This window comes from Silene latifolia, chromosome 5 (assembly GCF_048544455.1).
Source record: "Silene latifolia isolate original U9 population chromosome 5, ASM4854445v1, whole genome shotgun sequence".
NCBI classification, from domain to species: domain Eukaryota; kingdom Viridiplantae; phylum Streptophyta; class Magnoliopsida; order Caryophyllales; family Caryophyllaceae; genus Silene; species Silene latifolia.
This window is the reverse complement of record NC_133530.1, coordinates 6,150,112-6,220,454: the sequence shown is the minus strand read 5'-3', so window position 1 is coordinate 6,220,454 and position 70,343 is coordinate 6,150,112. Positions and strand designations below refer to the sequence as shown.

Sequence of the window (70,343 nt, the reverse complement as noted above, 5' to 3'; positions counted from 1 at the left end):
TTGGTTTTGTCATATCCGAGTTGTTGTCGGCATTGTCGCCTTGTAGCCTTTGTCTTCTTCCAGACTGATATAGCCTATGGCTAATGCTTGGACATCTTCAAAGGTATGACAGGGGCTTCATGGTCATTTCATCATAAAAGTCATTTCCCGGGGGTAGCCCTTGCACAAAGCTTCAATGGTCGTTCCAACATCACATCTGGGGATTGATACTTTTTCTTTGTTGAATCTTGTCATGTATGATCGATTGACTCTCCAGGCTTCGTTTAACCCCGTACAGGTCACTGGATCTCTTCTCTAGTTCCCTGCTGCTGGCAAACTGATGATTGAAAGAATTGACCGTCGACAAAAGGACTTGATGCTTCCATTTGGCGGGTTTATGTACCACCGCAAGGCGGTCCATTCGAGTTGTTCCAAATCCCTTACACATGCGGACTTGACGTAGTTCATCGGGAATTGATGCTGCCAAAGATTCTTTGCTTGTAATAGGCAACATGGTTTTGTGGATCAGTGGTTCCATCATAGATTCTCATTGAGGGAATCACAAACTTCTTTGCGTGTCTGTTTTTGCTATTTCATCCACGAAGGAGAATCGAAAGATAGCTTTCCTCGATTTGCTTCTTCAATTGGGGTAGGAACTCCTGGATCTTTTCAAATCTCTCATGAAGTTTTTGGATTTCTGGAGCATAGCCATCATAATGGTCCGTGTTAGTCCGATCTTGGAGTTCTTGACTTTGGAGTTCTCCTGAGTCCGTTTCTTCTCCTGCTTTGGATGGAGTTGGAGTACCAATATTGGAGAAGTCAATGTTCCTTATGATGGAGGAGAATGGTGTGCCAGGCTGGACTTTCAATTTTGATCCTGAAGCTTTTTCTCCCAGTTTGTATCTTTAGGTGGATTCTGATTCTTTCAATTTTGCCACTTGACTTCGGCTGGATCATTTTTTTTTTCATTGTTCCATCTCCAACAATCTGTTGTTTGGCAACACTAATTGTTGCTCAATGCTATCTCCTGCCATTTTTTCTTAGTTTTTTGTGGTATTTTGATGGTGGGCTTTTGATTATTTTTGAGTTAGATGCCCCACGGTGGGCGCCAATTGTTTTAGCGGGATTTTCAAAGATCTAGAGCGTCCGCCAGGGATTTATATGTAGGGTGATCTAACTCGAATAACTTGCCTGATTGGTGTAATTAAATGTAAAACAAACTAATAAATAAAGACACAAGGATTTTATACGTGGAAAAACCCTGGGAATAAGGGAAAAAACCACGGGCACCAAGCCAGGAGTGATTGTTACTATGATTTTGTATAGCCTGACAGAGTATTGTTGTATCAGGCGTGACAGGCGAATATATTGCTTAAGAATACAAAGTATATGAGTAAAAGTGATGGTATTTCAGATGATCCTTCTTGTCTTCCCCCACTTTCTATTTATAGGTGGTTGCTTTCAATCCCTTTGTGCCGTTTAGGTTTTCCTGGTAAATAGGGAATGTCCCCTATTTACCCGGAGATGGTTGCTTCTTTCTTAGCCGTTGCTTTGACTGCTCCCTATATTTTTGCCTTCTGGAATTGGTCTTCCCTTTTTTGTAGGGAACATATGAGACTGCTTGTTTGTTGCCTGCAATGGCCTGGTGCTTTATCTTTTCAGTTCTTTGGTTATTTCTCGCTTTGTCTTTAATCAACTCCTGCTTAATGCCTGTCAATCTTGGAGTAATGCCTGGTTTTAGATCTCTAGAGCCTGGAAGTTGTCTTTGGCTGTTGCCTGGCCTATATCAGGTCAGGCAGGATAATTTAGGGCCCAACAGATAGCATGTCTTTCAGCGGCAAACTTTCTTCTTTTCTGCTGGACAGGCTTATAAGACTCATCAACATTTAGTTTATGTGTAATAATATTGGCATCTATTCCGGTCATATCAAAATGTGACCAGGCAAAACATGAAGATTTACCTTTAAGAAAATTTACTAATTCTGGCCTGATATTATCAGGGACATCAGATCCTACCAGTACGTGCCTGTCAGGGTACTCAGGGTCTAAAATTACTTGATCAGTTTCCATTTTGGTTTCTGCCACATGAGTTGTCCTGACAGGGTACTGTAATTGCTAGGCGAGGGACTTACCTGCCTTGGAAGGCTTCAGTGACTCAGTATAACATTCCTGGGCAGATTTTTGTTCACCTTTTATGGTTGCTACTCCCCATTCTGTTGGTATTTTGATGCATTGGTGATAGGTGGAGGGTATGGCCCTTACGTTGTGGATCCATGGTCTTCCCAATATGGCATTATAGGATGACAGGCAGTCCAGGACTCCGAATCTTTCGTATGAAGATACTCCTTCCACGTATGTGGGCAGGTGTATTTCTCCCAGTGTGTTTCTTGTTTCTCCACTGAATCCTACTAGGACATTAGACTTCTTTATGATTTGGCTTTCATCAATCTTCATTGCTTTAAGGACATCAAGCATGATCAGGTTTACTGAACTGCCTCCATCTACCAGGATTCTCATGACACGTGCAGTCCCTATTTGCATGGTGATCACCAGGCTGTCATGGTGAAGGTCTGGAATGCCCTGCATATCAGTGTCGTCAAAAGTAATTTGAGGTAAATTGATAGGTTTAAAAGGAGATTTCATTTTTGACTCCCTAGCAATTTTCTTAGCAAATTGAAATGAGCTCAGCCACAAATTTCTGATCCTCCATTGATGAATTTGACTTCATAAATGGGTGGTGCAGGGGGTAGGTCACGTTGTTGCCTTTCTGAGTTTTTTCTTGTTCCATCGTCTTCCCTGTTCTTTGTTGGCATCAAATCTTTCAGGTATCCTTTCTTTAGCAGGTAAGCCACTTGTCTCCGTAATCCCAGGCATTCCTCTGTTGTGTGTCCTATGTCCATGTGAAATTCGCACCACCTGGTGGTGTCCTTCCTTGAGTTGGGGTTGTCTGACTTCTTTGGCCACTTGACAATGTCTCCCATATGGTCAAGTCTCTTGATTAGTCCTGCAATGTCAACAGAGAAGTTATATTCCTGGACAGGAGGATAAGTATAGGAGTTACCTCGTTGTTCATGTGTATAGTTGACTTCTGATCTGTCAGGTCTTGTGTAGGGAGATGGCCTGGACTGCTTCCTTTGTGGTTAAAGCTTTTTCTGTTGGTTTTGTCATATCCTGAGTTGTTGTCAGCATTATCTGCCTTGTAGCCTTTGTCTTCTTCCAACTTGATATAGCCTATGGCTAATGCTTGGACATCTTCAAAGGTATGACAGGGCTTCATGGTCATTGCATCGTAGAAGTCACTGTCCAGGGGTAGCCCTTGCCTGAAAGCTTCAACGGCTGTTCCAACATCACATCTGGGGATTGAAACTTTTTCTTTGTTGAATCTTGTCATGTAGGATCTGATGGATTCTCCAGGTTTTTGTTTAACCCTGTACAGGTCACTGGATCTCTTTTCTAGTTCCTGCTGCGTGGGCAAACCGATGATTGAAAGAATTGACCGGTCGCAAAGGACTTGATGCTTCCATTTGGCGGGTTTATGTACCATTGCAAGGCAGGTCCATTCAGAGTTGTTCCAAATCCCTTACACATGCAGACTTGACGTAGTTCATCGGGAATTGATGCTTTGCCAATCCTTTGCTTGTAATAGGCAACATGGTTTTGTGGATCACTGGTTCCATCATAGATTCTCATTGAGGGAATCACAAATTTCTTTGGCAGGTCTATTTTTGCTATTTCATCCACAAAGGGTGAATCAGCATAGCTCTCTGGATTTGCTTCTTCAATTGGGGTAGGAACTCATGGGATCTTTTCAAATCTCTCGTGAAGTTTTTGGATTTCCTGGAGCATAGCCATCATAATGGCCGTGTTAGTCTGATCTGATAAGGTTTCTTGATTTTGGAGTTCTCCTGAGTCCGTTCCTTCTCCTTCTTTGGATTTTGATGGAGTTGGAGTACCAATATTGAAGAAGTCAATGTTCCTTATGATGGAGGAGAATGGTGTGCCAGGCTGGACTTTCAACTTTGATCCTGAAGCTTTTTCTCCCAGCTGTGTCTTTAGGCTGGATTCTGATTCTTTCAATTTTGCCACTTCTGCTTCAGCCTGGATCATTTTTTGTTTCAGTTGTTCCATCTCCAACAACTGTTGTTTGGCAGCAGCTAATTGTTGCTCAACGCTATCTCCTGCCATTTTTTCTTAGTTTTTTGTGGTATTTGATGGTGGCTTTTGATTATTTTTGAGTTAGATGCCCCACGGTGGGCGCCAATTGTTTTGGCAGGCTTCTTACTGATCTAGAGTGTCCTGCCAGGGATTTATATATAGGGTGATCTAACTCGAATAACTTGCCTGATTGGTATAATTAAGTGTAAAACGAACTAATAAACAATGACACAAAGAAATTTATACGTGGAAAAACCCTGGGAATAAGGGAAAAAACCACGGGCACCAAGCCAGGAGTGATTGTTACTATGGTTTTAGATAGCCTGACAGAGTATTGTTATATCAGGCGTGACAGGCGAATATATAGCTTAAGAATACAAAGAATATAAGTAAAAGTGAGTGTCTCTCTGATGATCTTTCTCATCTTCTCCTCTTTTCTATTTATAGGTGATTTCTTCCTTCCTCTTAGGCCGTTTAGGTTTTCCTGGTAAATAGGGAATGTGCCCTATTTACCCGGAGGTGGTTGCCTCTCTCTTAGCCGTTGTTTTGACTGCTTCCTTTATCATAGCTTTCTGGAATTGGTCTTCCTTTTTTGTAGGGAACATATATCAACTGCCCATTTGTCGCCTGCAGTGGCCTGGTGCTTCTCCTTTTTTTAGGTCAGCTGGTTATCTTTCGCCTGTCTTTTATCAACTCCTGCTTGGTGCCTGTCCGTGTTGAAGTAATGCCTGATTTTAGATATCTTTTGTCTGGAAGTTGTCCTTGGCTGTTGCCTGGCCTATATCAGGTCAGGCAGGATAATTTAGGGCCCAACAGTAACTGTTGTAACGATTGACATTTCGTGGCTGTATGCTTGACACGTGTCTCGGTGTTGATTGGTTGACGCTTCATGGGCTTTGCCCTGATTGGTCGGATTGAGTGGGCTTTGCCCTATAAATAGGAGAGTTAGCCCCTGAATTTGGCCTTCCAAATTCATTTTCTCAAAAATTTTCTTCTTCTTGCTCAATTTTCTTTGACGAAACTTCTCTCTAGTCTTCGAAGCGTTACTCGGCGTAACACTCTTCCCAAGGTAAACAAACAAATTTTCCAACTTTTTAATTGTTTAAGTTTTTGTTGTGAACATGTCTTCTGCTGATGCCGGACCTAGTAATCTTGTGCCGGGGGGTTCCCCGTCGCGCCTTGATGAAGAGGTGGCACTAGCCGTCATCCCTATAAGGTCCGGGGGCCCTAGGTCTCCTTCTCCTGAGGTTGATCCCAAATATCTGGAGAGTTTTGGGGATGATGATGATGATGACGACGGTGATGATGTTGATGGCGATGGTGATGATGAGGTAAGGACTCATTCCGGTGAGGAGAGGTCGCAAATTTTGGATCACGGCGACGCCTGTAAGATTGGCCCTGATCGTGCTTGGACCAATAAGTTCGCCAGTTGTTCTGGTTGTCCCTTTTTTGAACATCATTTCCACTTCGGCAGGGAGTATAGGATGGTTATTCCTAGAGAGGGTCAGGCCGTCTGTTGCCCTCCCCCGTGTTGCATCGGTGTATACATGAGACACCTGGAGTATGGGCTCCGGTTTCCTCTCAATGTATACGTTGCTGCCATAATTAAGGCAATGAACGTTGCTGTGGCGCAGCTGCATCCGTTGGCCATCAGGACGCTTGTTGGCTTTGTGTGGCTATGTCAGTTTAAGGGGGAGGCCCCAACGGTGAACCTATTCCGCCGGCTTCATCACCTTCGATGAATGTCCAAGGTGGCGGGGGTGGTATAGCATAGATACGAGAGCCAGGTTATCTCACCGTCCTCAAGCTCACTTCCTGCAAGGACTGGAAGAAACGGTGGGTATATGTTGAGGTTCCAGGGGATTATCCACTGCCTCGGTCCTTCCAGCACCAAGTCAATTTGCGGTGCGAGAGCAAAGGGGAGCGTGAGAAATATGTCTCCCGGGGGAAGCTTAAGATGGACGCCTTGAAGGTCCCTCTTAATGCGGACGAAAAACGGGCAATGAAGCTGTTTGAGACTGAGAAGGATGGGACACCGAAGGGATGGATGCCCCCGACGCAGATCATTCTTCAAGATGAGCCGCTCTGCCACGTCGGCCTCATACCGGCCCTAGCGCAGGGTGAGTGGGGTCGGTGTGAGGCACATCTCTGCTTTCCATGTTTCTGTTTTTTTTTAACTTTGATTTATTTCTTTTGTTTAACTCTTGCTTCGTTTCTTTTACAGACCGTTTTGGCCCGGATCTGTCTGAGGAAATCCTCTTGAAGATGGGACTTGACAAAGACAAGAACGTTGTTGAGATGCATCCGAAGGCCGATGCACGTGATCGCAGACCGGCGCCAAACGACCTTATGGACCAGCAGTTGAAGGGCCTAGATACGACGGCGGCCCAAGCGAAGGTTGCTGGTAACATACCGCGCCGAACGCAAAAAACCAAGTTTTCGGCGGCGACGGCGTCAACATCAGTTCCACCTCCACTCCCTTCAGTCCAAAAGGAGACGGTGGAGATCGTTGATATTACCGAGGAGGAGGTCACCTTGGCAGTGGAATCTCCTCTCTTCCGCAAGAGAAAAGAGACTATCTGCCGGCCGCTGCTTACTACTACGCTGCTGCTCTACGCTGCCGAGGCCGGCAAAGAAATGGGTCCTCCTTTAAGAGGGCCAAGCCTGGTATAGATCTATCCCGTGGCTCGGACTTAGCCGGTTCATTAGGCGTTCTGATGACAGCTCTCTCGGTATGTCCATGAATGTTGACATGGATGCTTTGATTGAATTTTTGTAGATCAACCGCCGCCGTCTACCGGACACACCGTTGAACGGCGTCTTTGAGAAGCGAATGCGCAGGCGGGTGGTAAAGATGCCACCGTCGTCTCCTCCTTCCCGAAGCCTACCCCCGCCCAGATTAGGTCGGAGGGCCTGAGTTTGTCCAGGATGTTGTCGAGGTGGGCTGAGGTGGCCGGTGCTCATATTGTGGAGCAAGAAAAGGCTATGGCTGAAGTTGCCCCACAGCTTGAGCGGCTCAGGCTTGAGCTCGCTGCTGCGAAGAAGGAAGCTGAGAGGGCCAAGGCTGAGGCTGAAAAGGCGGTCCTTTCTGAGCGAAAACTTAGGGAGGACGCTGAAAAGGCAGTCCTTGCTGAGAGAACCAAGGTTGAGGCTGCGGGGGCTGAAGCCGCTAAGCTGCTAGAGGAGCGTGACAAGCTTCAGGCCGTCGCCGACATCAATGCTACGAAGAGGGCCGAATGGAAGTCCATGTTTAAGGCCCAGGGGAAGGTGCTTCAGAATATGAAGGCTATCATTGCCCAGAGGGAGTTGGACATCGAGACGCTCCAAAGCGTCATTCTTCCTAACATGTGCGCCCAATACCGGGACCTGGCCGAAGAAGCTGCCAGGGAAGTGATCGGGGAGCTCTTTCCTGAAGGCTCCTTCCCGTGGAAGAGATTTGACGAACTGCTTGATGACAAGCTCGATGCTAAGGAGAAGGCCGCGGAGGAGAAGGCCGCTGAGGAGGCAAGGGTGAAGAAGGAGGCAGAGGAGGCCGCGGAGAAGGCGGCCCATGCTGAGAAGGCGAAGGCGGCCAAGGAGGAAGCTGAGAGAATGAGGGCAAAGGGCCGCCGAGGCTGAAGCCGCCAAGACGGTTTCGGGTCGCCTACCAAAGATGATCTTTGCTTGACGTCGCCGATGGCGAGCAAAGCAATGAGCATAGGGAGACGGGCGGTCGTCACCAGGTTCACCCGGCATCTCGGATAGCTTCAGCTGTTCGGGGGCCAATTATTAAGCCTTTCCTCCCTGCCATCTTTTGGCGCTTCAAATGATATGTCTGTAACCTTTTTTTATTCTTTTCCTTGTTTTTTGTAAAACTTTGGTAGGTTGTGTTTTGGCTTATCCCTATGAGGACGGCCGTCGTCTGTATTCTCCTTACTTGTAATCATTTTCAATAAAGCTTGTTTATTGGCCCTCGGCTTGGCCGGGGCTTTGATCACAATCCTTCACTTGTCTTCTTACGTTATTAATTGAGCGCTTTTTTCGTTTTTACCTTCGGCCTGGCCGAGGCAGTTAGAATGCGTATCTCAACTGTGTTTAACGTTTTTTTTTTAAACATGTTGGCATGTTGGTCGCTTCCTCTTTCACTCTAGGTCTGGCCGAGGCGTCCGATTTGCGCTTCCCAACCGCCGCTGTGAACATGTTAGCGTATCAACCGTTGTGTCCTCTGCCAGGCCTTTGGTTAGCCGAGGCGGCTAGAGGTTACGGCTCGACAGCGTTCGTATCTGTAGACATATTGATCGCTTCCTCTGCCAGGCCTTCGGTTGGCCGAGACGGCTAGAATTGCGTCTCAACTGTACTTATACGTTCCTAAGGCATGTTGGTCGCTTTCGCGAGTATCAACTAGACTGATAGTGACTGCCGTGGCGTCTACTTCTTGGGGTGACTGCCCGGCTTGGGCCGTGGCGTCTACCTCGATATGACTACGGAGGGGGTAAACACTTTGATGGAAAACTTGGATGATTTTTCAATAGATATAAACACGCGTTGGGGTGCCAACAACAGTTTTTGGACACCTCCGCCGCTATACAAAGTATTTCCTGAGGTTGTCAGTGTTCCAATGGCTCATCAAAGGCACACCCTCCATATCTGTCAGCCGGTATGTACCCGGCCTCATTTCTTCAACCACTTTGTAGAGACCCTCCCAGTTGGCCGTCAATTTACCATGAATGTTTCCTTTGTTGGTGGCGGCCGACTTTCTTTGGACTAGATCCCCTACTTTTAAGTCCCTTTTGTGGACTATTCGGTTGTAGGCTCTTCTCATTCGGTTTTGGTATACTGCCAAGTTGAGGCGTGCTGTATCTCGGCTTTCTTCGACCAGGTCTAGGGAGGTTCTCAGACCTTCCTCATTTTCAACCGGGTTAAAGGTGGCCGTTCTGAATGTCGGCACCGATGCTTCAATTGGTAGGACTGCTTCAGACCCGTAGACTAAGTGGAATGGATTGTACCCCGTTGCTTCTTTCTCCGTGGTCCGGAGGGACCACAGGACGCCGGGTAGTTCATCGGCCCATCTTCCCTTTAGGTCTTCAACTTTCTTCTTCAAACCGTTGAGGATTGTTTTATTGGCCGCCTCCGCTTTGTCCGTTGCTCTGTGGGTGGCGACGGAGGAGGAGTATGCAAATTTGATACCCAGTTCTTCCAACCAGTTCATTATTGTGTCACTCCAAAACTCTCGCCCGTGGTCAAATACCATGACTTGGGGTAACCCAAAACGAGTTATGACATTTTCCCAGATTACCTTTCTTACGGCCGCCGTCGTCTTCGAAGGTACCGCTACAGCTTCAACCCATTTGGTGAAGTAGTCAACGGCGACAATCAAGTACTTTCTTCCTCCGGATGCCGTTGGAAATGGCCCTAGTAGATCCATCCCCCACTGTGCAAAAGGAAGGGGACTAAGTACCACCGCAGTCTCGGGAAGGTGCATGTATCACTGGAGCATGCATTTGACAATTGTTGCACTTTTTGGTTTTGGCTCTGGAATCCTCAAGCATGGTGGGCCAGAAGTAGCCGGCTCGGAGAGCTTTGTGGGCTAGTGTTCTTGCCCCCATGTGATGACCACGAGATGCCTTCGTAAATTTCTCACAAGATATTAGCTCCGCGTCGGTACCGGGCCGACACATTTCAAGAGTGGCCTTATCACGGACCTCCTGTATAATTCTCCTTCAAACACCAAGTACCTTGCTGCGATCCTCTTCATCTTCTCGTGAGAGAGATGCGGTCCTCCGGTAATTCATTCATCAGTTTGTACTCCATTATCGGAGTCATCCACGTTGTCTCGGCCTCTATGTCGCCCACCATGCCGACGGTCTCGGTAATGCTTTTGGCATTCCCGATGTCCACCAAAGACGGTTCGACCGACATTCTTGATGGTTGAGTTGGCAAGCTTTGAGAGAGCGTCGGCTCGGTTGTTCTCGGACACAGGAATGCATTGTATCCGAAAGATTTCAATTTTGAAGTGTCGGCTTTTACCCTTTCCGGGTATCTTACCATCCCGTCGTCTCGAGTCTCGTACTCTCCTCTGATTTGATTAGCCACTAAAAGTGAATCTGTTTTCAAAATGATGTGTTCCGCCCCTACAGCTCTAGCTAGCTCGACTCCGATTATCACCGCCTCGTATTCGGATTCGTTGTTTGAGGCCGAGAAGGTAAATTTCAAGGCGTACTCAAACTCGTCCCCGTTTGGGCCGATGATAAGGATGCCGGCTCCCGAGCTGTTCGCCGTGGAGGACCCGTCGGTGTATACTTCCCATACCCCGGGCTTGGCTCTTCTTGATATGTGCACTCGGCCGGGGAAGTCTGCAAGTGCCTGTCCCTTTATCGAGGGCCTCGGCTTGTATTGAATGCCGAAGCCGGATAGCTCTACTGCCCATTTGATGAGCCTGCCGGATTGCTCAAATTTTTCCAATGCTTTCTCCAATGGTTGGTCGGTTAAGACCGTCACGGGATGTGCGTCGAAGTAAAGTTTCGATTTCCTTGCGGCAACGACGACAAAGAAAGGCTGCTTTTTCAATCGGTGGGTAATTTCTCTCGGCGGGCAACAATGTATGGCCGACAAAGTAGATTGGGTGTTCTTTGTTTGTCCTCTTCTCTCGATGATCACGGACCGACCGTGGCCGAGGTAAATGCTATGTATAGATATAGCGTCTCCCCAAAGATCGGCACGGACGGGGTTGGGAGAGTTTGAAGATGAGCTTTCGATTACTGAAAGGCTGTGCTCTTTCCTCCCCCACCGAAGTCTTTATTTCCCTTCAACACTTTGAAGAATGGGGTGCTCTTGTCGGCTGACCGAGAGATGAAACGGGCGAGAGCCGCCATCCTCCCGGTCAACATCATAACCTCTTTTCGATTCCTCGGCTCCGGCAGGTCCAGTATTGCTTGGACTTTTTCTGGATTGGCATCAATTCCCCTAGCGCTGACAAGCACGCCGAGGAACTTACCTGACCGGACACCGAAGTTGCATTTCGTTGGGTTAAGTTTCATCTTGTATTTCCTTAGTGAACAAAATGTCTCGTGTAAATCGGCTAAGTGCTCGCTGTCAGACTTGCTTTTTACAATAGCATCGTCGACGTAAGCCTCAATGTTTCGCCCTTTTTGATTTTGGAACACTTTGTCCACCAGTCTTGTGTAAGTTGCGCGGCGTTTTCAAACCGAACGGCATCATTTTATACATGTATGTGCCGTTCACCGGTGATGAATGCGCACTTAGGCATGTCTTCTTCGGCCATGAATACCTGATGATACCCGAGAAGGCGTCCAAAGAGCTCGGATAGTGTAGCTGCCGTGGCGTCGATTAAACTATCTATTCGAGGCAAGAGATAGCAATCTTTGGGGCACGCTTTATTAAGATTGGTAAAATCTACACACATCCTCCACGCCCCCGATGATTTCTTCACCATTACAACATTAGCTAACCACTCAGGATAAGTACAAGGCATGATAAAGCCCGCCGCTAGTAATTTATCTACCTCGGCTTTGATGGCCTCATCCTTCTCGGCTGAGGAGTTCCTCATCTTCTGCTTGACAGACGAGCGGTGGAGAGTACGTTCAGCTTGTGAACAATTACCTCCCGGCTCACGCCTGGCATCTCGGCTGGCGCGAGTAAGCGAAGACGTCTTTGTTCTTCCTCGAAGGTCTAGGAGAGCGGCCCGAATTTTGGCTCCAGTTGACACCGACGATTCACGGTGCGCCCGTGTCAATTTCCACTTCTTCGGTCTCCGCTCCTTCGACCATGCCGACAAGTGGCATCCATGAGGTCGCCCTTCATTGTAAGGATGGGCTTTTACCCTTCTCTGACTTCTTCGCCACTTTGAGGGATTGCATGTTGGACCCTCCGCGATATCCGGACGTTGACTACTTCATCTTTTTCGTCCTTTGAGACGAGCTTATGCGCTTCCCCCCGGTCCGAGACATACATCAGTGTCAGGGCCCGGATGGACATTACTGCATCGGCCTCGCTCAGAGTGACTCGGCCTATGAGGACGTTGTAGGCGGACGAGCCGTCAATGACCACGAACTCAGATAGGACGTTCTTAGCCGCATTCCCCTCGCCGAACATCACCGGCGATCGATTGACCCCGGGGTACCAGGCCGGCCGGAAAAATCGTACAACGGATTGGTGCGGGGCTCAAGTCCTCAATCTTCGAGACCGAGATTGAGAAAGCACTCCCCGAACATAATGTTCGTGTAGGCGCCGTGTCAATCGGCACCTCTTGACCAGGTGGTTGGCTATGTCCAAGTGGACTACAAGTGGGTCGCTGTGCGGGGCGATGACTCCCTCGTAGTCCTTCTTCCCAATAGTCATATCGGGGATGTTGGAAGCGGGGATCGCTGTTTTGGGCACAAAGTTGATGGCCTGATATAGCTCGTTCAGGTGTCGTTTGTGCCCATGAGCGGACCCACCGTTCTCGTTGCCCCCGATGACAACATGGATTACTCCTATCCGTTCAAAGATGGATTTTTTATTTGAGCCGCCGGTATTAGTCTTTTGGCCTCCGGCAACATATTTGCTGAGGCTCCCCTTCCGGATCAGCTCTTCAATGGCATTCTTCAGATGCCGGGCGATTGTCGATTAAGTGACCGGTGTGGCCGTGGTACTCACAGTACTGGCTCGTGTCACCGTCCCCCCTCGCCTTGGGAGGCCTTTCCCACTTCTGACCCTCGTTCTTGCTCAGGGAGAAGACCTCGGCAGCAGATACGACCAGGGGGGTGTGACCATTGTACCGCTTTTGGTAGTACGGTCCCGAACTCCCCCCGGCGCCCGCCGAGTTCTGTTTCCTGGCGGACTTGTCAGACCGTGACCTATTATTGTCACGGCGTCCTTCATCCGGGTTGTCCTCCCGGCGGCTCTTCCTCTCTGGGTGCCCGGCCTCGCTGTGGCCTACCCAGGTCTTGTGATAGTCCTCCACCTTTATGGCTTGGTCGGCCATCTTCCTGGCGGAGTCTAGGCTCAGGCCTCCGCACTTGATGAGCTCGTTCTTTAAGTCCCCTCTTGGGAGGCTTTTCATCAGTGCGAAGGCCGCCAGCTCGCTGTTCAGCTCACGAATCTGCTGAACCTTGGCATCGAACCTCTTTACATAACTTCGGAGGGACTCGCCCCCCTCCTGTCTGATAGTCAGGAGATCCGATGTCTCGACGGCTCTCCTCTTATTGCAAGAATACTGGGCCAAAAATGTGTCCCTTAGGTCGGCATAACAGTATACCGACCCATCGGGTAGCCCCTTGTACCAACTTTGTGCCATCCCATGCAGAGTCGTTGGGAAGACTCGGCACCAAACCTCATCAGGTTGTTCCCATACCGACATGTAAGACTCGAAAGCCTCGGCATGGTCGGTTGGGTCGCTTTCTCCTTTGTACGATATGGGTGGCAACTTTAGCTTAGTCGGCACCGGGACCTCTAGGACATAGTCACTGAGGGGCTGTCTGACCACGAGTCGAACGACACGCGGCGATCGGCTCCTCGCATCCTTAGTCCGGCTCCTCTCCCCGTGGCGGGAAGGGCTTCTTCTCCGACTTTGGTGAGTCGGACTTCTTCTCCGACTCTGGTGAGTCGGACTTCTTCTCCGACTGCGTAAGTCGGACTTCTTTCACTCCTCCGGGGCAGGCCTCGTTGGTGCCGCGGCGACGCTGTCTTCCGCGAGTGCGGGAAGGACTCGGTCCCGCCACCGGCACTCTGGGTTCCCCTGCGTCTTGACATGGTCGGCTTCCTCCAATGCTCCGTTCAAGTTTCTCGAGTCACTTTTTGGACCCCGGTCTCTCAGGGGGTGCCGCCGCTCTTGTCGTCGTGACAGTGTGAGTCGGCGTGCTACCCATTAGGTCCAGGATTAGCTTTAGTTTAGCTGCATCAACCACATGTCCCATGACAGTGACTTGGTCGGTGGGCAGCGGTGTTTCCGGTATTATTGGCATCCCGAACACCGGCTGAATTACTCGGCCGGTGGGGGACTGCCCAATCCCAGAATTGTGGACCGTATCATCCCGGCGAGACTCGGTTTCGTCAGTCACAACTATTTCTTGTTGCTTGGACATTTTCTTAGCTTGTTGGGTGGGTTTTGTGTTTTTTTTTTTTTTTTGTAAGGGATTTGACTAGCTTCTAGTATCTTTCCCACAGACGGCGCCAATTGTTCCGGGTGTAATTCCAGAGCAGTATTGTTTTACCACGTAAGCTTGGTGAATGGATGTCTTTCCTTGCTTTGACTCTTCCTCTCGGTCTCTCCTAAAACGATGAACAAACTGAGGGCTCGGCTTTGCACCGAGCGTACTCACTCCGACGCTCAAGTCAGTGAACTTAAGAGATTAAGTTGTGTGTTACTTGACAAAGTATATTGTAGAGAGATAAGGGAGTTTATACCAGATGAATAGTGAGTTTTAGGTTAGATTGTGGATCCTTTCCTCAATGAGGGTTGAGGAGTATTTATAGACTTTCACCTTTTGTCAAGTAGTGGCCAAGTGGGCCAAGTGGCGTAGCAGGTGGAAAGTCTGTTCTACCCTCGGCCGAGGGACCCATGGCAGGCCGGCGGGCCCTGTTGACTCCATGCCGAGGGGTCTTGGATATGAGTACGCGGATATGTCTCCCGGTGGCGGTTGCCCGGCCCGAGACCCAATGACCGGCCGACAGGCTGCGTCGGTTAGGCGGTCTAACATGTTGACTTGCTGTCTCTTGATCTTTGACCTTGCTCAATATGTTGACTCGGTCAGCGGGTGCAGAATATGCCCCATCAACAATATTACTCAAAACATTACATATAAGCTCAGAAAAATTTGAGTTTTGACGTCAAAAAACTACTCATGTAACTTTTAAACTTTATAAAGCTCGAAAAAAATACACAAAAACTCAAATATATATGCAGTCTGATGTAATACATTCGATGTATAATCCTTTTTCTCGATTGATTGTACTCATTATTTATCTAGCCTTGTATTTTTTGGAACCTTAGGGGATCAATGATAAAACATACTCGGTCAAAGATGTGTTATTTTTGGCGTAAGGCGGAGGTATCATGACGGGTTTAAATTCCCATTATTTTTATATGGATGGTGCTCATTCCTAAATGGATTTTACTCTTTTATAGACGTAACTGACCAATTTACCCTTTTCATTTCAACACACATACATTCAATTTCAACGTACTCCCTTCATCCGTAAGTCCTTAACCACCCCCTGCCGCCACCATCCACCACCCATATCCCCACATCCCCCTCCTGCGCGGCCACTGCCCAGAGCCACCCCTACCCCACCCACCTAGACCTGCCAAGACCCGCTCCTTCCCCCACCCATCACCGCCACGTCCCTCTTCACCCGATCCTTGCGCGACCACCATTATTGACCCACCACCTTAGTCCGTCAACCATCACCGCACGACCGTGCATGTTCCCTGCAACTATCATCCCCCACCATGACCTATCCCTCGATCACCCATATTAAAAATCCAGATTTTGGGACTTATTTGATCCAATATAAACAATAATGGAATTTGTTGTTTCCTGACTGACTTTTCTACAGCTGATGTACTGGATACGCTTGGCGTGCTTGCTCTGGCGAGCATATCCTCTTCCAGTCTGATTGCTGCTGCGGCTTTTTCTTGGACTGCCTCAAAGCTGTGGCAGGGATTCATTGTCAGCAGTTTATACAGATCTAAATCGTTGTGTAGGCCCCTCCTGAATGCTTCCACTGCTGTCGACACGTCACACTCCCGTACTGCGACCTTTTCGTTATTGAACCTGGTGTTGAACTCTCCAATCGACTCGCTGACGCCTTGGACTATTCGGTATAAGTCGCCAGCGTGCTTTTGTGGCTTCCGGCTGCTAGCAAACTGCTGAGTGAACGCGTTTACCAAGTCGGCAAATGTGGATATCGACCTATTAGGTAGACTTACGAGCCATCGGAGTGCGGGCCCTGACAATGTTGATCCGAACCCCTTACACATGCAAGCTTCCTTTACATGTCCAATGGCCGTTACTGTCATCATCTTCTGCTTGTATTCGCTCACATGATCAAAGGGGTTCGCCGTGCCGTCAAAGAGCGTCATGTTTGGGTTGGTGAATCCCTTTGGCATGGCGACAACCGATATTGCGTCCACGAACGGCGAGTCTGCGTAGCTATCAGGTCTTGCCTTCTCAAGTGGAGGTGGCATCCCTGGTACCCTGCTTAGCATCTCCCTCGGCTCCAAGTACTGCTGGTTTGTCAAGCTGCCTGAATCTGCATTGCGGCTGCCTATCTGCTCATTCCGGGTACTACTTCCAGGCCAGAGCTCCCCTGGGCTCTGGTTTTGTCCGTTATCCAGAGGGGTTGATATAATGAGTGTCCCCTGGTGCCAGCTTACCTGCGGACTGCCTACAGATCCTACGCCAGGTATCTGGTTAGTCATAACGGAATTATTGGTTGGAATATTACCTGGTACCATCTCTGCGCTAGTAGCAGACTGCCAGCTATCTGGTGTTAGATATCCTAGCCCCTGTGGGACTATTCTTTCTCCTATCGGTAATGTTGTCAGATCCAATCTGGTCACCAACTCGGCTGGAATTTGTCGCGGTTGACTCCTGCTGCCTGATGCCCCATGTGAGGGCTCCACAACCGAGGCCTGGTTTCCACCATCTGTGCTTGTTGGCATGCTTGCTTGTTGCTTCAGGAGGTCTATCTGTGCCCAGAGCTCTCTGTTCCTCATTGTTGTTTGGGCTTCTGCCTTCCTCTGGTCTTCCCGCATAGTTTCCATTACTTTCTGCAAATTGTCCATGCCGTTAAGCAGAGTCTGTGTTGGACTTGGCGGTGGGGTGAGACTCACGCCCCCTGGTCCCTTATCCGACCTGGAGTGCGTTCCTACAGTAGGAGTCTTGGGAGGTAAGGTGACCTTAGCCACGGGTGTGACTCTCGACGTATATCCGGGTGCCTGGGTTTGGTGGTATCAACGGCGGCTGATTACCTACTGACCTGGCTGGTGATGCTGATGATGCGTTCTTGCTTCCGTCCATTCTGTATTGAGTAATTAACGATGATGACCACTATGCCCCACGGTGGGCGCCAAACTGTTTTGGTATTTTTCTACCGAATTAGGTTAAACTAGGTCAAAGTGGTCTTATGTGTTATTTGTAAGGTTAGTGATGTATGTATGGTTGATACGTAAACAAATAGAGATGTAAATAAAAGATTAACGCAAGAACTTTGGTGACGCGGAAAACCCAATGTGAGAAACGACCGTGTTAAGGGGACGGTACCCTTCCAAGGATTGCATTAGCTTTTAATATGGAGGACGGATACAATAATGGTGGCTCGGCTGTCTCGCTAGTACAATGCCTAGGGTTTTATGTGTCTGAATGGATGTTCTTTTTTCCTTTCTCCGCCATATATATAAGACCCGAACCCTAGTAGGGTTTATGTTGCTTGCATGATAAGTCAACCGAAACCTGCCTTCACTCGGCTTTTCCTGCCGCCAGCTCATGACTTGTCAGCTAAAGCCCAACTCCTTTCATTCTCCCTAAAGTCCGTTTGGCTGCTTCATGCTTATGGGCTCCTTGAGGCTGTTAAATTATTCGGCCCAGTTCGTCCTGAGGGTCTTGATGGATCAATCCTCTTCTTGGCCCAATGTGCAGAATTTGGCCCAAACAAATGGTCAAATTGTTTATCAAGTTCATTCTTAAAATAGAAAGGACAACAATTGACTGAGACACCCCAATATAAAAAAGGACAACAAATGACCGGGACAGAGGGAGTAACTTATTAGTCGGTAAACTCATGAGATGTGGTACACATGACCAGGATTTTACATTCTAACGCATCATAATTATTAGTATGAAGTATGACTTAGACAATAACTCAATTTTTAATGCGTGTCTTGCACACGATAAGAAGCTAATTAGAGAAAGATTGTGGCACACGGTAAGAAGCTAATTAGAGAAAGATTGGAAATTCGTGCTTGTCGTCGAACTAACGATGAAACACGCCAATAATTTCGTTGCTTGTTTCATTAGAAGCTACTTTGATTAAATTAATTTAGGTGCTTATCTTTAATCTCTTGCTTTTCATTTGTTTATCCCCTAAATATTAATTTAAAGGATATCACAACAACTTGTCCTCTAAAGATTATCTATTGCTTTAATTGAACAATTAAGAAATTAAGTACGTCCCTCAAAAAATAATCATCTAACTAACCCAATTATTGTCCGATTATTTTAGTTGACCTTGTACAGTTCTAGAAGCTCAAGTCTTCCACAAATTCATGTATATGCATGTCACCGATCGTCTCATTGTAGACGGACACTATTCGTTTAAAGCTATAGACGGATAGTGCTCTCTCATAAAATGCAAGTGAAAGGGCAAGTGAGAGTAACCATTTTCCACCCACTTGCACTATCCACTCTCATTTTGTGAAAGGGACACCATATATCTACAGCTTTAGACGGATAGTGTCCGTCTAAAGTGTGAATTTGAGGCATGTCACTATCATAAGAAATATGTGGTTTTTAGTCTTCTTTCAATAAAGATATATCATTTTCCCTATAAATTTTAGAGTCGAAAGTGTTTACCCTAGGTGGCCCGAATTTAAAACTCGACCTTTTAAAAACAAACGTAAACAATCAAATGAAGCAGAAAGAGCGAAGCTCCCTACAAGAATAAAGTCTTGTAGTTAAAACTTAGGTAAAACTCTCAGGAGTCTCACGTTCAAACCTCTCCAAGAAAAATCTAGTGGAGTTCTTAACTGGCTCCCTCGTCATCAAAAAATATTTTTTAATATTTAGTGAAGTGAAGGTTCCGAGTAGTTATGCATTTTTGCTTTCCTTATACTTGGGTGACTATATTAAGTAAATTGTTAATGCAAATTATTGTACTATATAATACAAAGTAGATTATTACTCAGAATTACACAAACATTGAAACAAACATTGAAACATGGATGTTGGAACAGCTTTATCAGCAGTTCAAACTCTGTTTGCTGCATTGCAATGTAATGAGCTCAGGGAACTGTGGTCCTCATTGGGCCATAAAACCGAGCTTGCGAAAATCCAGAAAACCGTATCCACCGTTAAGGCGGTGCTCAAGGATGCTGAAACTAAGCAAGGATTGTCCAATGAACAACAAGTGTATATCGAGGAGCTTAAGGAGGCGGTGTTTGAAGCTGATGATGTTTTTGATAGGTGTGTTACTCTGAGTAAGCGAAAGCGTTTAGTCATGGAGGATGGCAAGTTATCTGAAAAGGTACGCCTTTTGTTATCCCGTTTGAATCAGAAACTTTTAGGTAAGATGCTCAAAAGGGTTAATAATGTTAGGAGTAAGTTGGAAGATATCGCGAGTAATCATAGAAACTTTGGGTTTGTTGATGTCAATAATGATCCGTCTAGTAAGTATAGTAAGTATAAGCGGGAGGAGAGTAGCTCCCGTATCCATGCTTTTGATTTAATTGGGAGGGAAGACGATGTGGAAAAAATTGTAAGCGTATTGCTTAACCCTGTTGTCGAAGAGGATGTTTCTTTCTTTAGTGTTGTCGGGATGGGAGGTTTAGGAAAAACTGCTCTTTCGCAATTTGTGTTTAACGATGAAAGGGTTTCGAGTGCCTTTTCATTGAAATTGTGGACTTGTGTCTCGGATCATGGTCAAGATCAGCTTGACATTGCAAGTGTTTTAGCCAAGATTCTTGAATCAGTTACTGGTAGGAAACCACATTCAGAGTCTTCGTTGGACAACGTGCAGAAGTTTCTTCTTGTCTTGGATGATGTATGGAATGAAAGTCGTAATGATTGGATTAAGTTAGCCGGATACTTGACTGGAGGTCAAAGAGGGAGTTGGGTTTTGACCACCACGCGTTCAAAAGAGACGGCTAGAGTAATAGGAAATGGTCTGAGGCATGAGTTACAGGGTCTGTCCGAAGAAAACTCGTGGAAATTGTTCAAAAGGATGGCCTTTGGACATGGAAAAACAATTCCCGATGAGTTTATACAAATCGGACAAGATATTGTGAAAAGCTGTGGCGATGTCCCTCTTGTTATAAGAATGATCGGAAGTCGTCTGTATGGGATAAGCAAGGCTAAGTGGGTATCATTCCAACAGAAGGAACTGGCACATGCTAGGAGCTTGGAAGAGTATGGCATCATGCCGGTATTGATGTTGAGTTATAATGGTCTCAAGTCTTCATTACGGAGTTGCTTCAGCTATTGCGCGCTCTTCCCTAAGAATTTCGAGATAGACAAGGAGATGTTGATTGGCCTTTGGATGGCACAAGGCTATATCACACCGTCAGAGAGCGGTCTTAGCATAGACGATGTAGCTGAGGACTACTTTTTCACATTGTTGCAAAAAGGGTTTTTCCAAGATGTTAAAGAAGACGAGTATGGTGAGATCGTGTCTTGCAAAATACACGATCTTATACATGATATTGCTCAGAAAGTATCAGAAAAGGAGATTTGTCAAGTAAATAGCAGCACTGTCAAGCTGAACAAATCATTTCGTCATTTTGCTGTCAGGGGACATAAATTCATGGAGAAATCTTCTACCAAGACTCATATTCGGACGTACCTTCAAGTTAGCCAGATTGGCGGCATGTTGCTAGTTGAACATCTATTAGCAAACTGTCCTTCCCTCCGGACTTTGGATTTGAGGGGTGCAGTATTTGAGGTTTTACCAAACTCGGTTGGCAAATTGTTGCATCTGAGGTATTTGGATCTTTCATTTAATAAGAAACTGAAAGTAGTTCCGAAAGCAATCACAAAGCTGCTGAATTTGCAGACTTTAAACCTGCTGGGGTGTCGAGGCTTGAGAGCGCTGCCCAAAGGTTTGAGCAATCTTGGTAAGCTTAGGGTTCTGGATGTTAAAGACTGCTATCTGCCTCTGTACATGCCTCCGAACTTTGGCAGATTGACCTGTCTTCAGAAGCTTGATAGGTTTGGAATGGGTGACCTAAATCCGTACAGTAAGAATCGCTTTGATCAGCTTGAAGATCTAAAGGCTCTCGTAAACCTGAAGGGAAGTATCGGGATCCAACTCCGTTCAGGCTCGTGTGCCCCTTATCAAGCTACAGGTGGAGCATACATGAGTACCTTAGAATATCTCAGTGGGGTCGAGATTTGGTATCTCCGTATTGATGTCCCTGAGGAATTCAGGAACAAAGACGCCACAGATAAGTACAATGAGGCGATACCTGAGTACGAGGAGGCCATTTTGGAAGACCTGCAGCCACATTCTAATCTCAAGTATTTCAGGCTGGTTGAGTATAGCGGTGAGAAATTGCCGACTTGGGCACTGGAACATAACTTGGCAGATTTTCTCCCTAATCTTGTCAGAATCGAATTGAATGACTGTTCAGGTTTACATCACCTTCCATGGCTCGGGTTGTTGCGTAGTCTAAAATTACTCCGGCTTGAAATATTGCCGAATTTGGAGTACCTGATGAATGTCAATCCGACTGTAGATTCAGTCGTTGGGTTAAGAACAGAAACACTGTCCCTATTTCCTTGCCTTGAACATCTTTATTTGGAAAACTTGCCCAAGTTGAAAGGATGGTGGCCGGGATCTCAAGTGGTATACCCTTGTCTTCCTCAACTAAAAGGATTATGGATATACGAGTGTCCCCGAATGGCAACTATACCATTGTGCCCGCTTGTGGATGATCTCAGAATTATTGATGCAAACAGAAGCCTAGAAATGAAAACACTTGACAGTAACGCGAGTACTTGTCCCACACCAATGAGAGTGTCTACCGGAAATGTAAAATTGCTCCAATCGGTGCCCGTTGAAAACTTGCAGCGTCTCAAGGAGATGCGAATAGAGTCGGACTATCAGCTCAAAAGTTTATCAGAAGTCGAGGAGTTGTTCAAGACCTGCTTATCCACCCTTCAAGTCTTGGAAATTTGGAGATGTCCTAAACTGGAGTCTCTTTTTGGAGGGTTAGAGCATTTGACTGCCTTGAAGAAGTTACAGATACGCAAGACCGCGGGTCTACTTACCAATGATGGCGTGCCATGGCAGTGCCTCGCTCCAACGCTCCAATCTTTGAAGCTGGAGGATCTCCCGCATCTGGTGAATCTGCCAAATGGGATGCATCAGTTAACTTCCCTTGAGTCTCTTTCCATTGTCGATTGTAAGGGAATGATGTCAATGCCGGAATGGATTCCCAAGCTCACCTCTCTTGGGAAACTCGAGGTTAAGCGTGGTTGTGCAGAACTGAAGGGAAGATGTACACAACTCAGTGGGGAGGACTGGCTCAACATTCAGCACATCCCTGACATTATAATTGAAGCAGAATAAGAGGGAATCACTGTCCTCATTTTAAATAAAAATAAAAACTCGGCTGTTACCTAAATTTATTCGCGCTTTTATTCCATTGAATTACTGTTTGTGCTTGTTTTCAATTGAATTAGTGTTTGTATTAGCTCAAACATTGCAGAATAGCCATTTAAATTCTTGCTAAAATAACAAACTTTCCTGTTGTTTATATACAGTACAAATTAAGAAAAATAAAACAGGATGTAAACAGTAGAGAATGGGGTGGGGGTAACTGGGTATAAAGGACACCACAAATGGGCTTTTTTGACCATTTGATAAACCCGAATTTCACCGGGTTGCTCAGCTTCAAGAACAAAAGACCACCCTACAGTCAGTGGTATCGAGGGAGGGAAGTGGTTAAAAAGGAACCTCATATTAATTACCACCAATTGTCTTCATTGGTCCAGGGTTCATGATCCAACACTAACTTCTTCCTTTCTAGTAAAGAGGATAAAATATAGGTGAGGGGAATGTGTTGGATGAGGGGCCAATCCTCCCCATTCGGTTGTCGGCATCTTTCCTCTAGGCTCCCGGAACAATGTCGAATTTGCAGTTTCCGGAGAGAGGTGAGCTTGGGCATCCATTTGGGTAGACATTCTAGCTTTGCGCAGCGCCAAATTTGGAGAGATCGGAGAGAGGTACAGTACTGCATCGCCTCTGGTAGTTCCTTCATCTCATTGAAACTCACCAACTTCAAGCTTTGGAAGCTCCCAGGAAGGTGTTGCCATGGGATTCCACCTGGCAGCAGCTTAGGACAATCCCCTAAATCCAAATACTCCAAGGCAGAAAGGTGTTCCAACCATCCTCCCATGCTCCTTAGTATGGTGCAGCATCTGATGCCCACAAAACGTAGGGAAGATAGTAAGCAGGTTGGAAACAACTCCCTTACTTCTCCTAAGCTCGCCACTGTCTCGTCACTCTCTATCTTTATCGCTCCAATACATTTAAAATACTCGGCCGGCATTGATTTCAGCCACTCCAACTTGCTGATTCTTAGTATCATAGGTTTGGAATATGACAGTGACAACGATGGATGATGGCGAGGTATGCACACCATACTATGCCAGAAAAATTGTCTCGTGTAATCAGACATTGCCAGAGATTCAAGCCGTGGACATACAGGAGTGTGCGTCATCTTTAGACAATGTCTTATATCGAGTCTCGTTAGTTGAGGGAAACAGGGAGATGTAACCCACACAAAATGCGTTTCTTGGATGTTCTCACTGTCATCAAGATTGACCTCATGCAGCCCTGATTCTGATCTCCACCACCACCCTTTCAACTTGGGCAGCTGATGAACATGAAGTTCACTGAGGCTAGGAAAGAAGGACGACCCTTCACCAGCGCCAGGGTCCACATTCACCATGTACTTCATGTTAGGTAATCTCTTAAGTCGTAGCTTTTTGAGGTGGGCAAGTTTCGCAACCTCCCAAGGTAGACATAGTAACTCCTGCCATTCATCAATCACCAAAGTGACAAGATTAGGGAGATCAAATAACGTCGAGTTACCTCCCCTCCCTCGCCATCTTGGCAATGTCTCACCATGATACCCTACCAACTCTAACCCCTTCAAATCATGATGAGGTTGCATCTCTTCCAGCAATGCTTGCTCATACTCCTTGCTTCCATACTCCTTTCCCCGTCTAAATATAATAACAATCTTTTTCAGGTATTCCTTGCTCCTTAAATAGGCACCCCCGCCATGTTCTTCCTTGACAAATTTTGCATTTTTAAGCACTCCAATTTGGATCTCTAAACACCCTTTTAACTTATTCAGGTGATGTAGGTCTTCCAACCCATCAAAACATTGCTTTGCACTTGAACCTGCTTGTACACCCACCACAAACTGGCCTAGATTATGCAAACGGGTCAACATACCTATGCCTGCAGGCATACGACTCAACGCATCACATCGAGCTAAGTTTAAAGTGCATAGGTCAACTAGCTTGCTGATACCATTTGGCAATTCTGCTAAATTACAGCAGCAATACAAATCTAAAGTCTGTAGATTGACTAGTTTTGCTATTGATTTGGGAAGAATTCTAAGATGGCTACTCCGTGAGAGGTCTAAACATCTCAGATGCACCAGTTGACTTATTGATTCTGGTAAACTTTTCGCCTGTATTTGTCTCAAATCTAATGACCTTAAGCCTGTCCATTTCAAAATTGATTTACTTGCTTCAAATAGCTTGGTACTATTTGTACCATAATTTGACTTGTTAACTTGAAGGTAAGTATGAATATTAGTGTTATTGAAAATATGCTGTGTACAACCGTCATTCACAAGAGACAGGTGGCGAACTCTTTTACCCACATTAGAAGTGTCAACATTGAACTTACAAATCTCCTCGCCTGCTACTTGTTCAGCAATATCATGCAAGAGATCATGCATCTTGAACCCCACAATCTCATCAAATTCATCCTCCTCAATGTCTTGGAAAAAACACCTTTGTACCAACATAAGAAAATATTCCTCGCCCAAATTATACGAGTCGATGTAGCCTTGTGCCATCCAAAGCTGAAACAACATTTGCTTATTAATCTTCCAATCCTTGGGAAAAATAGCACAATAAGCAAAACAAGCCTTCAAGGAAGGGTTAAGTTGATTGTAACTTAACTTCAGTATGGAGGTCATGGAATCATTACTTTCACTAATACTGTCTAACCATTTGTCGTGAAATGATGACCACTTAGACTTGGATTGACCACGCAGAAGACTTCCTACAACTCTAATTGCAAGAGGGACATTGGTGCACTTTTTAACAATCTCCATGCCAAGTTTAACAAGGTCATAATCTCTTTCTCTTGCTTGAAAAGCCATCCTTTCAAACAAATACCATGAGTCCATATCTGACAAACCTAGCAACTCATGCACTTTATCATCTCCAATCATTTGGGCGGTTGTTTTCGAGCGCGTAGTTACAACTATCCGACTCCCCCTTCGCCCTACCTTCAAAAACGCTTCAAACTGCTGCCATTTCTGATAATTTTCAGTCCACACATCATCTAGCACCAACAAATACTTTTTTCCTCCCAGTTTTTCCCTAACTTGATGATGTATCTGCTCCAAAGAGCTTAAATTATCAATGGGTAAACCTTTCACCACCTTTCCTAAAAACCCTTTCAAGTCCCACTGTTCTTGATCCTGATCAGCAATGCAAGTCCAACTCTTCAATTCAAATGCCTCGCTAATCCTAGGATCATTATAAACAAGTTGGGCAAGAGCCGTTTTTCCCAACCCTCCCATCCCCACAATGGCTAAGAATGAAACATCAGGGTGATCCACATTATTATCACATCCTAATAACATACCTACAATCTTTTCCAAATCTTCATCCCTCCCGATGATTTTATCACACAAAAAAGAACAAGTTTCCTCCTTAGTAAACTTGATAGGCTTATACTCAACCTTAAAGCTAAACTTACTACTCTTAGTAGCAATGGCGTCCAACTTTTTGTTAACCATTTTGACCTTACTAGACAGATTCTGTGTAACAAGTTTAAATCGGGAAAAAAAGGATTTCACCTTATCAGAGACTTTATCACCAGCCTGAAAGAGTTGCTTCCGCTTGGCTAAAGTGAGGAACTCATCTAACACATCGTCAGCATCATAAACAGCATTTTTGAGCTCTTTAATGTAATTCTTCTCCTGGTTGTTAAGCGAGTCTTGCTTGGCATCAGCATCCTCAAGAACAGCTTTAACAGTTTCGACCGTGTTTTGGAGGTCTTCAAACTCAGATTTGCAGTTGGAAACGGAACACGCTGCTTGCATCTGATCCAAAGTTTGTATCACAGTGAGAATAGTTTGAACAACAGACAATGTTGTAGACAAGTCCATATTCTTTTCTTTTGAGTTGTGATAAACAGATGATTGATTACGAGAGTTAAGATTAGTAGCTAAGTTAGTACAGAGTACTATATAGTGAGTAGTGAGGACACCATTTTGCAATTATTTGTTTACCTTTTTATACTTTGTGAAAATATTTTAATCAAAGATAAACATAAATTGAGACGGAGGGAGACAGACGAGAAAGTGACAAACTATAATAAGAAAAAGGGAGTGGGAACAAATCATCCGGTAAAGTCGCTACAAGTTTTCATCAACTTGTAAAGCTGTGTGAATTCTCTTTTTTTATTTTCCTAGAAACTGGTTCCACAGTTCCACATGCCTGGTACAGAGTACTAGGTTATTTGTTGATCAAATTGTTTATTTTATAAATACTCCGAAACCTACAGCTGAACTAGCATAGTACTTGTATGGAGTACATGATTTCGGTCACTCAGAATTAGTGGGTATGAGCAAGGCGGGTACGTTGGGGATGCTATGTGAAGACCTCCTTCACATATTACCCATGTGGGTGAGAGTGTTAATACCTAACCCTGCTAAACAATTTTTCGGGAGTGAAAACATATATCGTTCAGCAGTCCACGTATGATTGCGCTTCAACGTGGCTGACTGAGAGGTTTTTAAACTCGCAATCTTGAGTGACGACTATATATATCCCTAACTCTCTAAGAGTCGAAATGGCGGCTTTATAACCCTTAAAAAAAAGTGTTTTTGTTCCCAAGTCGTGATTGGGTATGGGTTTTAAAACGACTACAGCAAAAAGTCGCCAGCCCAACTGGCGACTTCAGGCATGCTACAATTTTTATTTCTTGCCTTTCAGACTTCATTTTGTTCTCTCCCAAACACGGCCTCAGGCACGGCACGGCACTACAGCTTACAATTCATTCTCCAATATTTCTTGGCCCCAAACCTCCAATAACACACGGTAATCGCAAATCTCCATTTTAGAATAGAAAATAGAAAAAAATAATACTCCCTCCATCACAATCATTTGTTTACATTTTCTATACGGCGTATTTTAATCAAAAATAAAAAAATGATTGAGACAAAGGGGCTAATGCGTAATATTTTCAGCATAAACTAGTTAACATAATCAATTAAAGTTTCAAATAAACTTAACTAAGCTATAAACTTCATTACATGTACACATTTAACTACTCTAGAACAGCTAATTAACAATTTAACATACTATATTTAGTAATAATTGTAAAAAAAAAAATAAGCTTAAGGTAATAAACAACTAAATTAATAGTTAACTGGAAATAAGAAAGTATAATTAATCAAAGTAAATTTTGATTACCGTGAGAATTTGTACATGATTGCCACAAATGTTCAATGCAATTGATTTGGGGTTCCATTTAGGGTTTGCTTCTATTTTGATACCAAGTATGAAATTTTATTGAAATTTTTTAGGGCTGGCATGTAATCCGTGAATAATCAGGGAGTAAATTTTAAACTTGATAATGAGTTATGATTATTGAGAAGATATTTTACTCCCATAATCATCATTAACCATGGGGAGGGTGGGTAATGTATATATTACTCTTTTATAAGGGTAATAGATTCGGGAGACGAATAATTAGTCTAATACCAAACATGAAAAATGCACCTTACATATTACTCCCCTACTCATTTCCCCCCTTTTACTCTCAATCCAAGCCGGCCCTTAGCATACTCCTGTGTTTTTTATAACATGAGTAGTATTCTAAACTTTGTAAAATGTTCTCAAAATACTCAAACCATTAGAATAATACGTAAACTATAAAGGTTAAAATATAACAAAAATATTTATATATTGAAAACCCTTATATATTTTAATTAATAAAATATCTAAATTGAAGTTTCGTTTTACGGCTCATTAGCCCATGGGCCGCCCGATTTTTGACTAAAGGGCGGGCAAGGGCAAGGATAATTGGCCCATAATTAAAGTCTGGCCCGCCAACTAAGGTCTTAAAGGGTAACTTTTCCTTCACATTACCAATTTATTATTCGCTGATGACATGGTCCTTTTTGGGGAAGCAAACGAGGAGCAAGCTCTAGTAATGCGCTACGTTCTGGACAATTTCTATGAAGCCTCGGGTGAAAAAATTAGTGCAGCCAAGTCTCGGGCTTTCTTTTCCAGCAATACCGAAATTGGAATCAGAGAAAGGGTTAGCACGATTTGGGTTTTGAGGAAAAAGCTGATTTAGGTACTTATCTTGGAATGTCCACTATCAACGGTCGGGTAACCCGTCATACCTTCGAGCATCTAGAGGACAAGATTAATAACAGATTAGCGGGTTGGTCGACAAAAAAGTTGTCGTTAGCAGGAAGGGAGACCTTGGTTAAATCGACTTTGTCGACAATAGCTAACTATAGTATGCAAGCTGCTAAAATTCCGCGTACTATCTGTGATACTATTGATAAGAAATCTCGTTGCTTCTTATGGGGAGGCGATGAGAATAAAAAGTCTATTCATTTAATCAATTGGGAAACAGTACAGCAGCCGAAGTCCAGAGGAGGTCTGGGAATTGTTTCAGCCAGACAAGCTAATGCAGCCTTTCTAACAAAACTTGGGTGGAGAGTCTTAGCTGAGCCTCACAGCTTATGGTCGCGGGTTCTCCGAGCAAAATATTGTAATAATAAATGTAATATAGACATTTTCCAGCCCAAAAGCAATATGTCTATTGTATGGGCAGGGATATCGTCACAATCCAGGACCATAGTTAGGGGAACGGCTACTGCAGTGGGTAATGGAAGACGAACTCTTTTCTGGGATCACAATTGGGTAGATGGTGTTTGTCTATCTGACAACGTTTTAAGTGCTATTCCCGAAGATATTTTGGGAGCAACTGTTAGTGATATGTGGTGCGAGTCCAACGGCTGGAAGTGGGACTGCTTACTTCTTGCCACAAGATATACTCCTCAAAATTGCGTCCATATCCTTAGTCATTGACCCGAGCTTGGAGGACTCCCTTTACTGGCAAGGTACTTCGTCTGGTAAGTTCACTATCAAATCAGCATTAGGATACTTAAAAGGAGTCGATTATGAGGAGCTTCCGGAGTCTCCAGTATGGCGCTCTATTTGGCGCCTACCAGTCCAACAAAGAGTCCGAGTTTTTCTTTGGTTAGCTGCTCATGGTCGGTTAATGGTTAATGTCAACCGGGTTAGGAGAAATATGGGGGATGACCCGAGGTGCCCCCGTTGTCACGAGGCCGAGGAGACTGTCGATCATTTGATGCGCTCCTGCTTCGTTTCTAAAAAAATTTGGGAGCTGGTGGGTGTTAGCCGCACCAATACTTTCGTCTTCAATTCAAATTTCTCGACTTGGTTGACAAAAAATGCTAGTAATGATATAGAGACCTCTATTGAAGATTGGCCTATGTACTTTGCTATTACATGTTGGTGGATTTGGAGGTGGCGTAACAACATTGTCTTTGGAAGGGACAATGACAATCCCCTTGACCCGCGTGCGTTTCTCTATCAGCAATTTCACAGTACGAACAAGCCCTAGATCGTCACAACATTTTCATCCCTATTCCACGCAACCCAAGAGCAGAAATCTTCATTCGTTGGCTTCCCCTGCTTCACAGGTGGGTCCTTCTGAATACTGATGGGGCCTCTAAAGGTAATCCGGGTCCAGCTGGGGGCAGAGGTATCTTTCGCGATGAAACTGGGAATTTTATTACTGCTTACTTCTTCTCTTAGTGGAACTTGTACCTCCATGAAAGCGGAGCTTCTAGCTCTCCTAGTGGGTTTAAAAAGAGCAAAATCTCTCAACATATCAAAGCTTATTATTCACATGGATAATTCTCCTTGCGTCAATCTCATAAACGAAGATCAACTGGTGAGTAATAATCTGAAGTTTATTGTTAAGCAGTGCAAGGAGTTGATACGGGATACTCAATGGAGAGTCAAGCTAGAACGCACGTATCGAGAAGCCAACAAAGCAGCTGATTTCATGGCTAACAAGGGCGTCACGTCGAGCACTCTAATTACGCACTTAGATCTTCCTCTTAATGAACTCCGCCCTATCCTTAGGGAGGACATCTTTGGGGTCACTACTCCTCGTGTAATAGCTAGTAGTTAATTTCGGGGCTTTGCCCCTCTCCCCTCTTTCGCACCAAAAAAAAAAAAAAAGTTGTCCAACGCCAAAAAAAAATACTCCCTCCATTTTCCTATTTTTACCCCATTTGCTTTATTGCGGTCTCTAAGACGCTACTTTGACCGTATTTTTCGATGTCTATATGTTACTCCCTCCTATTCACAATAAACTTCCCTATTTCCTTTTCCGTCTATATTCACAATAACTTCTCTATTTTCTTTTTTGGTAAGTGTTTATGTGACACAAATTTAATTGTATGGTGGGGTAGTATATATTTGTGTGGTTTAAATTTAATTATATGGTGGGTTAATGTGTTTCTTTAATTTTTGTGTCAAAATAAAAAGGGAAGTTTATTGTAAATAGGAGGGAGTATTTTTTTTGCTTGAAATTTTTTGTCGTGGAAGATGTCTTGATATTAATTGTAAATGTTTTAGTTTTATAAATAAATAGTTTTTATTCTTCAACTTATTGACAGTCAAAGTTCGGAAATTTTGACCTCCAACAAGCAAATGGGGTAAAAATAGGAATAGGGAGAGAGTATTTAAGTAACCGGTCTAAACGATGCCTCATATTAGCCAACTTTAACTAATTTGAAATTAAGGTTTTGATCTGGTTGGGAAAAATTTCCGTACAAAAAATCTTGTTTAAGACGGACTCTTATCTTAAGCTTAAAACGGATCAAATAGTAAAAATAAATCAAAAACAAAATATTTAGATATTAGAAGAATAAAAAACTTTTCGTATTTATTCAAATAAAATAATCCCTCATATTCTCAATAACTCTCTCTCCTTCCTTTTTCATCTATTCACAATACTCTCCATATTTCCTTATTTAACACACTTTTATATTTATTTTAATCACGTCGCCCCACAACACTCATACTTTATCTTATTTTAATTATCTTACTTCAGAACAATACTTATTTTAATCGCCCCACAATAATATCACACACTACCTTCCTCTTTCCAATCTTCTAGCCCCATCCCCCAACCCCCCACTGCAATACTTTATCAGTTTATCATATAATACTCACTCCCTTAATTCTCGTGCCCTTCATAAATAGGGAGAATTATTAAGAAATAAGAATAAGGCCATGTTCTTTTGGACTTAAAGTTACTTAATATAAGTTCACTTCAGATCCTATAACTCTATAATTTCGATTCGATTCGATTCGATCCTATAAGTTCGATTCGAGATTCTATAAGTTCGATTCGATTCGATCCTATAAGTTCGATTCGATTCGAGATCTTATAAGTTCAGTTCAGATCCTATAAGTTCAATTCAGATCCTATACCTCACTTAATTTAAGTTCAGTTCAGATCCTATAAGTTCGATTCGATTCGATTCGAGATCCTATAAATTCGATTCGAGATCCTATAAATTCGATTCGATTCGAGATCCTATAAGTTCGATTCGATTCGAGATCCAATAAGTTCAGTTCAGATCCTATAAGTTAAGTTCAGTTCAGATCCAATAAGTTCAGTTCAGATCCTATAAGTTAAGTTCAGTTCAGTTCAGATCCTATAAGTTCAGTTCAGTTCAAATCAGATAAGTTTTAGTCCAAAAGAACAGGGCCTAAGAGGGATACTATTTAACGTACACCAATTCTCATTGAAGACAGACATTTTTCGTCACAAACTGAAAACTTGCTAAACGTAGCCATTTTAACGACAAAATATGACGATTTTAATGACAAATTATTATAGCTTAGAAAATTGTTCTGGTAACTTTTTAATTAAAATGGTTACATTTTCGTCTTAAATGGATAACATTTTACCCCATCTTCAACTTATGACAAAATGTACCAATCACAAACTAGACGCTTTGTTTAACGTATTTTAATATCACAAAATCTTATTGAAGACTGTGACGGATACCGTTTCGTCTTACAAAATACCCATGAGAGGTGAGTGGAGAAGCACATGGGAGTGCTCCATCTTATCCCATCTTTCTTTTTATGAGAGGTCTTCACCTTATCCCGTCACAAGCAAGACGCTTTGTTTTAACATTAACGTAGATATATCCATCATTCCATCTCACTAATTGAGAATCGGGTGTGCCGACCAGTTAAATAAAATATCCCACGTTTACTACACTCCATACTTGCCAGTTGCCACTCTTCTGCACACAAACCACCGTTCATCGGATTTCTGACACCATTTCCTTCACTCCATTCCTCAACTAGTTTTGATTTTCTCAACAACCCATTTTAGTTCACGGCCCATATTTTCTTGGGTAAGTCCTACAATTACAACACCTTCCCTCCCTCCGTCTCAATCATTTGTTTACCTTCTCGTAACGGGTACAGTATAGTAGTTAAACACAAATAAATAATTGAGACGGACGGAGTTCTATTCTAATTTGCTTTATGTTTCATTGGACATTGTTTGTAACTTGTAAGTGCCATTTTTTTTGTACTAGTTTTTCTAACATTTGCTTCTGCTTCACGGGTCAGCTTTCTTTTAATTTCTTTGTATTTTTGAAGATAAAGTTAGGATCTTTATTTCTATTGGGTTTGATTTATGTAAATGTTGCAACTTTGATTCGCACAAAATGAAGTAGAAATGCAATGTTTATTGTTTATATTGTTTATATTATGTGTTTGCTTGGATTTTGGATTGGTTTCATGATGAATGATGTTATGTAGCTAATGAACTTTTACAAATTGTGGGTTTCCACTTTCCATGTAGAAATATTGGATTTTTTGGACTTCAAATTGTTAATTATTCCATCCGTTTCATTCATTTATTTACCTTCGATTAAACTATCCCTAGCAAAGAATTAGAAAGGTAAACAAATGATTGGGACGGGGGAGTACTACTTACCGGAAGTGTTTTTCAGTGTTTCAAGAATGATGGAATCCTAAAATAGTAAAGTTAGTACTCCCTCTGTCCCCGATCATTTGTTGTCCTTTTCCATTTTGGGCTGTCTCAGTCATTTGTTGTCCTTTCTATTTTAAGAATGAACTTGATGAGTAATTTGATCATTCACACTCAATTTGTTCCACTTGTCATTTAGTAATTGGCCCTCTCCTCTTTCCTTGATCTTTGTGCCAAAACCAAATGACAACAAATGACCGGGACGGAGGGAGTATATTAATCGCTTGGCATTAATGAAATTATCTAAAGTGCAAGAATGAAATTTTTAGTGATTTTTTGTGATTTTTGTTGAATTGAAGCTTTTTGGATCTATTACTGAAGCAACAAGCCACAACCAATCTCTGCTTGTTTTGCTCTTTGTGTCCAATTGATGAAATGGTAGTTGTTGGAGTGCTGCCGGCAACAACTCGGTCTTTGTTAGTTCCCTCACAGTTATCGCCTTCATCTATTCTGCTTCCGCAATCGGCTTCTAGGTTACGCCATTTTCCAACTGCCTCGTCTACCCTAATCTTTAAGAACCATTATTGCCGACACTTTAGCAGCAATGGCGATGGCTCTTTACCGTGTTTGATTAGATATCCCAGCAGCAATAGTTTGTCCTCTCTTAATCTGCACCGCCGGCTCAAGCCTGTTGCTGCCGTTGATTCTGATCTTCCTGATCCTATTCAGTCGGTAATTGTTAACATCTTCCTCCCCTTTTAAAATGTGCACACTTTACTTGCTATACTTATTAGTAGATAAATGGTAGTGTTCTCCTTTTACCCTTGATTAAAACAAACAACTTGGACGGGATAAAATGGAAAGGAAAAGTTTCTAATGGGCATAGAGGGACATCAAGGGTGTTTTTTCTGTGTACCCTTGAACTTGAAAAATGAGCCCAAATTAAAAGCAGTCGGTCATTTTGGGATAGAGGTAGTATGTTATTGTTTTTGCTAAATTGCTTCCTTGTTATTGAAAATTGAGGGGGATATCACTAAAAAAGATGAAGCGTTTGAGCAATGGGATTGGTGGACGGCAAAGTTTGCCGCAGGTGCCAATCTTCCCTTTCTCCTCCTACAACTGCCTCAGATTGTGCTTAATGCTCGTAACCTTATGGCGGGAAATAACGCTGCTCTATTAGCTGTCAGTTGGCTGGTAAGCATAATTTAACCTTTCGTTTTCATTTTCTCACTCAGTTCAGTTTCGGACATCTAAATTAAAAAAAACAGGGAAAATGATGTAGGGTATGCTTACTGGTTTACTGGGAAATATTTCGTTGCTTTCCTACTTTGCCAAGAAAAAGGAGACAGAAGCAACGATCGTGCAATGCCTGGGATTATTTACCACATACATTGTGATATCGCAGTTAGCAATGGGTCAGGCTATGCCTTTCCCTTACTACATTGCGACCTCTGTGGTGGTTGGGACAGGTGTTATCTCCAATTTTCTCAATTACTTTGGCATGCTTCCTACTCCAATATGGCATTTTTGGGAAGATTTCATCACTGTTGGTGGACTTTCTGTCCTTCCTCAGGTACGGAATGCAGATTATCAGAGCTGGTCTGAATTTGGGTATTTATATCAATTAACTCTCTGTACATATGCAGCTTATGTGGTCGACGTTTGTTCCATATGTTCCAAACAGCATGCTTCCTGGGGCAATATGTTTTGTTCTAGCCTTAGCAGCAGTTTCCATGGTAAGATGAAGATGGTGCCTTATATTTTACTTTAGTGAATTATTAGGTCTTGCTATAACCGTTGATTTTATGATGGAAGCCAATGATAATAATCCCGTGTCAAGAAGTTCTATTTTGCAATTGATGTTGAGCTGAACGTTCTCAGGCTAGACTCGGTAAACTCCCGGAGAAAGGTGTCAAATTTGTTGGAGCAATAGCAGGATGGACGGCCACACTTCTTTTCATGTGGATGCCAATTGCCCAAATGGTATATTTGTCCATTTCTTAGTTATTTAATCAAGCTATTGCAAATTTGCGATTAATTGGTTCCAAAAAATGTGCTTTCGTTGAGTTCTATTTGGTTCTTTTCTAGTGGACAAACTACCTGAATCCCGATAACATAAAAGGCTTATCAGCTTTGTCAATGCTAATTGCCGTGCTTGGAAATGGACTGCTGATCCCTCGTGCCCTTTTCGCCCGTGATTTCATGTGGTAATTATCACTACAGAATATTTCCTTTTTGGGTGTACCGCGCTTTTGATTAGCTTCATTGCCGAGTTTTTAAATATAAAACTGGTACAGGTTTATTGGTTCATCTTGGGCAACTTTCGTTTATGGCTGGGGAAATCTGACATGCCTATATATGTGAGTTGCTAGCTTTTACTCTCCTTCAATTACGGCATTTTATAGCGAATTTTCGGCACATGAGAAATTTGCATTGTTAATGCAGGTTCAACAGCATCAGTCCCGTGTTTTTCTGGGGAGTCACTGCTGGCGTATCTATCTGGACAGGTACTTCTGATCTGTTCTCGTCAGTTTTTCTTCCTTTTAACTAGTAGCCTAACCTTTGTATAATCAACATGGAAGCGGAACTGAACTTGCCAAGTGATGTTCTAAAACCATTTGATGAATGTAAAAACTAATGAGCATAGAGGGCTAAAAAGGTGTCTTTGATTCCTGAAATTTGATATTGTTAACCATTTCCCCCTGTCTACTCGGAACCTCATATTCTTAACAAACAGTTCGGAGCTTCACTTTTTATGCGATAAGGAGTTCTAGCGCTTTTAGGCTCTATCAATCAAACTTTGAGGATAAAAAGTCGTTTCTGTTTTGATATTAGTCAGTTCGTCACAATGGTGATTACCCAATTATACCCGATGTGGCGCAATTGGTTCCCTCGGTTAATCCTGGCATTAGTCGTTCTTTGTTCTCCGTTCCTAGTCTGCTCTTTGGCCTGAAATAAACTTAGCTCGTATTTACCTATGCCATATTTTATACAAATTGATCACATTTCCGCCATTAGATGGTTGATAGTTGTTGGTGCTGAGCGAGTGAGCGTGCATCTAACCTGTTCTTGGGACTACAGGACTTACATTTTGGAAGGACAGTAAAGCATATGGACATGGATCTCCCCTCAAATCTTTGAAACAATTGGTGTCGGGGTCTAAATCGTAATCAGTGATCAATATCCACCCGAGAGCAAGAAAGAAGACCCGGGAAACTACGCTGGTTCAGTGGATAGCCGCGTTCTTCTTATGTAATGTAGAGCATCTTGGTCTGCATTGCTAGGTGTTCCGCGAGTTTACATTCTTTAATAACTCGGTCATATAGATGTAAAATGTACATAACTTCCTATCAAAAGGTACCTTAAGCTTTGATATATATCTTCATAACATGCCAGAGAAAGAAAAAGGATTACATCTGTTCAGTATTCATTGTGATTTCTGAAGTTGTCAACAAAAGAATCGAACACTCGTAACTTCTTTTCTGGAAGGACGGTTGTTACGTTTATCATATATTGTGGAATGTTTATAAATGGAGTCAGAAAACTGAGTAATATTCAGCAGCTTCTTATATAAACTCGAAACGAATTTAAGAATAAGAAAGGTATATTTAATGAACTAAACCATGCAAGAAATTACTGGTCATGATTTGTTTCTCATTTTTAGGAGAAGTCCTGATTTGTTCTGGAAAATAGAGAGAAACAGTTTAGGTTTTAATATTACAAAATTGTCTGACAGCAACAAGGGGTTGTAGCTCATATGGTAGAGCGCTCGCTTTGCATGCGAGAGGCACGGGGTTCGATTCCCCGCAGCTCCAATATTATTCTTTTTCAAATTAAAGATGGTGCTTGCATGCGATTAGTGAAAATAGCGAAACAGTGACCAATTAGTTATCTTTTAATTTCATTTTGTTTCTTTGTGGATGTTGGACTTACGGAAATTAAAATGATCCGGAATTCCAATTTACCTAAAATAACTTTTTAGAATTAGTCATCATCTAATTAAACACATACAAATCCTTATATGAGACTGCACCATACAAGCGGGTTTAGAAATTGATGCTTTCTATAAAGTATTCCGTATTATTTTGTTTATAAGTTAAGTCTTAAGAACTCCTATTTAGTTAGTCAGTATTACGTACAAGCTGATGCATGCAAAGATGACACAAACTTTCTCAAAATCCCAATCATAGGTCTATCCAATTTGTTTCTTGTTAATGAGTGATGATCATTCATCACAAGACATGCATGTGTAGTTGCGCTCATTAAATGTACGGAGTACAAAAAAGCAACAGTTATTTCAATCATCTGTTTGGACGATGATATTCATTTTAAAACTAAAACGAATTAAATAATACAAAATTTGTATAAACAGTCATAATTATTTTTCTATATTCCTTTACTAAAAATTTAAAGTAACCTATTTTAAATAAGAATTGTGAAAGGACTAATTTGTTACCATCCAAACAAATTTACCTTGAATGACACACATCACAAGTCGGAGTAGTCGCTATAGCTCCACTAACTCGACTAGTCGACTATACGCTACTTGACGAATGACGAGGGAGGGGACCCAAATAAACCAAACGCCGTTAAGATCACAAATTTTCATTTGTAACGGATAAGTCAAATAAAATCAACATAGGTAGATAAAGACAACTCATTTGTAACTCCTTAAATACTCATTTTTGTCTTATCTTATCTATATGGGTGATTTTTAACTCGTTATAAACTTGTGACGATATTCCAGTCACAGAAAATACTTACTGCACTAACATAACCTATCTAAACTGGTTGGCTATTGGTGACATGCCACTACTTAATTAATACGATGTTCACTAAAAATAGTGACATCAATTGGAGTATATCGTTTAGGCCACTTGTGCTTTTGTTATTGTCATGATTAGTTTCATTGTTACTCCCCTTGTTGCTATCTATACAACTCACATAATAACTCCATTAAATGAAAATAATTAAAATATTGTTTCATGCATTAAGATATAATCATCGAAGTATCATTTTTTCACTTAACCCTAAATTATAGTCTTTCAATTAAAATAAAACAAAATTAATGTAAAACTATAAGGTGCAAATTACTAAACCTTTTACTCGTATTTGTTAAAGGAAATTGTTATCTTTGTGGTAAAAACATATTTTCATAAAAATATACATCTTATGCGATTGCTGAATTATGTTGATTAGTAGTGCGGTTTAATTTTTGTTTCTTAAATAAAAACACGGTGATATGAATATAGGAATTAATAGATGTCAATTTAAAATTTAAAATTATTACAAGAACTCGATAAATAAAGCTGAAATGAATTGAAAAAGGCTGAACTGAACTGAAAGTAAGCCAACAACAACAGAGCCTACTTCAGTTCAGTTTTGGATTTATTAGGTTCAATTCAGTTCGATTCTATTACATTCAGTTAAGTTCAATTCAACTCTTTTTCAAACGAAAAGAACAGGGTCAATTACTCTCTCTATTATTTGTAACAAATATGATAATGATACGGCGTCACCGGGTGGCGCTCAATTTCGGCGTCACCCTCTCACATGCATCCCTTATTAATTGGGGTCTCCACTTATTTTATGGGATTTATCCATTATTTTGGAGGTCCCCATTTATTGCTTGTGAAAAGGTGACGCTAACTCATTTACCATATTAGAAAAGGTTTTCTAAAATGTGTTCAATAGGCACATATTAAGATGCTAAGAAAGGAAAGAATTATATCATTAATTTTCTAAGTATGATAATAATGAGTTTGAATTCAATTTTTCATGATATATTAATGTAAAGTTTTCCTTTCTTAATATCTTAACACGTGACTTTTATATTGTTTAGTCTATCATTGATTTGTGAATCAAAACAAAATCCCAACAGAAACCAAATTCTACATAAAAACATCCCAACCAAAACCAATGCTCCATCAAAACAATCTCAACTTGACACACCACTATTTACTTCGTTCCTTGTCACACCCATTATATCTAAGCTAGAGGTGATTAAATGTGGGTTTGAATCGAACTAGCATGATTTTTTAACCCATCGACATGCGGGTTAACGAGTTTTGAGCGTGTTTGTGGACCAGGTCTTTGTAAATTTTGAAAAAAGCATTGTCCAAACCCTCTTTGTTAGCAGGGCGGACACGACAGACCTAATAGGTTGTCCCGTCCACGAACAACTCTAATCTACGCACAAATTCTTCCTACTACTAAGAGAATAAAAATTCTCTTAGTTTTCCCTCCAAAAAGCATCTAGCTAAATAAGGTAATAAATAAAATTTTCTTTCATTACATTATTATTTTTCAATGAATATATTCTTATAAATAAACTTTAATTTTTTAAATAAATTCATAAATATGACTTTTTCATTAAAATAAAATAAAATTGGTATTAAACTATAAAGTATAAGTTGTTAATTTTTCAGTAATGAATTAATTATTACTATAGAGAATAACTTGACACATGCTTACTATTAGTTTCGTGACAGAAAACATTGACTAAAAAAAATTCACAACTTAAATAAATTTTTTTATTAGTTTTCCATTTCATTTTTTTTGTTTCATATCAAAATACAATTGAGTGAACTAATAAATATTAATGAGGTGCAAATTTAAAAAGTATATAAATCCTCCTATATACTAAGATAATACAACTTCTCTAAAATTTTCCCTCCAAAGTGCTCAAACTTATGTATGGAAATAAATTAGATTTTCATTTATTAAACTAATTTTCCATTTAAAATAATCTATACATAAAAACTGTATCTCCTATTATTAACTTCGTGACGAAAAAAGAATTTTTTTTTTTTAAATAATTTGATGTAGTTAAAATATTTTCATAAAAAAGACAATTCATAGTGATGGGGCATATTCTGCACCGCTGACCAAGTCAACATATTGAGCAAGGTCAAAGATATACATTCAGCCAAGTAACGACTTATCCTTTAAGTTTACTGATTTGAGCGTCGGAGTGAGTACGCTTGGCACAAAGCCAAGCCCTCAGTTCGTTCATTGTTGCAGGAGAGGCCGAGAGGGACGATTAAGACCAAAGGAGAATCCAACTCAAGACATCATTCAACAAGCCACGGGTGGTAACTATACTTGCTCTGGAATTACACCCGGAACACATAGAATTATTCAATTCTTTTGATTAATTTTAATATTAGTTATTTTTTATAAAAATTTGTGAGATATAAATCTAAAATCTATAACTAATACACTAAAAATTAAAAGATCTATATTTACCGTGCATTTGCGCGGGATCTACACTAGTCCAAAAGTAACTAGATAAGCTATTCATTTCTTTTAATATCTCCATTGTAAATGAGAATTTGTCTTATTGCATTAATCCAACCACTCTGAAAGTAATCCATATTTCCTACCTTGTTCCCCATTTTGTCAATCCACGTGCTTTCCCTCCCAATTTAAAACCAATATATACCTCACGTCCTCACCCACATCACTAAACTACTTCACTTCCCACTCCTCTAAAACTCAACAAAATGGCATTAGTCCGCAACCGCAGACAACTCACTCTCCACCTCCCCCTTCCTCCAACCACCACCACCCACCACTCTACCACCACACCAACCACCGCAACCACAACCACCACCACCACTTTCTCCCTCTCCGATTTCACCATCTCCACCGTCCTCGGCCACGGCAATGGCGGAACCGTCTACCAAGTCACCCATACCTCCACCGCCTCCGTCTACGCTCTCAAACACCTCTCCACCTCAACCACCGCCACCACCTCCGTCCGCCGCGAAACTCAAATCCTTAACCGCATCGCCAATTCCGACTCCCACTCCCCGTTCGTCGTCAAATGCCACGCCATTTTCCGTAAACCGGATGGCGGTATCTCGATTTTAATGGAGTTCATGGACGCCGGTTCACTAGCCACCTCCCTCGCCACCTTAGGCACGTTTCCCGAGAAAAAATTATCCGACGTGGCAGGGAAGATATTAAAAGGACTAAAATATCTACACTCGAGAAATATCGTGCATCGAGATATTAAACCGGCTAACATTTTATTAAACTCGAGTGGTGAGGTAAAGATAGCCGATTTCGGTGTGGGACGGATTATGGGAAGGAATTTGGATCCTTGTAATTCTTATGTTGGGACTTGTGCGTATATGAGTCCGGAGCGGTTCGACCCGGATACGTATGGCGGGTTTTATGACGGGTATGCGGGTGATATTTGGAGTTTAGGGTTGACTTTGATGGAATTGTATTTGGGTTATTTTCCGATTTTATCGCCCGGGGAACGACCCGATTGGGCGACCCTTATGTGTGCTATTTGTTTTGGGGATCCGCCGTGTTTGCCCCCGGGTCGTGGGTCGGATGAGTTTCGGAGTTTTGTTGGTTGTTGCTTACAAAAGGAGGCTAGTAAACGGTGGAGTGCGTCACAATTGTTGTCACACCCGTTTATTATTAGTAATATGACGTAAAAATATTAAGGAAAATCGGTATGAAATGACGTAATTACGTAAATGTAATTGATATTTTGTTATTTTTTGTGGTGTTAGGAGTCGGTTAGTTATCGGATCGGGTTGGCCCAATTTATGGTATGGTCGCTCTCAATAGTAGTTGATAGTTTTGTACATAAGTGAAGTGACCCATTTGTATTGATATGAGGAGCCACTTGATTGGTTGTTTGATGTAAATGTTTGTCCAACAATACATATGCTAATATTTCCAAGTTCTAGCTACTAGAAGAGTACAAGAATGGCTATGAAGTTGAATGGTTTGGCTATTTTAGATTGCGCATATTCTTGTTTAAGATGAATGTATCTGTTGTAAGTTTAAAACGGGTTAAATAGTATAAATAAGACTCGGAATGAATAGGAAAAAGCAAAAGATTTACCCTATATGTGCAAGTGTATGATATTTGAAGCATTTTAATGTTAAGATGGATACTTCCGTCTTATAGGAGACTGACAGGAGAGGTTGTGTAATTCAATTACATAGTATTCAACTTGCAATAAAGCATTTTAAGTAGAATTTGAGTACATTAAAAAAAAAGTGTGAGATTAGAGCGACATCAATCAATTATAAAGAATTAAAGATGAAGAATCGTAAGGGGAAGGGAAGTGGCACGATATTTTATAGTATTATACCTTGAAGGGGTAAATTCGAGGATTAAAGCCGTGAATAACCAAAAAGTGGTATGAGAACTGTTTTTCAATAACTCGTCTTACATTTTAGAGACGATCACTTGCCAAACATAAAATCTCGTGTAAGATGAATTTTTACGAATATTATTGTAAAATGATTATCAAACTGAATTACGGAGTATATGACAAAACCCATATTCAAAGTGCCAAACGCTTTTGCAATTTGAAGGATTAGAACGGAGGCAGAAAAAAATGGATATGGCTGCATACTTAGTAGATTAGTAGTTTGGCACAATTATTATGAACAAATCATGCAGACCGCGCAAATGCATTACATTAAACTTGATATTTGTCGAGTCACCTAGAGTAGACCCATAATACCAACAACAACACATATTATCGATGGTATGTACCCGACTAGGCTACAATTTGTGTAGGGTGCTTTGAGAGGAAAACAAATTATATGAGTAGTCAAAAATCAAAGTAGAGTTGTATGATTGTATCCTCATACGTCTCAAATTTGTGCTACAAAACAGTGTTTTAACAGTGCTAGATTTAGTTGTCGGGATTCTCAGTGCTTTCACTGCAATCGAGTAAACTTACTTTGTAATATTGTAAGTTATTATAACGCTTTGTCAAAAAAAAAAAAAAAAAAAAAAAAAAACAGTGCTTATCCTTGGCCATTTTTTTTTTTTTCAAAATTGCTCTTTGAATTCTACTCATGCTGTCTAATGCAATTGTTATATGGTTCATATCGAGTTTCATGAGAAGTATTACAATAAAACTAATTTTATCAGCTCTGTGAGTTTAATAGTCGCTAGAGCTCATTCTCCCAATGTCTAAGAAACTACCAGAACGGGATGAAGTCTCATTTTTATAACATTCAAGAGTTTAATAAATTGTTACTGTAATAGCTTTCAAGAGAAGAGAATCATTTGATTCAGATGTTAACAATTTGAGCAAATATACAAATACAAGTATCAGCCAGAAATAAGACAAAAAAATTTTTGTCGCGCCTTTAATAGTTAATACTACTCACATCCCACATCGGTCAGTTTAAAGCTTTTCTATTGTTTATATAATTGATTGTTCAAGATGGGTTGTCCCTTCGGGGACATCTGATAAAATTGGAACGATACAGAGAAGATTAGCATGGCCCCTGCTCAAGGATGACACGCGTAAATCGAGAAATGGTCCAAATTTTTTTGACATTTTTACCCTGTTTTTATCAGCGATTTGACAGTTTTGCCCTTCTTGCTGAGGAGTGTGTGTGTGTCTTCTAAAAGCTCATTAAAATGAACGCATTTGCTAATCTAGCTGAACTCGAAAGACGCCATCATTTTATCTGCGAGAGGTGATAAGGGATTTATCCCTTTTGCCGGAAATCTGCTAATACGTTCATCGCCAAGGACGCCAACCTAGTTAAACTTGAAACAATCGATTTCCACGGATCATCATTCGAGAAATGGTCCAAATTCTTTTTAACGATTTTGCCGTTGTTTAAAATCGAGAAATGATCCTCGGCATCTAGCTAGTGACTATGGAGTACGTGGTTTTTAGAAATCTGTTAATGGTCTTTGAAACTGCAATACAAACACAAACCCGGAAATTTGATCCAAGATAACGAATCGACATCCAATTGAGGCCTAAAATGTTCAACCTAAATCAAATTGAACTGACCCAAGCGAATAAATCTGAACCATTTCAACCCGAACAGATTGAACACAAATTAATAGAGTACTACGCTCTATTAAAATGAACTCGTTACAAAAGTCGAGTGGTACTGTAGTACTGTAGTCCAATTTGTATCGACTTCATAATTCAAAGCATTGGTTCATATTTACACCAGTGTTGCTGTTTTCGCCGCCTCATCAAAGTACAATGGCATCGCGCATGCACCAACCAAGATTCCCATTTGGCTAAAACCCAATTCTTTTGCAGTATCAAGATTCAAGACTCCCTTGTATGAGCTGTATCAACCCTATAAGTATCATTAGCGTATCAGCCAAGTTCGACACCTGAACTGATACTATTCGTACCTTTCGAAGTACACAAAAAAAAAATCCAAGGAAGTGGAAAATAAGCCTCGTATATATTGAAAAAAGAAAACTTAAAACTGAACCAAATAACAAGCATCACCCTTTACAGAATGTAGTTTTCTCATAGACGGGTTCCAACCTCCCAATTCTAGCAGCAAATGAAGTTATTACACATTTTGCTAATGATCGATTAATGTCCATTTGAAGGCCGGAACATGGCATAGCCATTTACACCACATGCCATATTCGAGTTCTCAGGAATGTTATATGAATAGCCATCCAAACCAATCGATGAAAGATCTGGGCCCAACAACTGCCACTGAAGCGAGCTATTATCAATCTGATTATTCATGTAAGGGGATGAATTACCTTGCGGAATAAACTCCCTCAATGAATCATACGGGCTGCTGCTGGGTCCATAGTTCTGCCGAAAGCCATCACTGGGGTGACTCCTAGACCTGTCGAATCGACAAGAGCTGCTGACAGAGCTCTCATTGCTTGATAGGCTCATATCAGTAGGATAGGTGAATTGCCGGTTGAAGGTGGGACCCATGCCTGGAAAATTTGTGCTCCCATGAGTCCTCCCGATGACCTCATCATCAAGCAGGTCATTGATGATGTCGAGGTGAGGGAATTCATCGGCCAATGCACTCTGGACTTGACGACCGGAAGTACCAACTGGATATTCAGGAGCGAAGTGACCAAGTGAACCATTGTTCATGGGACGATACAAATCATAGTGTGAAATCCCATTAAGCATGGATTGAGAATCAAACATTAAGCTTCTGTTAACATCCCTTTGCGGACTTTCGATCCATGGTTGACTACTAAGGACTGAATTCACCGAACTGACACAATTGGATTCGAGAAACACGGGATTGGGTACCAAAGTGGGCTGTTGAGAAAATGCCGACGATGTATTGACCACCGGGTTGACTGCCTGAGAGGGGTGCGTGAAACCACCTAAACTTGGAGTAAATGAGTTACCAGTGATGGCATTTCGGTAGGATTGAGGAACATAGGCAGGAGCTGATGCTAGAGACGGGTCGGGACCCAAACGACCAGTTGCACTAACTGAACGAGACAACAAAGGAGCGCTAATACTAGAAGCAGCCACCTGCACCATAGAAACAACTGGAGTAGCTGCCAAAGTCCCAGGAATTAGAGGAGCACTTGAAGGTCTTGATAACCCCACAGACTGTTGGGCATTAACTTTCTCTGTATGTTTGGTGGGAGAATCAACTCTTAATAAATTTGCTGTTGGAGGAGTATTTGTCGATGACGGTGCCTTAGTAGTTTGTTGTTGCCCATTAATGGATGTCTTTCTTGGAGAAACTACATCAGTAGGACGACCTGTGTTTAAGTCTTGCTTTGGCTGAACAGCTGCCACTGGGACAATACTTTTGGGAGGGCTCTTAGAAGAGCGGGATGCCATAGCATTTTTGTCCTTGGATCCAATCTGAATATTGTGCTTGTTGTTTTGCTTCTTTTGCAACAATAGAACCTCGTCTTCCTGTCAAAGTAAACAAAAAAAAAACATTCCCATTGTTAAAGAACCAACATTAATTAATATAATATAATACATTAATAAAATAAAATAAAAAAACAAGAGAAATAAAGCATTTGAAGGAAATAGGAGGAATCATCAATAAAAAGAATATGATAGGGTGAGGAACTAAACGGAATTTCTACAATGGAATCCACAGGCTATCATTTTTTAACAAAATAAACCAAAAATGTTGATCTCGTCAGAACTCAGAACTATTAACAGGAATGTTATCTACCTTCTCCCAACCCTCTCACAAACTCATACAAGAATATATTTTCCCTGCTCTTCACTAGCCAGCCAGCCATCGAAGCAAAAAATTACTTAAAGGTGTGAGACAAAGGTAGATATCATTCCTCAAACTGTTATATATTCTCTCCATTTCATTGAATAAGCCCCATTTAGCTTTTTCTTCTCGCTAAAAAGGTAGAATGGTGATTATTGAATGAAGTACAGAAAGTAGCATTTGGGACTTAATTACTAACAATTGTACACCGGAAAATGTACTATAACAACTACAGACAGTACTAACTCACTTTCTTGAGTGCTTTCAGGTCTGGCCACTTTGTCCTATCTTGTAAGGACGTATTGGCACCCCCAAACTCTTTAGATTCAACTATTTTGCGTCTAGGAGAAGCATCGGGTCGTAAGTGAACTTCAGCTGGCTCAGATTGCCGACTAACTGCTTCCTTTGGACTGGTACATTCCTCAACTGTCCCCTTACCTCGTTGAATTTTACCCCTGCAAAATCAAAGTATCAATATAATTTCATTCTTTGCAATCTTCATCTCTAAGACAGGTAAAGGCAAACATAAACCTCGTAGGTGATTTCTGGCTTTTGTAGTTTGTAAAGGAATTCGATCTATAGGAGCCATTCATTACTACCGATGGGGTAGAATCTGTCGAACATGTTGAAGAGCTATCGTCCATAACAGATAAGCTCCGCCTATCCACTCCTCCATTTTGTGCAGTTGTAATACTGCTAATTTCACTCCCACTGGCCTCTCTGCAGGGGGTGAATCTCTGATGTATCAACATCCCAGCTTATGGGACCCACATTTCTATCTTCAGGATCAGGCTGTAGTATATCAACAGCACCCTCAGATACGTCAGAAACTTCTTCAAGTGCATCATCTTTTTCAGTCATTGTTTGAGGATCATCCAAGTCTTTCCCTCCAGATGACAGATTTTCATACAGCTGCTTGTCAAGTGCAGTAGCAACAGGCTTGTCATCTTTTGATTTGTCTTTTCCCTTACGGTTGTTCCGCTTTTGTTTACCCTTTAGTTCAACAATGACAAGCAATCAGGGACTGGTTAAAGATTAACTCCAGCCAAGTAACAGGAAATCATGGAATCCAGCTGGGAAAAGATTCCATAATGTCGAGAACACAAAAGTTATTTGGCAGATACTATCAATCCCTGTATAACCTCTCTCAACCACCCACCAAAAAGCAAAGTGTAAAGGAAACAAGATGACCACAAAGTTTGTCAAAATGTACGACTTGTTTTGTAACCACCTTGTAGCAATTAGCATGTTAGTCCGACAGCAGGAGGTTAGCAGTTTTAACTAGCTGGAGCCAATGTGACAAAAAGACAGGGTATTAAGACTTGGTGTGAAAGAGATTCAGCTACACAACACAAAGGTTGGCAAAAAAAAAAAAAAAAATAGTTTTGCTTTTTACACCAAACTGCTCCCCCCACACCTAAAGCAAACAAAAAAGTTGAAGGTAAGCATTTTCAGCGAGTCAGTCACTAAACAAAGTCATAAATCGATAATCTTAAGTACAGGTTACGTTAACAGAAGAACTAGGAATATAACTCAATAACCTCGAATGCTTAACGCTTTCTACAAAGTTTTTTTTCACACTCATACTAATGACACTAAGCATTCAAAACTGTTGCACAATGCAATTTTCTTCAAATCAGAAACGTCCTCCCCGAGAGCAAGAAAGTAAAATGTAAAGGCTGCGTGTATCATCTTGTGACAGAAAACTTTTGCTGTGAATCCAACAGCTACACCTATTTTCTAACTTAAATTGTTCCGAAAGACCATAATATAAGCATATAATCAACTGATTTAATATCGCGGAATATATGTACTTGTGAGTTGTGACTAAATTAAAAACTAGTGCTGTCGGGGACAAAATGTTCAAGCAACCTGTTTTTTCTTTGATTTCTTGTCCTTCTCTCCAGCTCCACGTTTTGCTTTCTGCTCACTCTCAGCCAGCCATTCAGCCTCTTCTTCACGTATAAGTTCTTCTTGTCTCCTCAAAGCAACAGCCTCCTGATATGCAGCTTCAATTTTGTTGCTGGTACATCAAAAGGTCTCAGACTCTCAGGGATAACCATGCAAGGGAAATACTCACACATGAAGTGGGTTAAATACACATATTATTATGACCTGAAAATGTGTGCAAGAACAAAAATTTCCACCGTCCTACGCCCCAACTCCGTCAGACGCCTCTCATCACGCTCAATCGTATCTTTGTTGAAGTCTGCTCCACTGCCTCCGTCCTACAAGAGTACTAGCTATTTAAGTCTATCTAGAAATTTAAAGTCACTAGGATCATCAACAAGAAAGGAAGTTAAATCTGAAGAGAGAAACTTTACAGAAAGTAAAACAGCAACAACGAATCCTAACTCTTTAAGGCCCACAATAATAACAAGTCACCACAATAGGCACTTGAGTCTTGAGAAGCCAGCTTAAAAGTATAAATGTGACTGGGAAAAATATGGGGTGCTATAGGCAATAAGTAACACATACCATTGTCCCAGAATTGCAAAACAATGAAATAGAAGGCATTAAAAAAAGACATTCATACGACACAGCTACCCAAAAAAAAAATTACAAACTACAACATTCCCACCCTGCATGTAGTCTCTCCATGTATCCAAATATGCTCCATTTGGGGTAATGCTGTTGTATGGCATAGCAAAGCATGACTCACCAGACATACCATTTTAATTTTGTGACGCATGAGTCATTTGAGTTAATGTTGCTGCACAATGGCAAAGCAAAGCATCACTAACCAGACATCCAATTTTAAAATTGACATTGCAAAGAGGTGTCATCAGTGCAGATAATTTTACCTACCAAATAATCTTTCACGATATGAGTTGCAGTTTCAACATTCGTTCATATATACAGTTATCATGCGACAAACGTTCATCAATATCATCAAAATCTCACTCTACAAGACGCATGCAAGAACGAAATTTTGAAACACAGACTTAAATACGAATGAAACAAGATAAACAATATAGCTCACCCCAAGTACAAGCTTTTGCATCTATATAACTCACCTTTGTGCGATTCTGTGGCCCCTTTTCATCCTTTGGAGGCAATGGTTCCATAGCAGCCCTCTCAAGTAATAACAACACATCATCTACCAATACGAACGTATCCTTCTCAAAATGAATAATTGGAGGGGGTGTCTCTTCACTCTCTAGCAATTTTGCTTTCCCTTTCATGTCTTTGCTTTGACCTTCAAGGGCTTTAAGACCACTATATAAGGAGTCCATAACTAGAGTAGATGTGACTTCCTTTTCTATGAAAAAGTGCTTCACAACTACTTTCAGTATTGTATCCTTATTCTCCCTAGACATGCGACGCCTAGCATTTTGATCCATTGCTAGCCAAAATGCACAAAAACTGCAACGACACAAATTAATAACTAACTTCAAGACTGGAAATGTAACAATTACATAATGGCAAGAATAACACCTACATAATGTCCAAATGTCCAATATAGAACGCTGAGACAGGAATGAGCTGCAAAAGCCCTTACAAAATAACTTACAATACCAAACCTTAGGAGGGTGAAACCCAATGCCATGTGAAGATGAGTACGGAACCACTATAAATAATTTTTCCCGGACATGACAAGTGAGGATAAACTATTGTCAGCAACATATGCAAAAGAGTTCAATCCCCATTACCTTGACCACCTAGCTTTGTCCTCTATCAATTTTCCCAGCTTCCCTCTTCTCTCTTCAACAAAACGTCGGCAGATCTGCTCCACATTGGTTAAATACACTCGAACCAGTTCTCTTCTATACTGACAGTCAAGGCAGCGAAATGGGCGTTCTGCTTTCTCCCTACAAGCAAATGCATGACTACAGTAACAAAATGCACATCGAACCTTAAAACATACAAAAAAAATCAAAAGCAGCTACTTTTTCACAACTTAAAATAGACAATTATGAAGAAGGAAACAACTACAGCTTCATTATAAACTACTGATTCAGCAAACCAGTCTACAAAAGTCCTGCACAGTTTTTTTAGATTGGATAGAAGAGAAATTGGTAATTAAGCTACTGATATCTAACTATATAGTTAATGATGAAATTCTATTATTAATATTTAACAATAAAATTGTTGAACGTTATTTAAAAGGGTCTTGGTGTCATATAAGATATGAGAAATTATATTTGTTTAATCACATTCTACTTAAAATTGTCTAGTGTTTGCCCTGTTTGGAGCCCACAAATTTTCCTACTTTACAAAAAGCAAAACATACTGAAAAAAATTATTTATGACAAAGATTGTGCCGCAATTCTTGAAATTCTATTTGTATTAAATATATTCCATATATAAAATATAGTTAGTTTGTTCTCAAAAATAAAATAAAATATTTATTTATTGTTTGCCCACAGATTGTCCAATTATAGGTGAATTGATTTAGGTGGGAAAAACTTAGGCATTTCCTACTCTTGTAGTAGATAGGTGATGTATAGCTACTAACAGAAAAGATTCACAAGCTTACCAATCTGATAACAAAAATAAACAAGATAAAAAAGAAATTAGTGCTTCAGGTATCATTCAAAAAGGCTCGAATATGACAGAAAGCTAATAAGATTGATGGTTACTGAACCTTTAGTATCCTTTCAGAAGAAGACAAGTTTTATAAAAAGTGAACAGAAGACAGGCAATCTGCATAAAACATTGAAAACCTTTTGAAAGAGACTTGAGCAAAGGTTTAAATTGGGAAACAAAGGGTTATCTACCTGATCACTTGAACTTGAGCCTTTATGATCAGTGTGTCAGCATCCACAAAGCCATCTGACACCTTTGATAACTCCATGAATTTTTTCCAGCCCCAGTCATGCTCTTTCTTCCAGAAACGATGCAAGGTATCTATATTGTTTATGCAACTCCACTCAGACCAGAAGGCATTATTATGCAGAATGAAAAACTAACCAACTTATTATGCTCACATACCAGAATATTTCGATTTCTTTGGGTCTTTATTCACAACTGCAATAGTGAATTGAGCAAAATGGCTCCATCCTGCACAACAAACACAATAATTAGAGGGTAATGAGCGTGAAAGTGTGAAATATGCTACCCGATAATTGAATGAAATCAAACCTGGAAGAAGCTTATCATGATTTGCTACACAGAGAAACAATGAGAGATGATTACAAACATCACAGCCTTGAGGGTAGATCAAGATATACCTGCAAAGAACAGTAGTGATGTCAGATTAACAACATATCAAATCACTGTAGCAGTATCCGCCGAGAAGCTACTACTTCCCCCAAATACAAAGAAAAGGCCCCCTCTATCTATGTCAGAGATCACTGTACTAACTCCAGATAAAGTTTTTTTTTTTCAACTACTTTAAATAAAGTTGCATGCTTTAGGAAATATAACTCCATGAAAAGAAACAGCTATATATCTGCTATTCTTAAGCGGTTAATACCTCCGTAAAGACTTAAATAACAACATGTTCACGAGATCTTTAGAATCCATCCACTGAGAACAAAAATAAAAACCAATACATCATTCAAATAGCATTTAGTCCACACAACCCCACAGAGACACATCTCCTATATACAAAAAGAATAAGAAAAGGTCCAATATTTCCCGCCTAGACCACATTCCCTATTTAGATAATCCCCTATATACTTTCCTATTCTGATATAATCCCCTATATACTTTCCTATTTGAGCCTTTGAGGTGCAGAAAATTTGTCTCTAAGCTTTTTGTGATAAAATTTCGTTAACTTTGTAAGATAAGTGTAGCTAAAATCTATGATATTAAAAAAAATAATAAAATAATCATTATTTTTGTGTACAAAAATATTTTCATTAAAATGTGCATTATTCATGGCGTTACTTAAATTCTTGATCAGTTTTGCTCTTTCAATTTATTTTTCCCCAAATGAAAATATAATGATGAGAAACGTTAAAAAATTAATAAATTGTCAATTTACAATCTATAAGTAGTACTCGTATATTAATAAGTAAACCTCTATAAATACCGTGCATGTATTGAACCGGTTCTATACTAGTTGCTTGTGATGCGGAAAACAATTCAGAGAAAGAGCAAACGTGTTAAAACAGAAACATAGCATGTTTTAAACAAGGCAGGAGAATTGACATAGCAGAACATAGCGAGCTAATTTCTTTGTTAGACAGATGACAGCACACAAGCAACAAGGCAATCTAATTTATTTGTTAGCCAAATATGCAAAAGATATTTTTAAAGAAAATCATGAACAAAGGAACCATGAAAAATCCACTAAGCGATCCATACCATTTGTAGCCGCCAACTTCAAAAGCATTGCTGCGAAGCTCTCTCTTGCTGATCTGTGAGAACTTTTCAATCTTCCATGTGTACTTTCCGTACAGATCAGAAGGCTTCAGACCTATAGGAGATACATAAATATAAACACATCAATGAACAGGAAAATGGTGTAGCAAAGAAAGTAGCTGCTGAAATAAGAGTGAATAGAATTTCACGATTAATATGGTAGCTGGAACAGTATGCATAAGACACGAACAATAACCCAAAAACATTTCAGGAGTAGCCAAGCTCATACACAACAATCCTGAAGGTACACTGGTAACCAACCAGATATGCAAGATTATTTAATGTTTGTTGTCAGAGAAAAGGAAGACATCAAAGAAAAAAACGACAGGCAAAAATGCAATAACATTTTAACAATGTCCTCCCAGGCACTCCCAAACTTCAAACTCCCACACAACGCAACAGTCGTGAAGCTTCTCTTGACACAGTTTCACTTAAACATTCATAGCCACCAAGGCACCAATGCATAGTTTTTTAAAAGCAACATGAATACCATTTAAAGATAATGTTCCACGCCTATCGGGCAAGAGTCAAAATTATCCTCAAATAAAAAGCTCCTATTAACCACAGGTTCTCATAGGAGAAACTCGAGAAAGTAGCTAGTTAATGAAGAAAAGAATCTATAACAAGTCAAATACTGATAAAGACCCCAGGACTTTGAGACAACAAATCCGACAGCATGCTACAAGATTAGAGCAATAAGATTATCTTCTATTACGTCAATAGATAGATGATCCACAATTGCCAAAAAAAGATCTTAAATGTCAATTAAATGTCAAAGAAACTGCCAATCAAGCACATACGGATCATGTCATTTATAATTCGTCTAGACTGAGCCAAGAGATTACGCATGAATCACCACTACACGTCAATAAAGTCAACAGCCTCGACAAATACCTATTAAGTCAAAACTATCCTCAAATAAAAAGCTCCTATTAAGCACAAGTTCTCAGAGGAGAAACTCGAGAAAGTAGCTAGTTAATGAAGAAAAGAATCTATAATAAGTCAAATTCTGATAGAGACCTCAGGACTTTGAGACAACAAATCCGACAGCATGCTACAAGCTTAGAGCAATAAGATTATCTTCTATTAGGTCAATAGATAGATGATCCACGATTGCCAAAAAAAGATCTTAAATGTCAATTAAATGTCAAAGAAACTGCCAATCAAGCACGTACGGATTACGGACCATGTCATTTATAATTTGTCTAGACTGAGCCAAAAAAGACCTTAAATGTCAAAGAAACTGCCAATCAAGCACATACGGAGGACCATGTCATTTATAATTCGTCTAGACTGAACAAAGAGATTCCGCATGAATCACCACTACACATCTATAAAGTCAAGAGCCTCGACAAATACCTATTAAGTCAAACCTATCTTCAAATAAAAAGCTCCGATTAACCACAAGTTCTCATAGGAGAAACTCGAGAAAGTAGCTAGTTAATGAAGAAAAGAATCTATAACAAGTCAAATTCTGATAAATACCCCAGGACTTTGAGATAACAAATCCGACAGCATGTTACAAGCTTAGAGCAAAAAGATTTTATATTACGTCAATAGATAGATGATCCACGATTGCCAAAAAAAAGACCTTAAATGTCTATTAAATGTCAAAGAAACTGCCAAACAAGCACATACGGACCATGTCATTTATAATTCGTCTAGACTGAACAAAGAGATTCCGCATGAATCACCCCTACACATCTATAAAGTCAAGAGCCTCGACAAATAACCCAATGCCTCAAGGGTTCTCGCAAACGGCGAGGTAAGCCAGCGGAACATTTACACGAATTTATCCTGACGTTTGATAGCCTCTTGTTTCCATGTATAACAGCAACAAAGCCTTAGTCCCAAAATGATTTGGAGTCTGACTGACATAAATCAATATTTGATACCGTCAACGACATGACAACCTCTTGTTTCCAAATGACCGGTGAAAATTGCGTCTATAATTGCGTCATACTATTTCACAATAAAAAGGAACATAACAAGTTTAGTGAACCATTTTGTTTTATTTTATCATAATCAGGAACCAAAGGATTATGATTTGTTTGCTCCATTGGCAATGAAAACTAGTTAAGATCCCTCGAATGTACACATGAAGGAGTCTTGATTAAGCATGGCTTCCAGGAAGAACAAAAGCCAATGAGCTAAGCATAAATTTAAGCAGCCATCAATGTTATTACCTCCATCATCATCACTGTCATCAGTATCCCAATACGGAGGTGAGGTCGAGGGGGTACCATTCTCAACCTGCTCAGAAGACCTCCAGTCAGTTAATGCATCACTCGATTGACAACGCTGCCCATTCGATAATCCATTCGCTGCTCTTCCACCAGCGGTTTCATCACTTGCAGTTCCAGCCATATCCCAGACTCTAAAACACCTCCCTCTACACCCTTTCGACTCTTCTAGCTGCAATCGACATTAACATCAAAACATTCAATAAACGAAAAACAAAGCCCAAACAATCATCGAATTATTAGTAGCTCAAATCGGCGAAAAAACTCTTCATGCAAATGATGCAATGTCTCCATCACTTTACAAACAAAATCAAAACAATAAATTAACTCGCCGCACTTTCAAATTTGACTGAAACAGCAATTCACCGATATATTAAATTAACAAAAACACCAAATTAACTCACAGTAGTTTTAAATTTGATTAAATCAGCAATACACACCACATATATAAATACATTAAAGAAACATATCACATGAAAATTATTCGCCAACGGAATCGAAAGCAAACAAATAAAACAACGACGACAAAATCCCAAACAAAATTAATTAGGAAAAAAAAACATAAATTCGAACATTTTACAACCAAAAACCCTAATTAAACACAAACCCAATAATTCAATCAAACGAAATACGATCGAACACGTAACGTCAACAAAATCAAACAACATGTACACGAGATCCTAATCGAAATTAATCAAAATTAATCACGTAAAACCCTAGGCGAACAAATTAATTAATTAATTAAATTCGATTAAAAAAAGTGAGAATTAGATCGAAGGTAAAAGAGACGAACATGAAATTAATCGGTAGAGAAAGGGGAGGGATGATAAATTAATCGGAGGAATTAATTTGGGGGGAAAATTGATGAGAGAGAAAACCTAATAACGAAAAATTGAACAAAATTGGGGATTTTTGAGGTCGATGAAGCAGCAGGCAGCAGTAGAGCAAACGCGGAACAAAAAAATAATAATATAATTAAATATAATTATTATCGTGAGGTTTTATATATTTATTATTGAATATTTATTGACTAATTAAGCTTTTTTTTAATGACGTAAATGGTAGGTTTTTGGTGATTAATTAAAAATTAATTAGAAGTACTAGTAACGTTTAAGGAGACTGTGGGGAAAGGAGGTAAGCTGGCTAATTGGACCAATTTAAGGGTTTGACTTTTTAGGGTTGAGGTTAAGATTAATGAGGGTTTTTTGGGTTGATGTCGAGATTAGAATTTCGAGATGTAGTCGCGTTACGAAAAGTTGAGGAAGTGGAAATGAAATTTAGTTGGAGAAACGGTAGGAATGTATCTAATGATTCATTCATTAATGATTTGCCTTTTTTGTGCGAATGATTAACGTAATTGTTATTTCCAACATGCAATTTACTCTATCCTATACAAAATTTTCGACTTTTTTCGAGTTTGATCTTCTCATTTCCTACACACACAAAAAAAAAAAGAATCACGGCCTAGACAACTACATCTCCCACCCCAGCCCACTGCGGGCAGGCGCCACCCACCGTCGATGACCACCGCTCCTTCGCCCCAGGCTAAGTATTTGATTTAATTGGGTACCGCAATTTTCTGAAATATTGTCACCGTTTTCTCTCGTTAAACCCTAAACCTTGAAAATTTGATTAAATTAGGGGTAAATTATTCAATTAATTATGCTGGATGATTCAAAATGTAAACAAGAAAAGCGGCATGAGGAAATGAAGCATTGGAACTTCTAAATTACGCAACATAGTCGAATTTCGATCAAGAAATGCATATGTTTCTTGCAATATCTTGTGATGCGTTCTTAAGGTTTAATTTTCACTTCTGATTTTTATAATTCTAAGATTGAATTAATTAAAGGTAATCAAATGATTGTAACGAATGAAGTATGTGTTCTTACGTGTCCAGGAGCGGTGGTCGTCGCGGTCGGTGGCGCTTTACCACGGTGGGCTGAGGTGGCGGAGGGGTTAGTCGGGGTGGGTTTTAGTTGGGTCTTTTATTTTTTTGCGTGAAAAAATAAAAGGGGCAAAGACGAAAAAGTCGTTAATTTTGTGTAGGATTAAAAAACGTAGTTTATCTTTCGTGTACGCATTTTACTCAATCCTGAACTTTTTTTCAATAATGTTTCCATACCCTACCTTTCTCTTAGAACCACAAAATACCACGTTGTGCTCTTTTCATTCTCCAAAGCATAATCAAAATGCTTACAAATTCTCAAATTAAAGATCATTCTAATACTAAGTAATAAATTACTTCCTATAATCTTTAAATTACATTAATATTATTCAGATTAAATTGATTTAATAGTTAATTTCTTCAATTAGGGTTTTGATTTTTTTTATCCAGGTTTAAATTAAGTTGATAATTAAATTAGGTGGTGGTGGCGCAAGGGTGGTGCGACAGGGATGGGACGTCAGTACAGGGTGGCGGCATGAGCGAAAAGACGGTAATGGGTGGCGGCAGGGGCGAAATGACAGTAGGGGTAATGGTCAGATGGACGGGGGATTGGTAGTTGTAGGGAGGCGCGACTTGAGGGACCAACGGAGTGTGGTGATGCGGTAGACAGGCGGTGGCAATTGATTGTATGGGATGGCAGCGGTGGTTGGCGGGTAATGTGTTTGGCAGTTATGCTGTGATGGTGGGTAAATCCGTAAATGGTAATGTGTTTGGCAGTTTACTTGTTTCGTTTTTTTTGTTAGTAGGGAGAGAGAGGGGCAATTTTGTAAATCGTGTACATGATTGAGTAATTCATGTACATGAATGAACAACACCCTTAAATAAAAAGGTTTTGTTGAAACGCAAATTCTTATTTGTCCTATGATTATCGGTAAGTAGTTCAAGTCATTGGGGATGAGAGAATTAAATCTCGCAAACCAATGTTCATATTATCTTATCTCAACCAATAGATTAATATTTTAGGTACAACGTACATCTTATAACCAATATGATTATAACTTTCAATTTTATGTCAAATTCCACGTTATGATTATTTTTTAGATCACTAATACTTGGGAGAGATAGTCTCTTACTAAGCTGTTGAGAGAACATTCTTCAACACCCTTTTATTTGTTTCTCGTGATCCTTTAATTGCTAATCGTGACACATCCGACTTTTTAATTTCGTACATGTTCACATAATAAGCATACCTATTATCTCATTAATTATGATTTGTACCTATTTTATTAACAATTGTTCCTTCGTTTTCCTTATATTGTAAAATGGCCTTCTAATAAACCTATTAAAAGACCATTTCCCATGAGACCTACTATTTTGAAATTACATGAGTCGTTATGACATCACACCCTATCGGCTATCAGGCTCATCACAACACCCATTTTTTATAAATATTGTGTGGTAAGTAGTCTAATGTTTCAAATAGGAAGCATTATTGCTCTTGCCTACTTTTTATTTTTATTTTTTTACAATGATGAACTATAATTAAAAATCGTTAACAATACAAACATGGGGAACTATAGAGAGCCATAAACAATTAAATATCAACGACTAACCGATCTAAAATCATGTATAGGGGTGATAATGAGACGAGACAGCTCAAGAGCAACTCAATCTCGGCTCGGTCAAAGCTTGGCTCGAGCTCGGGCTCGGTTAATAAAATAATGAGTCAAGCCGAGCAAATATTAGCTCGGCACGAAAAGTTAGCAAGGATCTCGGATTTGAATGTAAAATAATAGTTTTGCGCTTATTTTACAAAAAAAATTTATCAGGATTATAATTTTTATTAATATACAACTAAAAACATGAACAAAAGAAAATGACCATTAGACACGTATAAAACAAATATTCCTCTGTCCCGGTCATTTGTTGTTCTTTTCCGTGTCTCAGTCATTTATTGTCATTTTTATTTTAAAAATGAATTTGATGAGCATTTTGAGACAACAAAGGACGAAAGGGAGTATAGAGAATTGAATGAAATGGAGGCAATATTGTAAATTAGTAATCCTTGAAATTGATAACCTTCGGTGGGGAAAAACGGGACCCTTAAACACGACTGAGGTACAGCGTCAAAGTGTCTGGGTAAAGTGGTGCAACTTTAACGACGTCGTTTTAGGGTTTTCCCCCCAATTTTCCAATTGATTAATTCCCCAATTTCTACTCAAAAAATACCGATGTTCTCATTTAATTCGTCCTTTATCTTCCTCTTTTTTATTTGATTCAGGTTTGCTGTACAATTTTCGATTTTTATCTTTCTTAATTACGCATTTTCTTAAATTTAATTTCGTATGTTATATATTAGGGTTCTGATTTTATTGTTGATTAAATCGTGTGATTTTGTTGACCAATTCCGTCAATTTTGTCGACATTTTGCTGAAAACCGGTATATCGTGTACCGGTTATTTAGCGGTTAGTCTTGTGTGAGACCGTTGTATGCTACGTAGTACAATCAAACTGATTGATCATGTTCTCCATTATAATAAGCTGATATAGGATCGATATATGCATACAACGGTCGTATATGAGTTTTTGTCGAGTTTGCTATCTTAGCTGGACAGTAGCACACATTTTCGAATGAGGTTTCGTGTCGTAGATGGTTCTTAACTGTGTTATTATACAATTATGCTTGTTAGTTCTGTGTTGTTAATGTGAGTTCGTATTTTGAGAAGAATTAGTGAAGATTTGCATTGTTAGTAATTTGAACTTTTAAGCTGTATTACGCTGTGCAGCTGTTTTGTTAGAGGAATAAGTATGTCAAAGCGTAAGCCATTACTTTTTCAAGTTGGGCAACGAGCAGAATTGAGGTCCTCTATTCCGGGATTTCGTGGTGCATGGTTTCGATGTGAGGTATTTATGAATGATTTGGAATGTCTATTTGTTGCTGCCTATTTCCCCCATTTTTCTTGTAAATGAAGTGTTTGTTTCGGAATTTTAGTGCTGTAACAGTAATAGTTTCTCCTCTTAAGGGGTATGGGTTGGCTACTGTCAGAGGAAATTTCTCGATATCTTTTGACATTTCTTTGGGCTGCTATCATGTTGAAAAAAAATGTTAGTTAACGAGCTCTAGATAGTTGTATACTGTACTAGGCGACCCCCTTTGCTTCTTGATGTTTCATTTATTTTGGGCAATAGCGGTGACCGAAGAGATCACTACAACTTGATTGAGGACCGGACCTTTACATTTATCTAAGAGACAATCCTGAACCTGTTTGATGTACAAGGATCCCAATCAATAGCCTTCTTTGACCTTTGTAATGTGTATTGAGAAAGAAGTGCTGTGAATTTCCTTGTTGACATAATACTTCAGAGTTCAGACTAGTGTGGGTTTGTTTTGTCCATGTTGTCATTGTGGAAAGTCCTTAAACAGTTGAAAGACAGTCGAACAACAGTCCTTTATGTGACGACTTGTGATTTGTACAGTCTGTGTAAAAGAAATAAATTCTGTGAATTTCCTTTTTTTTTTAACAAGATACATCAGATAGTTTGTGCACTTTCCCCTCATATGTGAGATCCCTAAGAAAGCACATGCTGGACCAAATAAAGAGGAACAAATAAAGTTTCATCCAGGAAGTGATGAGAATGGGCCGGGTCCACCCAAACCCTGACCCGTAATGCCCACCTTGGTCACATACCCAACCCAGGTCTAAAATCATCACACATACTTATACCCAATGCGTTAGGGTCAGGTGCGGGTCTAAAACACAAATGAAATTGATGCGATTATGACTGTTTGATTGTTAACCACTTAACCCTCTCTATTCTCAACTACTAAGTGCAAATTAAAGCACCAAGTAGTATGATACTATTATCCCCAAATAAATGTTTAGAGAATAAAGTAGGAACCGTAAAATCCAACATGGTACTTGAAAACAGTTGCTGGATGACAGTCGCTTGTCAATAGTGGCCACGGGTGCAAACCTGTGCACCCTGTGGCGGAGTGGTGGTTGCCGTCTGTGGGGGAGTGATAATTGGTGGTTGCCGCCTATGGTGGAGTGATGGTGGCTACCTTTTGGTTGCTCGGGGCTTTTGTGAGGTTCTATGGAATGAGGGTCTACGGGTCGGGTCTTGCAACCCACTCCCGGATTCAAGTTATTTTGAAAGTACCCATATCGACCCACATTGGTCTGAAAAATGGGACCTAAACCCGGCCCCATATGACCCGATGGGTCTAGGTTGAGTCATAGATCTACTGCCATCCCTACATCCATATGGCAGTTAAAGGCCCAGTTTAGATTACTCTAATACTGTGTTAAATTCATGAAAAGGGCCTAGGCCACATCCGTAAGATGGAGAGAGAACCCATTTAGTAAGTACAAGAAGGTATCATTCTAAAACCAATTGTTGATTGGAGGAGTAACTCTTTGGCTTATAAAATACTAAACCCCCCTTCACATTTTGTGAATGTGGGACACTCACATTGTCACATGTGGGTAAATCATTATGAGGGGCTAATTATGAACATTTATCAACGTTAGCCATTGTAGGAAGTCGTTTAATTGATCACTTTCTTGTTTAGTTGTTACACTATTCTTATTATCTTGATAGTGTCATGCTATCCTTTTCATGCATAGTAAGTATCAATGGTATTTTTTTGGAGTTCTTTATTTCTTCTTAACACTTGTTTTTGTTGACTCTAAATGCATATTTTTTTGTGCTTTTATTTAGTTAAAGGATGTTGCACGGAGGAAAGGCGAAGTTAAATATCGTGTTCAATATTTTGACTACGATGATGGTTAGTCGTCTCCACTAATTGTGTATGAAATGCAATTTGATGGCAACATTAGATTCTTTTTTTTGGCGTAAATTGTGATTGACCCCCACTTCTCCACGTGTGATGAAAGGAACTACGAATCAAACCTTTTAGCCGGAGTACTGTTTTAACTTTTATGTAATCCAATGTGACTACTGTTTTGTTACTTGACGCGAGGCCTCAACTTTACAGTTTACTATGCTTTCATTAGCTTGGTTATGACAAACTGTCCCTTTTCCTAAGGGCATTCACAATAGATGAACCTCTAAAGAGGTTTGTCACATGACACATCATCAATTTAACAAACCTCTTCAATAACAAACTCATATACAACAATAGACAAACCTTTTCAAGGTTCATATCATATATAGGACCCACGTAAAATTACCCATTTTTTTTCCCTCATATATATGTTGTTGGATTCCATATTTCCAATGGAGCCAAAGATTCATTACTCTTTGGTTCTGAATTATGATGGAATAAAGCAAAATGGCTCACTAAAGTGGTTGCGCTTCTTTCTCTTGTGAAGTAGTGGTCCCTCGATGCAGTTCTCGACGCAATTTTCATCTTGGGTCATTCGGAAACAGCCTCTTTGTGTTGCTAACACAAGGGTAAGGCTGCGTACATCCGACCCCCCTTACCCCGCAATTTGCGGGAGCCATTGAGGCACTGGGGTAATGTTGTATATATGTTGTTGGAGAATTAAAATATACTAACTTTTAGGGGACCACTTGCCATGTCAATCAACAAACCCGTATACAAATGTGTAACCATTCCTATGGATGAACCTCAAACCCCATCTCCAACAATAGAGAGGTTTGTCAACAAACCTCTAAAAAGTATACAAACCTTTGTTGACAAACCTCTATTGTTGATGCCCTAAGTAGGACCCCGAATGAAAAAAAAATGAAATGTACACATATCTTCTTTGTACTTCCCTTCTTCTTAGGAAGGGGAGAGTCAAAAGTGGTGCTGTAAGATTGTCATAGTCCATTAGTTTAAATTTAATCACACATGTTTGTTTTGTGTAACGGAGTCGAGACGATAGCGTATTAGGCATGTGAAATGCGTGGAATCAAAAGGGGTTGGCTGTGGCTTGATAAACATTGATAAAAACGGTTTGTAGTTGGCTAGCAGTATATATTTCCAGTAAAGACAGCGGAAGGGAAAGGCACAATTTGGGAGGAAATATGTATATTTGGTTTACTTAGTTGTAAGTTGCTGCATCTGCAAGGTGATGTACACATTTTTGATTCTGAGGGGTTGTTCTTTGAGTGTTACGTGCCGATGTTTTTGGAAATATTGGCTATCTAGTATTCATATGTCATTGCCTTGGGCCCTCCTTAAGCGTCAAAGCTACTTTTAAATGGAAGCTTTGTTGTTGATCTTAACAGGGGAGTATCACCTTTAGGTCTTGATGAAATGCAAAAGATGACATATAGGAAACAACTAATTTTTTGCTATCGCAATAGATTATGTTTGAAATTCCTCGTTTCTTTTTACTAGACGGTTGCTGACCTCACTGTTATATTCCTAGTTTATTACATACTCATTTCTGCTACTTTTTTACCTTTAACTTGGATATTTTGCTAACTTATGCACCCTCTATCTCAAAATTATCTTCATAGTTTCCTTTTTTTTAGCCATCTCAAATTGATTTTCTCACTTTCTTTTTTCAATGTTAAAACTATTGGTCTCCGTGTAAACTTTGTCCCACTCCTCCCTACTTTTCATTATTTAATCATAAATATTGGTTTCCGTGTAAAATAAAAGTGGGAAGACTTTTTTTAGATGGAGGGAGTACATTCTACTATTCTAACTATAGCAGTGTAGCCTTTAGTAAACGTGGTTATGAATTTTTATTGATATTTCTCTGAATAACGAAGGATGGAGGAACCTTACCAACAACAACATTAAATTTGTTAATTCATTTGTTGTATTATTCCTCAATACACTTTTTGATTAACATCAGTTACCTACCAATTATAGGTCTTGAATGGGTAAAATTGTACGAGATCCGCAAGAAGGGCTCTGAGAAGGCAAAAAGAGAGCTGATGTTGCGCCCTCAGTTTCCTTCAGTCTACCATGAAAGTGAATTGCTTGACACGAATGCAATTTCAGATGTTGCTGTTGTGGTGAATGGTGACTGGATTGTTGGTGACATGGTTGACTGGAAGAAAGATGGCTGTTTCTGGTCTGGCACAGTAACTAAAGTTTTGGGTAATAAAACTGTCGAGGTAACATTTCTCTTGAGTTTTTAAATTCTGAAGTAGACTAGTTTTGAATTCTAGTGGGTGGAGTCAAATTGCGCTCCCTTGTGGCTATGAGGACTTGGGCTTGCCAGCTTCTGTGTGGCTCTCTTGTTGTGCCACCATTGCTACCTTACTATTTTGTTGATCACGTTTTCCTTACACCTGTAAAACTCGTGACTTGAAACTGTTTTTCAGATTAAATTACCGGATGAACCAGTAGGCGAAGGATTGACTTATATTGTCAGCCGCAAGGATCTTCGCCCATCACTAAATTGGTCTCCTGATTCCGGATGGACATTTCCTGCACCTATGGTATATTTTCTTCATCAATTTTCTCATTACGTCATTGGTTATGTTCTAAATAACTTAGATGTGAGTTCTTTTCTCTTAAATTCGACACATGGCGAAATACTCTATTCATTTCCTTATCGAAGAGATGCTTGTGCCACTCTACTACTTTTCATCTAAAATAGCCAATTTTATGGAATATAGAACTTTAAATTGATACAACATTTCTGATTTCAAAACAACTCCTCGCGTGGGTTCGGATTGCTGGCACATTCTGTTTTTGGGAGTAGAAGTGTAGGGTTACTGAGTCATAGCATGTTCTCCTGTGCAAATGCCAACTGTTTTAGTTGGTGAAGTCTTCGAAGGGTGGTATTCATAATTTTTTTTTAAAAGAGAAGAAAAACTAATATAAAAATATGATTGGAAGTGGAAATGGAAATATTTTGAATTATTGATGTCATATGTTATCAGATTTTAGATTGGCCATAAATATATCTTGAATTTCGATTGTTGCCGAGAGCGTTAGTTTTTGGCAGCCTCATGCACTATAGTCCATGGTGGCTTTGATTAAATGGATGCACCTCAGGTGTTATGAAGCACTATGGGTGCCTTGTTCATAAAGCGCAAGTTTGCAACTAGTGGAGTGCGCTCAGATGGACTAATATGCCATTGCCGTATATTTTTTTCTATATATTTTTTTTATGCCCTTATAAATATAGATTTTCCCCTCAATTTTATGGTTTGTGACTCTATCCAACAAAGAGCTTACCTCCAAGGCTCCAATAATAAGGCTTTTTGTAGTCATCCTTGATCGTGAACTTGTTTCATAATCATAACTGACAGCTGTAGTGTTGTTGCTTGTCTCTGTGCATACAGCATACCGGCTGAAGTGCTATTTTTCTCACTGTTAGTAAAACCTGTAGAAACTGTGCTGAGTTCCCAAAGTTAACTTCCGGAGTTCCGAAGTATTTACTCATCTTCTTTATTTGATGTTTATATGTTTTAGTTAAGTTTATTGTAAGCTCTTTATCGTGTTTTGCAGGAGAGTCGAAATGGTCATTCTTGCGCTCATTTGATTCATCCTGTAAAGCAAGGTGCAGCATTTTGCTTGTACTTCTTTTCTACTGGTGTCTTATCGAAATAGCCTCTCTGTGTGAACACTAGTGTAAGGCTGCATACAATCCGACCCCTTGGCCCTTATCTGGCCATTTGTGGGTCCTCTGAGGCATTGAGGTAATGTTGTGTTTGTTTTTGTGCAGCTCCATTTTCAAAACCTTTGGTTGATACGTTAGTAGAAGACAAGGCCACATCAACATCCTTAGATTTTAATGACTCAATTTCTTCCCATACCTCAACTAGCTCACTGCCTCTACTAAGCAAATTAATATGCTCGAAGGGTGAACTAAAGCCAAGTAAAGATATTTCTGGAAAAGACAGAGGGCAGACACGCGGGGAACGGGATTCTTCCATTCGAAAGCCTAGCTGCTCCGATAGTGTTTCCAGTTCGTACGTTAGAGATACTTCTGCTGAAATTCCCGCAGCCAGTTCTGCTGAAAAGAAGGATCCCGAAAATGCAACTGCTAAGAAAAAGAGGCTGAATGACGCAATTCCTCTAAATTCTATGTCATGCGATAGTGTAGAATCCGCAATTACCGATTTGGAGGAACTTGTATGCAGGGTCAAATGGCTGAAACAAATTCTGAAATCTGAAAATCCTTCCACCTCCCTACATGAGAATTGGGAATATAAATAACATTCAGACTAAATACTGCGGTGAGAAACATTTATCCCTTATATGCGAGCCAACTTTTTTTTTGAATTTAGTGTGTATCATTGCATGTGATGTGGAAACAACTTGAAACAACATCTGTGTTAACCTGTTAGCACTAGGGTAATGCTACATACATCTTACCCACCATTTGTGGAAGCCCTTGAGACACGAGGTTGATTTTGTTGTTCTTCAAAATTAGTGTTTGTCATTGTTTACCAGAAAGGGTAATTCCTTACCGAATTACTGTGATATGTGCATTATAATGGTTTGAATGCTAATTTACAACTTTTGAATGCTAATTTGATGTTTAACTAGCATACTCAGGTTCCTCAGTTGTTTCAGGTCGATTTAATACCAGCTTTTCAGATGTGTATATCAGTATATCAGCTGGCTTGATGGGTTACTATAGGTATGTATCTTGATGTTTGTTATCTCATATCTCAGTTTTGATAATTCACTTAATGACCCAATATGTCGAGTCCTTGAAAATGTTAACTAATGCAATCACTACATCCTGCACTTCTTGTCATTTCACTCTAGGGTCGTCTCCTGGTGTCTGCTGATGCGTCAAGACGTGAGAGTTATCTGTTGAGCTGTTCTGCTTGTGTAAATGTGTAGATTTTATGTTATGAATGATCCCATGGGGTGATCAATTGTAAGAATAGAAACAAGACAAATACAATACAAGGGAAGGTAGATTCGAACTTGATTGTTCACAAGCTCTCAGCCTCTGTCATTAGGCTAAGGCTTATTGGAATTCGATCGGTGGGATTGTAATGGGATTTTACCAAGATACAAAGTCATGTATTTCTGGCTTTCTGCACTTTCAAGAGATCAACTTTTGTGGTAGTCCCTTCTTGGGTTTTACCAAGTATTGTTGCCTGCGACACGACACAGTCACAAATAGTATTGTGTTTTTATTGTGAAATCAACTAGTTTTGAATATTTTTCACAGTTTATTGTGCCGAAAATTATTGGTAATACGGAGGAGTATTGTGTTTTTCTTCTTTGTTGCTGATGCCCGGGTTTTTCACTAATGAAGATATCGCCTTCCGACTTGAAGTTGAAAGTCTTGTAAACCTCATTAGATCTAAACTTTCCTTGCACACAAACTTTTGTGGATCCATAGGAATATTCTAATGCGATTAAGTCATTTGAGCATTTGTTTTATTTTCGTTTAATACCTCTAAATCCTCATTATATCTACAAACACAAATTCTTATTTAAAACACGTGTATTAGTTTTACACCCACTGATTGAGAGCTACCACGACTAGGGGGTGTTAACGAGCCGAGTCGAGTTCGAGCTTGGCCTTGCTTGGCTTGTGCTCAAGAATCAAAATTCGAGCTCGAGCTTACCCGAGCTTGAAAAAAATGTGCTCGTTATAAAGCTTGCGAGCTCGAGCCCAAATCGAGCCTATATAAAACTGTTTATTTTTTTAATTTTTGTTCTTTCGATATTTTCAATAATAAGGCTTGAAGTTTATATGTAAAGATATTTGGCAAGCTCGCGAGACATTTGATATGTGTGATACAAAAATATAATCATAATGATAAAATATTTTTACAAAATATGAGCACTATCTTATGTAATCACACAAGTTCCAGCCGGCTTGCGAGCTTTTCGAGTCGAGCCAGCCTTTGCTCGGCTTGACTCGTTAACCTCTCGAGCCGAACTCGAGTCCGAGCCAAGCTTTGACCGAGCCGATCTCAAATTCTCGAGTAGCTCGCGAACTATTTCGTCTCATTAACACCTCAAACCATGACCACTCCGACATATCATTTCCTTAAACAATGAAAATTTCGAAATCATTTTTACTAAAATAAATATAACCACTCTATTTTCCGACTCAACTATAAATTCTAATCCCGTCACCAAAATTGATTAAATAACATAAATACTCCACTTCCACATTTCCACTAAAATAACCACCAACCACAGCCTTCCAAAATGACGCACATCAAACACAAGTACGAGTAGTCCCTCGAGTACCTCGTGCAACACTTCCTCAAATATTTTTATACCATCACTAGTATTTTCCTCCTCAAATTCCACACACACACACAAACGCACACAGCTCGAAAAATGGCACCAATAACACAACGTAACACATGCCAAGTTCAAACCACAAGAGCAATACTTAGTCGAATTCACATCCTCTTCCACTCCACCTTAATCCTCTTCGTTTTCTACTACCGTTTCTCAAAACTCGTCGTTTTACCACACTTTGGTGGCCTACCATGGGTCCTAACAACATTGGCTGAGCTCACGCTCGCCTTTGTTTGGGCCCTGACACAGGCCTTCAGGTGGAGGCCTGTGGTCAGGACCATTGATGGGCCAGAAGATATTCCGGCCCATCAACTTCCTGGGTTGGACGTGTTTATATGCACGGCCGACCCCAGGAAGGAACCTGTAGTCGAGGTTATGAATTCGGTTATATCAGCTTTGGCGTTGGACTACCCGTATGATAAGTTAGCGGTTTATTTATCGGATGATGGCGGGTCTCCGTTAACTAGAGAGGTTATTAAGGAGGCGGCCGAGTTTGCTAAGATTTGGCTTCCGTTTTGTGAAAAGTATAAGGTTAAAACAAGGTGTCCTGACGCTTTTTTCTCGTCGTTTTGTGATGGTGAAAGAGTTGGTCGTAATGACGAGTTTAAGGATGATGAGTTAGTTATCAAGGTAATCTCCTTTTACTAATTGCAATTTTTTTGTTTTTTTATTTTTCTTATGATACAGTAATTTTTTTGGACCAAAATTGTGTGAATAGAACTGAATAGAGCTTAGAGCATCCGCAAAGGTGAACCTCTCCATATTTTCTCTTTTCTTTTCTTATTCGTCCACCTCATTTTCCACTAACTTGTCCATTTACCCTCCCCATTTCATAACTATATCTATCCAACAATAAGGTTCCCCAATTCACACACAAAAATTTGGGAATCTCCCCAAAAGTAACACAAATTGCCTTACTTTTCTTTTGGGGACAATCCCTAAAAACAGTGGAGCCCCAAATATTGGGAAGGTTGGTGCAACAATGAGGAGCCCCATATGAGGAAAAAGAGTGTATATGGGGAGCTTGATTTCCACCTTTGCGGATGCTCTTACAGCCCGAATTGGACTGAAATGAACCATAGTGAAGTGATAAGTAAGACTGTAGGATTGAATTGAACTGAAGTGAAATTGAGATTAATTTATACTCCCTTCTATTCTTAATAACCCTCCCTTTTCATAGAGGGCACGGGATTTAAGGGAGGGGAGTATTATATGGTAAAGTATTGTAGTGGGGTAGGAGATTGGAGAGAGGAAAGGTATTGTGTGATTAAAATAAGTATTATTGTTGGGTAAGGTGATTAAAATAAGATAAAGTATGAGTATTATGGAGTATTGTTGTGGGGTGGGGTGATTAAAATAAGTATAAAAGTTTGTCAAATAAGGAAATAGGGAGAGTATTGTGAATAGACAAAAAAAGAAATAGGGAGAGTTATCTAGAATAAGAGGGAGTAGAACCCGTAAGTTCTCACCCCCACTATTAAGGCATGTTCTTTTGGACCTAAAAGGTATGAAATTGTGAATAGAATTGAACCGAGCTTACAACCTGAATTGGACTGAAATGAACCGAAGTGAATAGATGACTAAGATGAGCGAGAGTAAACTGAATTGAACTTAAATTTATATTCCCTCCGTCCTGGTCATTTGTTTATGAATTTCATTTTTGGGTCTCACTCGTTTGTTTACCTTTCTAATTTGTTAAGTTTTTCGAGTTGTTTAATCATCCACCCTATCTTAGTCCACGATTATATCTACAAATGATCCCTTCCTCTTTCTTTGGTCTATGAGCCAAAATCAAAGGTAAACAATTGACTGTAACGGAATAGGAAAGGAACGACACGGGATCAAGTTGAATTGAACTGAACTCATCTAAATTGAAATTAATTCCAAAAGAACTAGGCCTAATTTGTTGATAGTCGAGAAAAACAAAAAATGGTTGAACTAATAAGGTACTTCTAATTTTGTTTTTCTTTGAAGTAGTCTCAATCAGTAATCTTGCACAAAATTAAACTTAAATGATTGAGTTTTGTATAATAATGACATTGTTTTGCAGTCAAAATTCGAAGCTTATAAAAAAAGTGTGGAAAAGGCAAGTGAAGATGACACCAAATGTATCGTCGTCAATGATCGTGCCCCTTGCGTTGAGGTAAAACTATAAAAATTACAGCCTTTTATTTTCTTTATGGTTTTAGGGTTTTAGCATGTAATAGTTGTTCGTGCCCCTGCTTGCTGGCGTTTGAAATTTTCGAAATTTCTATTTAAAATTTTCGAATTTTTTCAATGTTAATTTATACTATAACCCCTCTATCCCTACTGAAATTTTTCGCCCCGCTGGCTTTAAATCCTGGCTCCACCAGTGGATTGGTTATTGGTTACTCCTATTGTGAATGGTCTTAGCCTCGGGCTCGCTTGGGATGGTCTCACATATAAGCATTATGAGACAAACTCATGAACAATTTTTCTTTCTACCAAAGTTGGTTGGTGTGAGTGGTAAGAGCTCTCATCTCTTAAACAAGTGGTCAGAGTTCGATTCCTGACTCTTGCGAATGAAAAAATCAAACTTGGGAGGGGTCAACCC

At 40.4% G+C, this 70,343-nt stretch overlaps 6 protein-coding genes, 1 long non-coding RNA gene, 2 other non-coding genes and 1 pseudogene across 14 annotated transcripts in view; 7 read left to right on the top strand and 3 right to left on the bottom strand.

Annotated features, from left to right (window-relative positions):
- Positions 1–19,050: 19,050 nt before the first annotated feature.
- Positions 19,051–20,327, top strand: LOC141654727 (putative disease resistance protein RGA4). Its single transcript, XM_074461843.1, has 2 exons — positions 19,051–20,253; positions 20,307–20,327. Exons 1-2 carry the CDS (start codon positions 19,051–19,053, stop codon positions 20,325–20,327), a joined length of 1,224 nt encoding a protein of 407 aa, XP_074317944.1.
- Positions 20,328–20,442: 115 nt separating this feature from the next.
- On the bottom strand, positions 20,443–27,673 carry LOC141656528 (uncharacterized). Its single transcript, XR_012548521.1, has 3 exons — positions 27,564–27,673; positions 22,275–22,372; positions 20,443–22,176 (listed from the first exon to the last, which is right to left on the bottom strand). It is a non-coding gene; the product is annotated as an uncharacterized LOC141656528 (long non-coding RNA).
- Positions 22,680–26,254, bottom strand: LOC141657904 (putative disease resistance protein RGA1). The gene has a single exon (XM_074465300.1). It carries the CDS (start codon positions 26,252–26,254, stop codon positions 22,796–22,798), a length of 3,459 nt encoding a protein of 1,152 aa, XP_074321401.1. The 3' UTR covers positions 22,680–22,795.
- A 4,728-nt stretch (positions 27,674–32,401) lies between the features above and the next one.
- Positions 32,402–36,591, top strand: LOC141656527 (maltose excess protein 1-like, chloroplastic). Of its 2 annotated transcripts, none has more exons than XM_074463442.1 (10): positions 32,402–32,584; positions 33,528–33,900; positions 34,192–34,362; positions 34,451–34,741; positions 34,815–34,904; positions 35,050–35,151; positions 35,257–35,375; positions 35,466–35,528; positions 35,614–35,675; positions 36,250–36,591. In XM_074463442.1, the coding sequence occupies exons 2-10, from the start codon at positions 33,604–33,606 to the stop codon at positions 36,336–36,338; spliced, it is 1,284 nt and encodes a 427-aa protein (XP_074319543.1). In that variant the 5' UTR covers positions 32,402–32,584; positions 33,528–33,603; the 3' UTR covers positions 36,339–36,591. The 2 variants fall into 2 exon arrangements, with proteins under 2 accessions (XP_074319543.1, XP_074319544.1); XM_074463443.1 differs by lacking the exon at positions 32,402–32,584 and adding an exon at positions 32,657–32,745.
- Positions 36,592–36,910: 319 nt separating this feature from the next.
- On the top strand, positions 36,911–36,983 carry TRNAA-UGC (transfer RNA alanine (anticodon UGC)). Its single transcript has one exon. It is a non-coding gene; the product is annotated as a tRNA-Ala (tRNA).
- A 3,644-nt stretch (positions 36,984–40,627) lies between these two features.
- Positions 40,628–41,837, top strand: LOC141656526 (mitogen-activated protein kinase kinase 9-like). Its single transcript, XM_074463441.1, has one exon. It carries the CDS (start codon positions 40,674–40,676, stop codon positions 41,619–41,621), a length of 948 nt encoding a protein of 315 aa, XP_074319542.1. The 5' UTR covers positions 40,628–40,673; the 3' UTR covers positions 41,622–41,837.
- Positions 41,838–43,389: 1,552 nt separating this feature from the next.
- Positions 43,390–43,492, top strand: LOC141658156 (U6 spliceosomal RNA). Its single transcript, XR_012549058.1, has one exon. It is a non-coding gene; the product is annotated as a U6 spliceosomal RNA (small nuclear RNA).
- Positions 43,493–44,360: 868 nt separating this feature from the next.
- LOC141656524 (TNF receptor-associated factor homolog 1a-like) lies at positions 44,361–55,706 on the bottom strand (annotated as a pseudogene).
- A 2,988-nt stretch (positions 55,707–58,694) lies between these two features.
- On the top strand, positions 58,695–66,700 carry LOC141656525 (uncharacterized). 5 transcript variants are annotated; one of them, XM_074463439.1, is made up of 9 exons: positions 58,695–58,719; positions 59,388–59,505; positions 61,324–61,390; positions 63,398–63,645; positions 63,856–63,972; positions 64,991–65,042; positions 65,208–65,721; positions 66,062–66,128; positions 66,260–66,700. In XM_074463439.1, the coding sequence occupies exons 2-7, from the start codon at positions 59,410–59,412 to the stop codon at positions 65,699–65,701; spliced, it is 1,074 nt and encodes a 357-aa protein (XP_074319540.1). In that variant the 5' UTR covers positions 58,695–58,719; positions 59,388–59,409; the 3' UTR covers positions 65,702–65,721; positions 66,062–66,128; positions 66,260–66,700. The 5 variants fall into 5 exon arrangements, with proteins under 5 accessions (XP_074319540.1, XP_074319537.1, XP_074319539.1 ...); XM_074463436.1 differs by having other exon boundaries at positions 58,698–58,882; XM_074463438.1 differs by having other exon boundaries at positions 58,698–58,882; positions 66,044–66,128.
- A 1,028-nt stretch (positions 66,701–67,728) lies between these two features.
- The window catches only part of LOC141656523 (cellulose synthase-like protein G2), a 6,016-nt gene continuing 3,401 nt past the window's right edge, over positions 67,729–70,343 (top strand). Inside the window, exons 1-2 of the mRNA XM_074463435.1 lie at positions 67,729–68,398; positions 69,819–69,911. Of these exons, the coding sequence (XP_074319536.1) occupies positions 67,805–68,398; positions 69,819–69,911 (687 nt within the window). The 5' untranslated portion in view covers positions 67,729–67,804. The remainder of the gene's footprint in view (positions 68,399–69,818; positions 69,912–70,343) is intronic.

Excerpts from the sequence above, each read along its gene's own strand:
- LOC141654727 (XM_074461843.1), top strand. The coding sequence starts at position 19,051 with ATGGATGTTGGAACAGCTTTATCAGCAGTTCAAACTCTGTTTGCTGCA. Across the intron at positions 20,254-20,306 it reads AAGAGTATGGCATCATGCCG|CTATTGCGCGCTCTTCCCTA; the intron begins GTATTGATGTTG and ends GAGTTGCTTCAG.
- LOC141657904 (XM_074465300.1), bottom strand. The coding sequence starts at position 26,254 with ATGGACTTGTCTACAACATTGTCTGTTGTTCAAACTATTCTCACTGTG.
- LOC141656527 (XM_074463442.1), top strand. The coding sequence starts at position 33,604 with ATGGTAGTTGTTGGAGTGCTGCCGGCAACAACTCGGTCTTTGTTAGTT. Across the intron at positions 34,905-35,049 it reads CCTTAGCAGCAGTTTCCATG|GCTAGACTCGGTAAACTCCC; the intron begins GTAAGATGAAGA and ends GAACGTTCTCAG. Across the intron at positions 35,152-35,256 it reads GGATGCCAATTGCCCAAATG|TGGACAAACTACCTGAATCC; the intron begins GTATATTTGTCC and ends GTTCTTTTCTAG.
- LOC141656526 (XM_074463441.1), top strand. The coding sequence starts at position 40,674 with ATGGCATTAGTCCGCAACCGCAGACAACTCACTCTCCACCTCCCCCTT.
- LOC141656525 (XM_074463439.1), top strand. The coding sequence starts at position 59,410 with ATGTCAAAGCGTAAGCCATTACTTTTTCAAGTTGGGCAACGAGCAGAA. Across the intron at positions 59,506-61,323 it reads GTGCATGGTTTCGATGTGAG|TTAAAGGATGTTGCACGGAG; the intron begins GTATTTATGAAT and ends GCTTTTATTTAG. Across the intron at positions 65,043-65,207 it reads GATTCATCCTGTAAAGCAAG|CTCCATTTTCAAAACCTTTG; the intron begins GTGCAGCATTTT and ends GTTTTTGTGCAG.